This window comes from Falco rusticolus, chromosome 9 (genome assembly GCF_015220075.1).
Source record: "Falco rusticolus isolate bFalRus1 chromosome 9, bFalRus1.pri, whole genome shotgun sequence".
Lineage (NCBI taxonomy): Eukaryota > Metazoa > Chordata > Aves > Falconiformes > Falconidae > Falco > Falco rusticolus.
Window position 1 is genome coordinate 16721593 of NC_051195.1, and position 72089 is coordinate 16793681.

The 72089-nt window shown below is 44.8% G+C and overlaps 2 protein-coding genes and 1 long non-coding RNA gene across 4 annotated transcripts; 1 reads left to right on the top strand and 2 right to left on the bottom strand.

The window, feature by feature from the left end:
* Positions 1-3752: 3752 nt before the first annotated feature.
* LOC119154144 lies at positions 3753-14476 on the bottom strand. Of its 2 annotated transcripts, XR_005106348.1 has the most exons (6): positions 9800-14476; positions 9088-9228; positions 8084-8290; positions 7846-7929; positions 4973-5074; positions 3753-4096 (listed from the first exon to the last, which is right to left on the bottom strand). It is a non-coding gene; the product is annotated as an uncharacterized LOC119154144 (long non-coding RNA). The 2 variants fall into 2 exon arrangements; XR_005106347.1 differs by lacking the exons at positions 9088-9228; positions 9800-14476 and having other exon boundaries at positions 8084-9077.
* Positions 14477-27733: 13257 nt separating this feature from the next.
* ADO (2-aminoethanethiol dioxygenase) lies at positions 27734-30814 on the top strand. The gene has a single exon (XM_037400745.1). It carries the CDS (start codon positions 27784-27786, stop codon positions 28519-28521), a length of 738 nt encoding a protein of 245 aa, XP_037256642.1. The 5' UTR covers positions 27734-27783; the 3' UTR covers positions 28522-30814.
* Positions 30550-35218, bottom strand: EGR2 (early growth response 2). The gene is made up of 2 exons (XM_037400743.1): positions 34811-35218; positions 30550-34469 (listed from the first exon to the last, which is right to left on the bottom strand). Exons 1-2 carry the CDS (start codon positions 34986-34988, stop codon positions 33247-33249), a joined length of 1401 nt encoding a protein of 466 aa, XP_037256640.1. The 5' UTR covers positions 34989-35218; the 3' UTR covers positions 30550-33246.
* Positions 35219-72089: the final 36871 nt, after the last annotated feature.

The window sequence follows — 72089 nt, forward strand, 5'->3', positions numbered from 1 at the left end:
ATCCCTCATCAACCAGCTTTTAAAAGATCAGTCACATTCAAGCATATGCCACCAACTGAAATATCCTTACTGTGTGACATAAAGTAAACACTTTGAGAGCACTGCTTACAGCAGTTTGTCCGTACAACACCTTATAAGATGCTATTTCCGAGGCTTATAAACTAGCCAGGCTCTCTAGAGCAAGTTCTGCACATGGTGCACACCACAAACCAAGAGTAGCAGGAGGACACTGTCTCTTCCCTGCAAGTATTTCATAAATAATAAAAATCAGTGTATGAAAGATGGGAGAAGAACATTCACGATTTACACGTAGCACAAATGTGTGCAAAGATGTCAAATGACTTTCCTTTCACTTGGTCCACATTTGACCTTGCAACGTTCATTCAAGTAATAGAACAGCTTCAACTAGAAAGTCGTCTTTTAAATAACACTTCTCAACTGACAATATGGTCAGTCCCACACTGAAATTAACCAATTTTTAACTACCCTTTAACCTAATTTTTCATATAGGCATAATACCAGAATGGTAGGGAAAAGAAAACATTATATATTTAATATATACTTGTATTTTAATAATTGACAGCACATGTCAAAGTCAACAAATTACAGAGCTCAGGCAATGCAATGCAGTGTGTTTCACTCTATGTTATTGGTTACTTAATTTAGCAAACAGGATTTTTGACTGTATTTAAAGAGGAAATTGGCAAATCAATACTGAATTTTCTGTAGAAGGGAGAAGCATAAAATTATTCAAGTTACCACAGAAACAAATTAAAGCAAACTGGTGCCACAAATCAAGTAATTAGGCAGAAAGAAGAATTAAATCTCTTCAAAAATTATTGATTTATGATACTATGTCAAGTTTGAGACATAAATATTTATTATCTTGAAACTCCCTCAATGCTTAGATTAATCTTATTCGTGTCATTCTAATAAAGGGCAACTTAGCTAAGTCCAAGTAGCGAAGAGTACGACAATACTCTGTTACATTTGCTTCTCCCCTCAGAAGCACAGCACACATTTTATGTCGAACTATTCCATGCACAGGGAACATTGCCATACTGGGTACATACAACCTCACCACGGACTGCAGGATTAGACTCCTGTATGTACTCCGGAGCAGTCTAATAAATCTAAATGAAACTGCCATCAAGTAGAGAGGGACAGTGTTTTCAGTCTTGCCCTAGAGTACAGCAAGAAACATACTGCACTATGTATTTGCCTTACTACTGAGTTCTTCCTGCCAAGAAGTGAGTTTTTCTAAATACCAGAAGCAGACAGAGAACTGTATAGTTTTAAAACTTTATGCTTTTTTAGCTGGACATCAGCAACAATCATTTCTTCAATAACACACAGTGCAAAGGGTTGGCATTTTCACTGCAGGACTCTAATCTGATAAGGAGCCAAGACTTGAGCCAAATCTCAGCAAAAAGAGAAAGAAGAAATAGTACGTCTTCCTCTTTTTTTTTTTTTTTTTTTTCTTTCCCCCCTTCCTTTACACAAAACATTACCAAACTGTCCTTTAGTGCAAGTTCAGCTCAGAGAAATAATTCTTGAAAACCCACTGGTGGAGAGTCTGTTTCCTTCTCCTTTCAGGTTGAAAAGGAAATTTTCTGTGAGTTTACTGTAATGGAGTGTTTGTCTGTATCAGAAACAGCCTGACCTCTCCAGCCACAAGATGAAATACCAGCAGCCCACTCTGTCACTAGTTCACTATTAGGAAATTACATGGGAGGAAAGACACAACACAAAATTCACAGGGAAAAAAAAAAAAGAAAAAAACAAAAAAAAAAGACATCAGCAGTAGTGGGAGTGAATGAACAAGCTTAATAATGAAGCCAGTAAAAAGGAAAATACCCTCTGGCCAATTGATAATAAAAGGTTACTTGAGGCAAAGGGTCAGATCCTGAGTGGTGTAAAGTGGTTCAACTTCTCCAGCATCAGCAAAGTGACAGTGATTTACAGCAGCTGCAAAAAGCCCCACGAGACAGAAAAACCCAGCTATAAAAATGGAATTGGAGGCCCACATTTTGCAAAGCTTGCACTCACTTTTAGCACCAGACTGAGGTACAGAGGTGACTCTGAGGGTTTGTTTCTGCGGGGGAGTTCCTGTGAAGTAAGCTGAAGTGTGAATTTACACTGCATTTGCTGCTGGGTCTTTAAGTAGGCTGTAAATTCATACCCTAGCCTATTTTTCAGGGATTTCCCCAAGTAGATAAGCCCTAAATTAGCCTCCTAATCATGGAGGCAGACAAAATAAATAGATGTTTTCAAAACTGCAGACCCACACAGGAATCTCTTTATTGCTTGCAAGGGCAAGCAGGTACTAGATAGTATATATATTTTATTGTAGTCCTGCAAGTGCATGGTGCCTTTCTTTCCAGCATTGGCTTCTGAAGCCCCCTCCAATCATCTCACTCAACATCCCTCCACTTCAAGAAACACCTTCAACCCCCCTGGCCCTGGCCCAGCTTCATGCCAGATTTCCATACCTTGGCCCCTGCCTCTTCCCTTCCCCATTCTAGTTCCACATCTGCAGGTCTATGTCCTCCTTACCTACTTTCCCCTGACCCTCAGGGGGAGCAGTAACACTGCCCTGGTGCAGAGGTGTCTCCTCCTACCAGTTCCTTGCCTCCAAACCAACCTAACCATGTCCTATCCATCCACGCCTCACCCATTCCCTAAAGCAACTGGACCCTTGGGTTAATGGATGCCCTTTGAAACCTCCTTCAGAAACATAAGGTTAACTCTCTGCCAACAAATGCCAAGAAGCTGGGTGAGATTACTCACACTTTCTTGGCTGAAAGAGGTTTTTACATGCAGCCGAATGGGAAGCCAGAGGCCTTCAGCGGGAGACAGAGGAAGCAGCTAGTATGGTCGCAGCTTCACCAGAGTCCTCAGGCTGGGCGCTTTGGTCTAGCATGGGCGCCTTGAACCACATGAGGCCCATGCTGTCTCCCTGGAAGCTGCAGTGAGACTGTAATAGAGCAAAGCATTTATGCCTTGGCTAATCTGGGACCTTGCACTGCTGTAACAGCTGCCTGTGCTGTTCTGCTGTGCTGGCTCAGGCACTCACTGCAGCAGTGTCAGCTGGGTTCCGCCTGTGGCCTTACCACTCTAACACAGTGACAGCATGGTATCCTGAAGGTTCCTTTTCAAGAAGTCGATTTACTAATATTCTCTGTCACCTGATGCAAACATGAGGTTTCTCAAGAGCAGCTTGGAACACTCTCCTTCAATGAAATCCCTGATTTTGCAAAGCATGAAAAAGACACTCAGTTAACAATTAGAAGTTTGAACCCTAAAATCAGTGAGGGAAGCAAAAAGGCATAAAATAACTTTTGACATCACCAGAAGAAACTAGCCACAGTGAACAGTCATCACATACACGACAGTATTCCATACCGTCGTTATCTGTTGGAGGAGGTAACAGCAGTCTAAAGAACAGGAACCACTTGCTAACAGGTACAAGACTGAAAAAAATATCTGAGAGACGCAGGTCACAGAGCAGTGATCCTTCCAGCACTTGCCTAAGTATAAGTTTCACCTTTGATGCACATGAAGATTCTGCACAATCAGCATCTCTGAGCACAGAAAGAGCTCAGCACCCTTTAAGACTATACTGCAGACCATTTCCTCCACTCCATTACCTTGAGCTTTCTTTCTGCCACTCTTCTTTGTACCATCTGCAAACATGTGTGCAATTGAGTTGTACCAGCAAATGCACTTAAAGAAAGCCAGTGTTTCAGCTTCACAGAACAATCTTCAGGGAAACTGGTTTCTATCAGCTTAGCAGCATTTATTTTGGAAGTGTCTGTGCTTTCATCCAAACAGAAAGCACCAACAACACAGTAAGAGCACCCAAACCCCACTAAGCCAACACCAGGATTAATGATAGCTCACAAAACACTGTTTCATATCAATCCACAGAGTAAAAAAAGTAATAGAAATTTTGAAAGGTACATAAATAGCAGAGAACAGCAATTGCATCACCAACATGATGCAAGTAGAAGAGAAGGTTGGGTAGTGTGGAAAAAGTCTTCTGTGTGAATTATTCACTTAGCTGAAATAATTTATCTTCCCTTTTCATCCTGCCCTGTTCAGGAAGAAAACAATATATTTGAGTATGGGATACCATACAGTATCCTCCACATACAGACAGCGCTTGCTTCCCACTCCAAAACAAGACATTCAAACTGGGCCAGCCGCATTAGAAAATTGAGTGCAAAAAGGTGGTTGTGTTTTACATTTTGAAATGTGAAAATCTGAGGTTCCAGAGGTGATTATAGACGTTACATTGATCTTGTATCACTGACTTCAGCAATGCAATCTACCATCAATGATTCCAAAACCACAGCAGCAAGGACGCTTACCTGCTCCCCTATGGGCTCCACGTGCAAAATGTCTGCTCTGACCTGACTCAATGTCATGCAAGACCAAGATGACACAGTATTAGTGCCATGTGGATGTGAGCAGAGAGCCACTCTTCAATCTACACACAATGCATGTAGCAATGGCTGCATTAGCTCCGTACTCAGAGCTCTACTCAAGGCTAGAAAGTACAAAAACCCTCTACGTGATCATGTTATGAAACCTTGTCATATTGCACATATGCAAAACAAAGCTGAACTTCCACTGCAGAAACAAATTTAGTTCAGACACTTCTGAATAATTGGTAACCTGAATATTTGTTAGTCAATGTAATGTCACTAGCATACTCACACAACTATGTCCTGCATTTTGGATGCCCTGTACCATTTAAAAAGTACTGGTATTTGAAAAGAAGGATGGCCCCACGCAGCTAAAGTACCTCAGCCCACAGCCTCAGGCAACCCATGCAGAATCTGAGATGGCCAACAAGTTACTGGAGTACAAGGAGAAAATTATGGAGATATAGGAAAGTAGTGTAAAATAGAAAGCAGACAATGGAGGTCACTGCATGAAGGGGACTCTGAAATGAATCTGTACATACCAGTATTTCTGCTGAACAACAAGAAGACACAGGGTGTGAAGGGAGTAATGCTGTGTTTTCACAGAGGTAAGCTGTAATAGGTTTCCATCTTTGGTCTCAAACCTATGACAGCAATATTTTGTTTACTTGTATGATGCATCATTTGGGGTAATGTACCTATATAAATGTATGGACTTTTGAAAGAGCATTTTATGTTTTTAATTTTCAGGGTATAATTTCTTTTGTTTGTAGCACTCCCAGGCTATAGATTTCCTGTCTAGCATCTCTCTCGTGGTATTTAAAACTCCAGAGCCAAGCTACTCTAAGTCCTTACTGAGCCTACCACTTAGATGATAACAGGGATAACCACCAGCATATTCCCCAGAAAGGGCACCCCAGAGAACACAGTCATCAAAATACATCCACCGAGGCAAAGGAACAAGGCCCTTCACATTAATTTAACAACCTACTATCCCCTAAAATCATTGTCAATACTAATCTATTTATCTAGCAACTAAACAAATGTATATGAGTTTCCTATGCAATAACACATTGATTAAACCTTAGAACATTTCAGGCAGGGCATATTTCTCAAATAAAAATCAGACTTTATTAAACCTCAAAGGAAATTCCACATAAACACACAGCATCAAAGAGCCAGGAGCATGTAAGTATTCGGTCTTAATTTTAGTCAAAATTCAGTGAGTTCTTTCCAGTTGTTTCAGTTGCAACATTTTCAGAAGCACAGAGAACTGCTCTTTGAGAGCTAACCAGTAAAAAGAGTGCAGCTCTCCTTCTTAACACCATCACATAGTAGCGACAATACATAGATTTTATGCCCTGCTAAATGTAAAATATTTTAGAAAAACAAAACCAGGAAACAAACTAGGATTTGGTCAAGAGTTCATGCTGGCTGAATCACTGCGGCGTGGAAACCACCAGCTCTAAAGATGGAAAGTCCGGAGCCATTCATTCCCTCAAAGAAAGAAAAATGTAAAGAGAAGGGGGGAAAAGGTATTTTGGCTTGCTGGTAAGCTCCCCTGACATCTGAAACACAGGAAAGGCTACCTGTAGATAGATGCCTTGACCTTTTTCCTCCTCATCTCTCTCTGAGCAGGGCCAGCAATTTGATCTGCATCATAGTTTTTCATATTGGGTGCAGTGAGAATTGTTTAAATGTCACTCCCTGACTCAACATGCAGAAATGCTGTAGGGTCATGGCACTGCTTCTTCCCTCCACATCCTGCACCTACTGCCCTCTTCGGCTTTTACTCAGGAAAAAAAAATCTAATTACTAAATTCTACATACTTTACAGATTGAACGTGGCCAGTTTCTAAGTAGAGATTCATTCAGACTTCTCTGGATTGCCTTTTGTTATCTGAGAGCTGCCAAGGAAATACTGCTCAGAAGCAATTAAGGCCAACTGTTCTTGGACAAAGACCTGCAACAATCAGCGTATTTAGCAAGGCAACACAGTCATTTTGAAAGAGGCCTGGAGAATCCTACACGTTGTTAGAATTTATCTTCACAACTGCTGTCAAGATCTAGTAAAGCTGTTTGTGTTCTGCTCGTGCATTTCATTGTCTCTCACAAGCCAAAATCTTACTAGCAAATCATTTTAGCAAAGTCAAAAGCCAAACTGTTGTGCATGCCCATTGCTTGTAGCAAGGGTAACAGTTCTTGACAATAACTGTGCACCTTTGGCATTCCTTGTTTTCAAAGTACTGGCATACATAAACGTGCTATGCTTGGGTACTAAACACATTTGTCTCAGCTAATCATCATGTTATTTGGCATAATCCTGTCACTAAAGTTAAGAATCTTACCAGCTTCCAGAAAGCATTCAGACTCACCCCATCGCTCTATCTGCAGCAGCCTTTTGGCTGACCAAGAGCCACAGCACGAGAGGAATGTAACTGCTGCACGACAAGAGGGGAGCTGGTCCAGTGGCCAAACATTGTAAGCTGAGGAAGCCCCAGATGGGTTCTGCAACATATTTCCTTACACAGACTTATCTACATCATTTATTCTCCCTGTGCCTCCGCTCTGTAAAATGGTACTTTTATATAACAGGGTCTGTGAGAATAAATACTGTATGAAGTGGCACACTGACAAGGAGCGTGGAATCTATGATAACTCCCCATTACCAACCAGTCATTTTTAACACTCAAAAATGAATGATTCCAGAGAATGTTACAGTGGAAGTGACTCACAAAAGACTGAAGAATCAACAGTTTCTCGAACTGAATTCAGTTTTGTGAGTGTAAGTTCTAAAGGGTTCATTTACCATGGTGATTCCATCTAGAAAGCAGTCTTTGAAAACTATAAGCAGCTTCCTACAGAGCAAACCGCTTGCTAGCAGCAATGTTAATTCATAGCACTGGTCACAACGACCAAGGAAGCCTTTCAACAAAGCAAAGCACGTTCCAGGATGTCCTGAGAAAAAGATCTATAAAAAGTGCGCATCAAAAACCTGGGCCTCTTGTGCATTAGTTTTGCACACTTCTTAATGCAGCTGGTGTTACAAAGTGCTTCCAGCCCTATCAAAATTTCATGGGCAATTTCATCAGGAGGGAATCCATTCTGAAATACTAGATTACAGTAACCTTAAGATAGGCACTAACTTTCCCGAGGTGTTCTTTACTCTGAAGAGAAGGCAGACAACGAAAAGCTTGAGCTAACTTCACGGTCACCTTGCATATGTCTAAAAGCCATTTTTGTCCCTTCTGGAGGGAACTACCTTACTGAATAATATTGTTTCATTGGACAAAACCATCCCACGGTCTTCCTTTTAAGATGTATGTTAAGGGAACTCTATCTTTTTTACTTTTTGAAACATACCTACACGGCATTGCATCAATCATTCTCCCTTTCTCTTTCCTGGAGGGCTTACCCTGCACTACAGCTCCCGGTGACCTCTTCATGTGCTGTACTCCTCTGAGCTTTCACTGCTGTCAGCTCCACATGCTGCCAGCATCTGTAACATGAACAAGCGCATGCTGAGTATTCCCTCTGCCCTGTCCCATGTCACCACTCCCACCCTACAGTCTGGCAGGGTGCATTTACATTAGTTTTCAAGTTTGGTTTAGCAGTGTGCTTCTGAAGTCAGCCCCCTCAAATGCCCCACTTACCATGCTTTGCTTTGCATCACAGACCAGATCCCTCTCAGACAAAACTAAGCTGGAAGAGGTGCCCCGGCAGCACAGGCAATGCACAGCAGCTGCACACAGCGTGCAGTCCAGGGGGCCTTGCTAGAGCTGCAACTCACCAGGTCCACTCCTAGTTGCTGCTTTACTTGCTTGTGTAGAAGTTGTCTTGGAGTATCAGCATTCATTCTCCTTCAGGGAAATGTAACAAGCCCTTTCCACTCTGCATAACCATCCAAAACTCACATTGCTCCGCTCCACCCCCCCAAGAAAGCAGCCTGATACCTGTCTTTTCAGATATTCACCCAACCAGCACCTCCAGTGGATTTGAACTGTTACCATTTTGGACTACTCTTTGTTAAAACTGCCTGTCATCATTTAGGTCCTTGCTCCCCTGCCAGTATTCTGTCGCTTACCTCTTCCCTTTCACCTGTTTCTACTCTTCCTTTCTTTATTTTGGACTCTCTTGTTCTGTTTTATAATTTCAGTTATGAATAAAGCTCGAACTCATCGCTAACACCAAATTCATCTGAAATTAAAAACTCCTTCGTCTTCTGCGATTTCTTTGATTTTGTGTGACTGAATTTCTATGCAAGTTCTACCAGTGCAATCTGGAACTTCATGCTATCTATAGAGCAATCATCTCCTCTTATTTCTCAGTTTGCTGCAGCAGTCTTTTCCTTTGTGGGCCAACCCAGGACCCATGGAACTGAATGGAAGGACCTCATCTGTCTGCAACAGGCAGTCCCCTAACGCACTTAATGAAGTCATTCAAACAACTGATACTATTTATGTTAAATCTCATGGCTACATGACATTCAGAAATAACCATGTATGTTATGTGTCTTTTGCGAATACATTTTTCCTATTACACAATCTGAAAAAATACTGGGTTTGTTCTCATGTAATTGTAAGAATCAAATTTATATACAAGACCTTTAGAAAACAGAGACCCACCTCTAAATGCAAAGAACAAACATTTGCATTACCTATTTATATTAAAATATGCAGAAATTTCCAAAGTATTCAGTCAACTTATAAATTTTTATAACTTCTTCAAATTGTTAACATTTTTTTAACACACAGCATTATTTCAGCTTTGTGGAAGGCTCAATAACAATCTTTCTGGTCTGGAAAAAAGGAAAGAACATTATAATAAAGAATGCAGAATAAATAAAAACAAAACAGTACAAGCCGTACATCCACGCATACAAAGACAACTTTCATGGTGAGCTATAAGCAATTATAATAACACAATGTGCTGCATGTTGATTTCACCAGTGAAAAGAATTTCTCCAGTTATTGAAGAGTTTCCTGGCAGAATTTCAGAAAAAAAAATTCTGACATTCTCCCAATCTGACTTCTGTGCAATGCAAGTCATGCACATTTTAAACACCGATGAATAATACTGCCTTTCTTCTGCGAACTGTTAACAGCTGTAGAAACTATTATAGCCTGCTTAAAATCATGTCTCTGTAGTCAATACTCTCCAGACACTTAGCAATACTAAAGCTATTCCTGGGGCTAAATTAGAATTGCTATGTGAGTACAAAGTTTGATTTATGTTGAAATGAAACAACAAACATCTAATCTTTCCTTTTTTAAATAGCCATTCATATAAACACGAGTATCAGCTGCATAACTAGAAAGTGATACACTGAATTTACAGAAATTAGACAAAGGAAGACCACCCACAGTTACCTTCAAGGACAAAAGATTTGTCAGAGAGCAAGAGATTGCTGGTGAAGATACTTTGCACAGTCGTGGCTGCCCTAATGTTCTCATGGTGAGGCTGTGGTTTAAGAGAGTGATGCCTGATGAATCTCGTTTTTCAAGTCTCCTGAAAGACACAAAATTGATCAGCAGCCCAGTACCATACTGTGGTGATGCCCACCATCAGCTGCTTTCAGACTGATCACAGGCACAGCGGACTCCCTAGTAAAATCGTTCAGATGCATCCAAGAGGAAGTCAAGGTCTCTGTGTGCTAACATCATTATTTTGCATCCCAAAGCACAGGTGGGAACAGGAGATATGCTCAGTTGTGGTTCCTCTGACATTTTTGAAACAATGATTGGGAAGAGAGAGGAGAAGACAAGTGGAACAAGAGCAAACACATATAAATTTCAGATATGTTCTACAGATTCACGTATATTACTAAGATGTGCTGAAAATACAGTTTTGATTCCTTACTCTAACAAACTGCCACCAAAGTTCCTTTATTTTTTTATACATCTTCACCTTTCAAGAAATGAAAACATATAAGTCAATACAATCAGATTTGTGGAGGGTTTGTGATCCCTGATAAAGACAGCAATTAATTCAACCAGTAACAATAATAAAGTGAAGGTTAAACTAATTTGAAGACACTCCTCCTCCCAAAGAGTACCACAGATTGTTCAAGAAGACTTTAACAGCCTCCAATTAATGAGGCTGTTAGATTGCCCCAACATCATCTAGATTAATTTTAAATCTTCAGCTGCTAAAGTATCTAGAAAGGTGAAAGATAGAAACGTGAAAGTTGTTCAGCTCATTACTAGTTTTCCTTCTGTTGATAAATTAAATTTTTTAAAGCTTCACATTTGCATCTTCTAATCAGAGCTCTTAGGGAAGTCTCGGCGTGCACCGGTATTTCCCCATGTTGCACAGGTACACCTTCACCTTTTCCAGCAGACAGGCAAGCACTAGAATAGCCTGTCTGCCCTTCAGCTGCCCCAGATTTCATCAAACAGAGCTTTCCACACACAGTCCCAGTGCCTGGCTCAGGAAAATGCTGCTGGGTTGTGCCTGTGGCAAGTTCAGTGCTGCTTTCCAAAAAGTTGCTGCTGTTAGCTCCACCAGCTAACCTGCACCCTGCGGACAGTCTTTGCTAAAAATGCACATGAGCGGTGCAGCTGCCCAAGGACAGGAACTCATTCTCGCTAAAACCTGCATTGCCCACCACTGTCATAATGGGACTATGCAAGACTGAGGACTCCAGAAGCAAAACAAAACTTGAAATTCCAAATGCAGACCTAACACAGAGCAGAACTGCCGTAAGTCTACTTGCAGGTAAAATTCAACTTCTTGTGTTGGGCTTGACAGCACTGTTATTTTTGAGAAAACTCCCTTTGACTTTGCTCAAGACCGCAGTTTGTGTTTACACAGTCTGACCCCAGGCTGCTCCCAGCCCTTTGCTTTTCTTCCTCCCTGCTCACTTTCTCACTCCCTCCACTCTTCTTATTCCTTTTGTTCGTGTGTCTCCTTTTCTTCTCTATGCTTTTAGCCTTATCCCATGCTGCCCTCTGGGCTAAGATCTGTCTCCCTGGGAGGGCTTTGGATGCTGTAACTCCATAATCTGGGATAACACTCAGATTCAATCGTAGTAAAGCTGACCCATACCATTAGGTCTCTCTTGCCAAGTATCCTGTGTCCTTCCTCCTGCCTCTTTGAACAATCTCATCCTGTCTTTATTTAGTATCTGTAACTTCACTATCTTCTTGTCCTTAACTATTGGCCTACATTTCATATTTGCTGATTTTGCCATACTTAGACTGAGAGCTCCTACAGGCAGAGCAAACTTGTTGGATTTTTCCTTCCCTTGTCTATAAAATGTTTTCCTGTTACAATGGAAAGAGATGATCGGAACACTAAAACATATGGAAGGAGAAGGTGTGCACATAAGGGGGAAGAGGACCCACCATTTTCTTAAATTTTGATAGGTACCTAAGAAATAATTTTTCTTCCCTCCAAAAATGCTGACGATATGCAACGCAAAAAAATATTGTTTAGAAAAAAAGCATAAAAAATGCACCAAGTTTACTAGTAGCCATTATATCCTTTGGTCTGGGAATTTCAGCTGGGCTCTGATTCTTAATTCAGCACAGTCACAAGGCAACAGTGTAATTACAATCCTCTGGGGACTGCAAATGAAAAAATAGTTACGTTCAAATCCACTGATTTCCAAGGTCACAGATTTGAGATCAGGGCAGCAGGGAACCAAACAGCCTTACAAAACTTACAAAGTAAGTACAAATCATGCAACTAGGAAATTCTCATTTAAAATTCAAAACACCAACCTGATTTGCTAAACACAATGGTCAGTAGTTCCACTGAACTGAGTAAGAGAAATTAGGCTGTGGATTACAAGGGCAGATAATTTACAATGGGAGGCTGACAGTGGACCACATGGAAAATTCAGTGGCTTGGACGCACACAAACTTAGAGAGAGGGTGAAGCAATGGCTATTTTGAGAATCGCTACTAGGCACAAACCAGCATACTGCTATGGAGTGCTAATAACATACGTGACATGCACTAATGGCTGCAGCATAGGCAGAAAAAGTCAAATAACCTTGTGATATAAAAAACAGATTTCAAGTGATTTCATCCATCACAGAGAAATTAAACAGAAAAATCCCCAGCACGTAGGCACACGGTAAACGCGAGAACAGAGCTTCCCTTCCCAGCAATGGATCAGGAAGATCTGATCTTTGGCACTAATTCTGGAATGAGACATCTTTTACAATAGGTTACCTCCTTACCTGCCTGTGTGTAGAAAAGTCACTGATAACTAAAAAACTCTAAAGCAACCTTCTGTGCTGCTTTTCTGTTATAATCATTACACTCCGACTGCTCAGAACTGAATGGTATCTGGTATCACTATCCTAACACATGTAACTATCCATCCAGACAATTACATTGTGCCTCTCATAGCGGGGAGGGACTACGAACACTTGGGGCAAACAGCACTGCTAACGCTTCCCATTTTGGCTGGTATCGCTGTGCTAGTGCAGCCCACAGGCAGGTGCTGTCGTTTCTGACAAGGCTGTTGGGTAACAGTGACAGGAATCTGTCAGATGCTGCCCACACACAGGCCATGTCCCACACGGCACGCTGACCTCCTCCAAAGAAGTTTCATTTTAAAATTCTACTGAACACGTTACAAATACCAGCCGGCACCAAGCAATGTATTGCAGGGAAAGGGAAAGGCGTAACAGTCAAGACAAAACAATGGGGAAATACCCTCTGAGGGCAGCAGTGGGCTTGCCAGACCTCGTGCTGTGCTTTGTTGGAGAAACGGGTTGGATCTCTGTGACGGAGGGACACTTGGCCCATCGAACCAGGTAACATGCAAAGGTACCTCTGTGCTTCTCATGCAATGCCCTGACCCTGTGGTTGCCAGAATATTAGTGCTGTCATAAAGATGACTTTAAAGCAGCCTCAGGCTTTGCCAAGAATAAACCACAAGTGCCTTTACCTTCACAAGATCATATTCACACCACGTGCAACTCCTTTTTCCCCAGGAAAGAGCTCTGTGCCAATGCATAAGAGGATGCATGTTAAAGACCTTTGACATTGACTTGATACAACCACACAGCCTGCCATCTGTTCTTCCCTTGGACAAGGAAATTCTGAAGGACCTACTTACTCCTGCTTCCTGCCTTCATTACACCACTTGAGGTGCAAAGCTGATGGAGGTGAACAACCAGTTACTTTTCCTAGGCAGGCAATAAAATATTGGAGGATCTCTACTAGCAGATGAGCCTTTGCACACCTAGCCATGACAGCTCAGAGCACTTCTACTCCCGTGCAAGAGGTTATCAGACCCACAGCACAGCTTTAAACTTTAAGCTAAGTTATTGGACTACCCATCAAAGCCTGTGAGACAAACGTATGTGCTCCCTCTCCCTGCCCTGCTGCAAGCAAGCTCTGCACTTGGATCAATTGGATAGGTGGCAATACCTTCAGCTACACAAATAGATTTGGAAGAGCTCTTCTGCAGCGCACTGGGAGCTTGGGTACAGTATGCAATGAGGTAATTTCAGTATTGTCTCTTTAACGAAAAGAAAAGGCCCTGAAATTACTTTTGCTTTTGGAAATTATATTAAGACCAGTGCAGAAACTGGTAGCAAAAAGAGATTCATGAACACCAACAAAGTGATTCACCAGCCCCTCACTAGGAAGTGCTATCATTGCACCACGTCTCCCTGAGAATGGCACAAGAGACAGGACAGGACAGGAAAGGGCTGTATTCTCCAAAAAAGAAAGAAGTATTAAATCTGCAGGTGTGGGAAGACAAACAAGAGGGGACAAATTGTCAGTGCTCTGGGCAGCGAGTTAGGTGCCCAGCACGGTCACTATCAGATGCTTGTAAGCACTACGGAAAAATACCAGAACGTTTCCAGTCTAGTCTGGGATAAATTGCAAATTCTGGATATATTGTACAATTACACCACAGCCCAACCAGATTCTTCTCAACCTGATCCATCCCTCCAGCCACAAACAGTAAAATCCTTTCTTGCCTCCTGCTTAGCAGCCAAATACCAAGCGTGCTCTCACATCCTCTTACCTAACTCTGTCCCACATTCTTTGACCCACAATATTGCCTCCGCACCCCAAAATGGGTTCGCAGCCTTGCCAGGTATCCATACACTGTGTACACACAGTATACACTGCATATACACTGCATATACACTGCATATACACTGCATATACACAGTATGCCTGCTCCACCCCTCTGCCCTGCCCAGCGACGTTACCCAAGTGCTCCAGTGCTTCGCAGGTCAAAAGGCACAGGACTGCTGCACATCCAGCTGGCCCAGGGAACCCCAAAGCACTTCCGACCCCTGTGCTGCACTGATACTCGCCTTGGGGCTCACACTAAGGAGAAGCTGAATACGTGTATGAAGCTACTGGGGAGCAGAAAGCAAGGGAGGTTTAGGTTTCAGCATGTGTGTGCGCCACGTTGTCTTCAAGAGTGACACAGTGGGTAACAGGGTTTTTTCAGTTCTTAAAATGTACCTCGTGTTGGACATGACCATGCTCTCTGCAGTTATTCTGGTATCAGCTTGTCAGCACCACAGAGCCCTAAGTGTGCTGCACTCTGCATGCCTTGTAATTAATGGTCTGCCCCTTGCAAAGCAGGCAGCAGCAGGCTTGCAGCTGCATAGCTACCAAACTGACAAACTGACATCACCCAGATTAAGAGGATTTTCTTTCGGTTAAACTTACTCCTTTCTCCTCAGCCAGCCCTGTGTGCCAAGATGTCAAAGTACTACACCTCCAGTTCACTTCATAGCGATGCTTCTCCCTCCTCTACAACTCTCCTCTCAAAAAATCTACACTTACAGTACCTAACATCACCAGCCCCGAGCATCTGAACGACAATAAAACCAGTGCTTCTTGCCTCCCCAGCCTGCTGCCCAGCTATGCCAGAGATGAGGGAGGGACACTTTGAACGCAGGGAACTGCCAGAGAAGAGAGTGGCAGGGTTTTTAATCACTCAGCTTCTCCAAAAATCCTTTAACTCTCTGCAGGAAGACTGGTGGGCCTGCTGCTGTGCAGATCTGCTGGCCCACAGCACACCAGAGGTTAGTGTCAAATCAAGGCTTTAGGAGCTATCACAGAGCAGCACTGGAGAGGTCATCTGCAAGGAAGAACAAGTCCCATGCCATGTAACATGAAAGCAAGTTATAAGTATTTATTCTGCTATCACTCCTAAACCCCCAGGGACTGGCCTTTTAATGTAACTCACATCCTCCAATCTAGTAACCTCCGTTCCCTGGAGACGTTCCTGGTGCTGTAGATGCATAGACAGGGCTTAGAGCTGAGCAGCTCTGGGAATTCTGAGGTATCCAGCCACACTTGGTGCCAGCCAGAGCAATGCAGGACTCCTCAGGCAATCCACCTGCTTCGCTGGGTCCACCTAGAAAAGGAAGCCAGCCACCCAGCAGCTTTCCAGCTCAGCCCTCAGTCACACCCAAGCAGCAGAGCGGAAGGAAAGCTGCTCCCTCTATTCCAGCAGTGCCCGCAGGCTCTGGCACGCTGACCGACAGCGCCTGTCCCAGACACCCTGCATCTAAAAGGACAGATAGTCAAAGGGAGGAGACACACACCAACAGGGAACTTGGTTGCATGACTTCTCTGTGTGGTTGGGCCTCTATGAGAGAGACCGTATTCTTGACATGGTTTCAGCGTTCCTGTACATCAGACGTGATCATAGGGGAACTCAGTCAGCCACAGAACATGGAAACGCCCCTTCCTTCAGCCAGACACACTATCCTTGTTGTGTGTATGTGGGACTCCGTTAAAGTCATGGAGGCGCACCCCAGAGACAGCAGACTGGAAGAGGTCACAGATACCTGGTTTATATCAGTTACCCAGAAAAGTGAATGGTCCAACTCTTCTGTGTAGTATAAAATCTCACATACCACAGGAACAGAAGCTTAAAGTCCACATCGTACTTTACATTGCATGTGCATCTTCCAGTGATGTCAACTGGATGCGAGCTTCTGATGCTCAGCCAGTGCTACTTTTGCCAGGAAGTATTTTCAAACCTACCCCATCAGCTCTAGGCTCACGCTTATGTCCCAACAAAATCCGATGCCTCTCCACACAACCCACACTTGCACTATACTTTTACATCATAGAAGGGGGGTGGGGGGAAGCTTGCAAAGTAACATTTACTTTGTCAAATTCTGAAGGTTTTCTGAAAAGTGAAAGCATTTTTAAATCTTGGCCTCAGGAAAAATATCCCCTGCTCTCAGGAGTTTGAATGGGATGGCCACATTTCTAGGCATAAGGACAGCTGATAACCTGTGGTGAGATTACCACAGCTCCCAACAGGTATCATTTCACCACAGGGCATGAGAGCAGAGTTCCTGAAGTTCAGCTGGTTCCTGAAGCACAGCTGAGGAGTGACATTGTGTTAAGCTACAGCAACGTGATTGCTTCCAATAGTCTCTTTTATATTCCAAGGGATAAACTATCCTTGTTCCAAGGCATGGGTCAAAATATTGCAAGAAATGCAGGACACAGAACAGAAGAAAGGTTATTTTCAACTTGTTAGGCTTCTCACAGTTTTCAGATGCTGCACACAGATTTAACCAGTTTGATCATTTTGGTTACATCAGAACATCTTTATATCAAAACAACAAACTTCTTGTTTTTACATCCTTTTTTTTTAATTCTAGTTATATGCCACCCCCTTGAAGTAAAATAGCTCAGATTCACACATAAAGATTGAGATGAGATAATGGAAACAAAAGAGAATGAATCAACTGGTTTTGTACACAGAATAAGCATCTATAGTTACAAAGCAGCCTATGCGCTGACTCTGCCTTGAGTTACATTACACACTGGCCCCTTGGATCCCAGGACTTGAAATCACCTTTGCTCTCTCTGTCACAGGTCAAGTACAGCTCAGCCAAACCAGGAAATTGGTGCCAAACAGTTTGTATTTCCTACAATTAAATACTGAATTCTCCCTTTATAAGCCGCTTAGGAGTCACACTTGCACAATTATTTGCATACACAGCCACTTTATTTCAGGCCCAAATATAAAAAGCCACTAACAGTTGGCCAGATTCTGCTCTCACTTGCCCTAGTGCAAAACCACGTCATTTCCACCAAGCTCAGCGGAGCTTGAGTTTCATACCACACATGGAAGAGCAGAACTCCTTTTTCACCAAGACAACTTGCATCACCGGTGTGCTGCCGTGCCCGCAGCACACGTGGCCTGGAGCTTTCTGTTCTGCTGCACACACTGCCTCCTCTGCTCACCATCCTTCTCACTCCTCTGCAGTCCCACCATATCCCTCGCGGGCCTTTACTTTAAATGGACAGACCAGAGCAGGTTACTTACTCCCCTTAATTCATTAGATTTACAAGAAGCACGCCAGCTGAGTAACACTGAACAAAGACAAAATTGTTTCTACAGTGTATTTACACACAATAAAATGAACCAACCAAGCAAACAAACCGTACACAACATGCCCTGTTATTAACTGAAACCAGAAGAAACTCTCTTCAGTACTTCCAGTGCTTATAAATGCGTGCTTATGTCCTAAGTAACCTAGAGCTTCCGGCAATTCCTTAGTCCTAAAAGCTTTGAGCCAAGTTTTCTCCACACTATTTACTCCCTGGAGCTCACAGGAGGTAACAGGTAACTGGTCTCCAACCCTGTTTCTTCAGAGCCCTCTGCACTGAGGGCACGTTTTGCTTATTCTCCCTGACTGACAGATCACCTGGTTTAACTTCTGCTGGACCGCCTTCATTCGCTATACGTGTCACAGCCACTGTCACACGGTGTCATTCCCGGTGCAACACCCGGCTGGTGAGGGACAGGCAGCATGGTGCCAGGGGGCACCAGGAGCTGCGGCACTGGGAAGCAAGCACTCTGCTGCCAGTCAGGAGGCAATTACAATGAGCACGAGCATGCACAGCAACAGTCTAAGATAACAGAAATCTTAATCCTGCTGTCCCTGCATGCCTGCAAGAGCTGGGTTCGGAGTCACCGTTCAGCTCTTGTACAGATACAGTGTTTACAGTTCATAACCATTGCTTTGTGCTTTTGTTTCTGGTGATGTAAAAAAGCAATTCCCAGTTACCAAATGTGAGCGTTTGCAACCATGATGAGGTATGTCCAGAGGCACGGCTCTCGGTACGGAACACACAGAGCCCGCTGGCCAAACAAGCTCTCGCTCTTCCCAGCAGGCAGCCTGACCCCAGTCGTGATCCACACGCTACCCCACGCAGCAGCATCCCGCAGGATTGTGTGTCCTGCCGACAGTATTCTGCCACCTTGCGTGACCACATCAACAGCCACATAGCCTGAGAGGCACACTCACCCGAAACAATTCCCCTTGCATAAAGAGAAAAGTCATTTATTCCACAAATACAAGGCACCGTGAATCACCCCAGCTTGCCTACTGATCCATGTCAAAAAAGTGCTCGTTTCAAGGGCCCTCTTCTGCCACCCTTCCACTGAACAATTTAATTGAGAGGAAAAACTTGACATGCCACAGCACAGTATTTCTGACACTAATTCATGTGGGGGTTTTTCCGCTACTAGAACTCACGGAAGCAGAAGATTGTCACATTTTTCAAGTGGGAGATGTCAAGATCCGGGTTTCGACTCTCTGGTAAACCTGGAAAACAAGACAAGTGGCCAGCTCCTCTGTGGGCGAACCCGCAGCGACTCAGCTAAGCGTACGTAGATGAGGCGAAAACCCAGAACAGAATCAGACAGTCCCGTTCCAACTGTGTACAGCCACATTTGTAAACACAGAAACTGGCCATTATTTTTTAAGTGGAGTATTATCATCTTAGTAAAGCTGCAGTATGGCTCCATGCATTCAGCGTTGTAATTCTCAGACAAACTAGGGTAAAAGCACATCAGATGTACAAAACAGTTCTTAACTGCTGGGCAAGGACAACTGTAAGGGCACTTGGGCAAGCTCGCCTGCACCTTCTTGTATAAGGAATCAGTGGCTGGACACTGTAACATACTGTTTCCCTACAATGCAGTCCACTATCAGCTTCAGATCCTTCCGTTCTGCCTCAAATACCCATATGCTGACACGGTGTAAATACATGGTTTACATGTATGTTTTATTTAGCACAAAACAAGGAGCAGTGGTGCATGTAGCATTTGGTTTTAATACCATACACACACAAACATAGATGCAGGTAAGATCGAGATATCAGGTACACATGGGAAAGAATTTTTTTATTAATATTCTCTCAAATATTTCTCACCATTACTGGAAACCTTTCCGAAGTCTCCCTAGTAGCATCAGTACAAGTCCAAAAGGTCACACGAATGAGGCCCTCACTCCCCCTGTACACCAGGATGAACTCACCCCAACACTGCAACAAGGATGAAGCTTTTAGCTTTAACTCAAAAGGACTACAGCCTACCACAGGAAGACAGCAGAACAGATCAAAGGCATCCCCAGAGACTTAGGTGAAAAAAGTGCCCAAAGTTACTCAGCTGTTTTGTGGACTTACGGTTCTGTTGGCATCCTCATACAGTGTCATAAATGTGACTGCATACATAAAAATACAGTCACAACCCTGCCACGAGTTCCATGCGAACAGCTCTCTGTAAGCAATGTCAGCTCCTTCTGTGTGCAAAGCCTTGCCTATACAGGGCTGTCTGCAGGATTAGGACTATAAACTATATACATAAATGCTGGTAAAGTGTGTTTACATAATATGTAAATAGGTAAAGAAAAGTACATTCACACCAACTACTGAGGAAAGAAAACAAATCATTTTTCTACTGCTAAAAGTACTGAATCACTTACCATCTGGTTTGGGAGAAAAAAAAGACTCAGTCCTATTCAGCTACGAAGAAAATCCTGTCTAAAAAAAGTAATCACATGCTAGATCCCCCGAAGTTCAATTTCCAGTCATTTTAACATGGAAACATGGAGAGTTTTGTTTTCCTGGAGGGGAAAAAAAACCCCACCCAACAAAAAAAACCAGAAGGATGCGTGGCTTTTTAGGCCCTGTCCTGCAAGCTCTAAATACTTAGCTATGAGGAACAGTGAAAGCTCTTTTTCAGGAAAAAGCTGAGTGTCTGCATCAATTTCTGCTGGAATGCATCCTAATTTTCCAAGAAAAATCTGCCACACTTTTGCAACCATGCTGTGAAATGTGCAAGTAAAATATCTGAGCTAATTTTCCTTTATACCTTCATAACTTTGGGGTTTTTTCCTCAATCATCTGAAGAGAGACCTATGAACACTATAGCATAGTGCAGAAGTGGCATCTACTGACAAGCGTATTATTCTAACTGAAAACGAGCATGTGGTCCTCTAAACACCGGCAGTACTAGAGCACAACTAGCAAAGGTCACGTTTCTAGCTTTGATAAGCATTTGTTATTTCCCAGCTTGTGACTTTTCACTGTGTCCTCAAACATACCATTAAAATTACGTCCTTCCTTTTTAAAGAAACTGAAATTTTTTATATCATTTCAATCCACACTTCAAAACCTAGCCTACACATAGCACTGATTTTCCAAATGCCTTTATATGTGCCCTTTAACAGTTGTTGATCCCGCAACTGCATGTCATGGAACCAAACCGTCCCCTCCTTGCCTCGTTCCCTGCACGTTCAAATACCAACTCACCTCTGCATGCTGCCTCTCTGACCTCATACACTGACATCTCACTCACACTGACATCCCTTCCTTCCTTCTTCTGCCTCACCATTTTCCTCTACTAACCAATTGCCAACATTTTCTAATTCATGTTCTTGTATTTTCATACTTTTGTCTTGGAATTAAGTCAAATCCTGGTTGAAAACCACAACTTTAAGAGAGATCAATACCGCCGCATGGGTGGCTGTAGGAGTCCTGCGGGTCCTGGCCTTTTCCTTCTGCTTCCCTCAGTCCACCTCTCGTGTTCAAACACTTGCATAAAATTTTCCTCCTCCTTGTGGAAGCCACAAGTTTAATACAGACCCTTTACCTATAGGACAAAGAAGGATTTTACTGGATGTACCAATTAACCTAAACACTACAAGCACCTGAAAACACTGAAAGAAATTTCTCTGTCCCACTAAATACCCACTAAATTTTACTGTGCACTTCTTCTTTTGCTGCACACTCTTTCCATGAAAAAAATGTATCATTTATTTAAAATAGAAGAATGTTCCTTGACTATTCCTTAAAAGATACTTATTCTTTCCTTCTTAAATTTAGCACTATTGATTAACCCTGTATAGATCCCCACTGGGATAAATTTGATCCCGAATGGTTAAAAAATGAAATAATTCTCTCTTGTTGAAAAGAGATCCTTAAAACAGTATTTTACACATATAACCAAAGGCAATCAGGTTACTATGGCTTCATGCACTACTGCTTATCACCTGCGTGACCATATGCGGTCCTTACTCGTGACTGCAAAAAGGAATGGCTTAGCTTAAGGGTAGTCTGTGCTAAAGTGGTTTTGGCAGCGAGGGAAGGCTGTGAGCGAGCACCCAGCAGGTTACAGTGACTCAGCTGCACAGCACTAACTCTTTAAGCCACATAAGCTGGATTATTTTAGAACTTGCTAGTCAGGTTGCCTAAAAGTTGGTGCGTGATCACTACTTAGCATAGCACAAGCAGTAGGAGACCCACACCTCGTGCCCTCTGGGACCCCAGAATTAGTAAACTATCTACTTGCAACCCTCAGGCTCTAACAGAGCAGAATCACACCCTACCCTAGTACAAAAGTGCTTATACACCACACCTAGCTCCAGGCAGGCAAAAGTAAATACGGCACTGAAGTCTGCGACAGCGGGAGAACAGACACGCAGAGAGAAACGCAAGGCTTTCCCTGCAAGGGAGCAGCCTTCCCCATCGCTGCCCCACAACGAGGACACTGAGTCTTCATACGCTGAGCGGGCCCTTCCCCTGGGCCGCATCAACGCCGCCTTCCCTTGCCGTTTGAAAGCCAGCTGCTGGGGGGAGGGCTGGGGGCCAAGGGAGCTGCTTCCAAACAGAGGTGACCTTGCAAGCTTTCTCCCACCCTCCGGTTTTCCACCGAGTGGCCAAACGGGACCCTCGGGATTCTCTGAAAAAGTAACAGAGAAAAAAAAAACACGTGGAGTTTGGCACTGATGTCAGAGGCTGGAGGGGCCCCATGGGTCTGGCAGGCAGTGACAGAATTCAAAGGACCTACAGGGAAGCAGTTTCTACAACAGCGGAGGGCCAAAAGCGCAGCCAGCACCGGGTGGCTACTCCCTGGCGTAACGGTGGTGCGGCCACAGCACCCCGCACTCACCGCTGGGCAACAGGACCGGCCCCAGGTCCTCCACTTCACCAGTAACCAGACAAACCCCGCATGCTAACAGAGCAGCGGGACTACAGCCAAGCATGACTTTCATTCCGTACCAGCTATCCCAGGAAACAGGTTTCAACTTTCCCAACAGGTAGTGTCAGCATTTAAATTAACAGGAATTTATATCAATAAAATGATAAATGACTTCTATGCATTTTCCTGGTTTTCAATGCACTTATGTAAAATATCAAATAAATTTAATACAGCCAGAAATAAAGATATGCAGAGAAGAAATCACAAGTAAACATACCACACCTTTAACGGTGCCTTTTCTGCCGGCACTTAAAAGACTAAAAGTGATGGTCCAAATGACAGTGTTCCATACGTTGTAAGATTAACCAGCTTAATCAATGATTCCCATTAATTTCTAATTACATTCTTCATAACAAAGTATCCATACGCATTCCTGTTGATATTTTATGTTGAAAGTTATGCCAGTAATAAGAAAGAGCGGCAATACACAGCTTTTTGTGGACCAGAATTACACTTGCAAATTGAGCTGTGGGTTTCTTTCATCTCAGTAACTAAATCTCAGTAAATCTTTTTTTACTTTCCTGCCTGTATCTGAGGACTCAGGATTATGGACACTTCAACACTATTCTTGAATATATTTTTTATGTTTTAGGCATAAAGGTCATATTTTTCCCAGATTATATAGTTGGAAAACACTAAAGATAGATGAAAAACTTAGAAAACTCAAGTAATAACTCTTTCTACAACCATCAGGGGATTTCTCCCGCTCACTCTCTCCATTTTTTGTCACCGCCGCGTACAGCTGGCAAGTGCCTCGCGCAGCTCCACAGCTGCAGTGGCCGAGGGCGACAGCACGCAGGCAGGCAGCGCTGGCCAGAGGTACCCTCCTGCAAACCACACGTCCAGAAGGGAGTGCACGAAGGGAGGGCAGTTTCTAACCACACTGGTAAACTCCTTCTTCCTCACATCCAGGATCGGTCCTAGACAGTCAGAGAGTTCAGAAGGAATAAGGTCGTGACTAACCCACAGCGTCCTCACCGCAGCCTAACCTGGGCGGTGTCAGAGTCATCAAGCACAGGCCTGATTTGCACCACTGGAAAGCATGAAACCAGTGGAGCTAAACTCAGAGGATCAGAATGAAGCTTGTTATCTCTGCAAATTCATGCACAGGGAGTTGCACGCTGCACAGCCTTTCCTACTCTGAGTCACTCCAGCTCCTGCTCTAGGCTGTTCAGTAGCAAACTGCCAATAAAACTCATTAATGGTGTGCTCTCCATATAGAAATAGTGCATTTAACAGAGAGGCTACAACAAATGAAGAGTGAAGCGAAGGGTGAATGATGTGGTTAATGGAATACAGGATGCGTGTCAGTAATGAAGTGGTAAAGGTGGGTGGGAGTCTTGATGTTACATATATCTGCCTGAAGTTTGGTGTATATGTATGAACCTAATTCGCCTTTTAATTTCAGTACAGTTATATCTAGCACTCCTCTGTATTTCAAATGACACATAAATTCTCTGATGAATAACTGATAACCAGCTTTCTTTTACGTAAGCCATTACTGGAGAGCCAGCGAATATTACAGGCATGTTTGTCTCCTCTCTTTTTAGTCTTGTTCTCATCTGAATCGCATTTGGCTAGCATTCGTACCTATCTCCTTGACTGGTGGTAGCAGTAGCTATATAAAAAAAGAAATCTATATGCCCTTACAGAACTGGTGGCAGGAAAAGTGCAAAAAAGATGTTCTTAGGACAAAAAATAAGAATCTGCGTCAATGTAAACACGCATCTGCAGTTGTTGGCAACATTCTAAAACAGGATGGTTTCTGTGCTGGCTATCCAAGTTCTACACCTTGTAAAATATTCTAGCATCGTAACACAACATTTAATTACAGCTAACAACTGACCTTCTAAGCAGGTGGCTGTCTATTCAAGATTGTTGTTTCACCTGATGGTTACAGCTAATTCCAAATTCTCAAACCAAATTAAGAGGATCTGGGAAGCAACTCCTAGAAGAAAGTGAAAATGAGCATGGGATATTTTACAGACTCTGTGGGAATTGTAATACTTAATGGCAACAAAGAAGTGAGAAGCTGAAAAACTGTCAGTCCCACAGGAGAATTCAGGTAGAAAGGAGAAGAGCCTAAAAGAAGGGGGAGGGTGGGCAGGAGAAAACAGCTGTAACACTTAACACATTCTCTTTCTGTGTGTGGGGAAGAAAACAAACACAGCAGGAGACCAAAACCATAACCTGAACCTGACCTCCCTCACACTGGTCGGATCACAAAACCACCGGGCTGAACTTTGGTCATTGCATCACCACCACAAAGCAGTCTAAAAGCCCAGCCGAGCAACTACACCATGATTATTTTTTTTGCCTTCACGCGCACTCAAGATGGTAGAGGCCAGCTAAGAATCCATCCTTTCAGAACAAAAAAACGTGTCAATTTGTCAGTTGGCTCGGCAGCCTTGCTTTTCCTTCGAGGTTTTGTTGTTTTGGGGGTTGTTGTTGGTTTTTTTTTTAAATATTACTGCACTGCAAGGTGTGGGTGTGATACAGCATTAAACTGGAATGTTAAGTGCCAAGGACATATTTTTGCCTGTATCTGTTAGAAATGGAAATCAATACAGTAGTTAAAAACATCGAGGATCACAAGGTGATCCATTATGCAAAATATAAACCTTATCAGCCACATAACGTGGCACTGGGAATGTTCACATAAAGATGTTCTTAAAATCTTGATAAACACCCTTGTACACAGGAGGTGTGATTCATGGTTTACCGAGTGATAAGCACTAAAAGGGTCAATTAACTCACCTAATATCACCCAGCAAGTCAAGATCAGAACTCAGGATCCTGGTTTTCCATGCCAATCTTCCTTAGAACCACACGTTGTAAGCCCACAATGTCCTACCAATACCCAACATTTCTGTTTCCACAAAACAGCTTATTTTTGTGCTGCACAGAAAGAGAACCAGTGTGTTCAAAAGTGAGCATTCTAGCAATCACTTGCAAGCATAAAACATAATTGCTGAGGCAGGACGCAAATGGATAGCTTAAGCCAATAGAGAGATAATTTATCATTATCACTGATAAAGATAACTGCCAAAAATTCCAGTCCATACATCTGTAAATAAATAGACTGTCCTGCAGAAGGGGACTGAATAGTAAGAGCACACTGAACACGGACCCTTCCACATCCCTTGGCTTCTGACAAAATGCCAATTGCCAATCAATACAGCAATGGTGAGACTGTCGGTGTCCTCAGCAGTTCACTCCAACACAGGAAGGCTCACAGGCCATTAAAGACACCAGGGCTCAACCCAAGGCATCTGCCCCCTCATTCTAAGCATCCTGCCAGGCAGCCCCGTTCCTGCGAAGCACAGAAATGCCACCTGATCTTCACCTTGCGCTTGCAACACTGGCACTGGAGAGAGAATTACTTAGAACATCAGTGTGTGAAGATGAAACGGATGAAGATTGCAATGCTTTACAGCTTCAGGTGGAACTCTAAAGGAGCAACTCAAATGAACATCCTCCTCTACGAAGAGGAAGCAACAATGCCATTACCTAAATGTGCGTTCTGTGCACCACTTCTTTATAGGAGGGAAATAGGTTTGGGCAGAGAGACTGAAGTCACCAATCTTTGTTTACACTGTCAGTGTTTAATCTTCTACTGGGCCATCACATGTCTGCAACATCTCTGTCTTTAATTCACGTATAATGTATGTAATAATACTGTAAAGCCACACAGATCTTACTTAAGTTTAATGCACATCTTAAGACTTGTATTTGCCTTTCATCAAGAAAACACATTGGTTTACCTTGTTTCTAAACTAAGTTTTTTAACTTGTGGGCTGCAGCCACTGGAGTCCTATTTGGTTGAGTACTGTCATTCGGCTGTTTTTCAGAATCTAACCAGGTGGGCCTAGACCTACCGCCTACGTCGGTGCTGAACACTTGCTTAAATAACTGAACTCAAGGCGGTACGAGTCCGTGTATTTGTGTGACCACTGCCTAACTTTGTTTATCCCAGCACTAACAGGTCGATTTCCAAACCCAAGTATTTTCCAGGCATGGTCTGCTATGCACAGTCATAGAAAGAAGGTGACAGGATCGTTGCCACAGATATATAAATGAAATAAAACGTCGCATGTAACGCCCTGGCAAAATAAATGCTGTACCCTTTTGTACATCAGCCTGGAAGAGCCACGTGCAGGCTCCACCAGGCTGGAACCGAGCCAAGAGATTATCCATGCTTTCTGTCACACGTGGATTCTCTGAGGATCAGCGTCTGGAACTCCATGTGCTCATTCGATGTTCGTCTGCGGTTACAGATAACGAACCAAGATACAACCACGCTCATCAGCGGCTGCAAGGAGACACATCAAGGACAGCGCGTGCCACGCAGCGAGACCTCGGGCCGGTGCTCCAACAGGAGAGGCGGTGTCGGGAGGCTGGGAAGCGATAAACGTGCCAAAACGGCTTCGCAATCAGTGTCCGACACCAAACTGTTTATCCAGCCTGCGGCGCGTCCGTGCCACAGTACCCGCGCTGCCGTGCTCGCCAAACTGCGGGCCGAGGAGCGGGCTCCGCGCGGGCGCCCCCGGCCCCCGGCCCCCCCGCAGCTGTGCGGACGCCGGACGCCCCGGTGCCGTCCCCGGCCGGGCAGGCAGGGCGCTGCGCGGGCTCCGGGCGGGTGACAGCCCTGCCCGCGCCCGGGGCCCCGCCGCCGTCCCTCCGCCACGGGCTCCGCAAGGCGCTGCCCGCAGCAGCCCCGCTCCCGCTCCCGCTCCCGCCTCGCCCCCCGCGGCGCTAAGATGGCGGCCGCAGGCGGTGACCCCGCGCCCCCCGGCAGCCGGCCGGGCCCCGCACACCGCGGCCCCCGCCGGCCGCTCACCTCCGCCGGCCCTGCTGGGAGCAGCAGCCCCCCCCCTCCCCCTCCCGCCGCCCCCGGCTCCGCGCCCCCACGGGACCCCGGCGGCGGCGGGCAGGACTACGAGCCCCGTGGTGCACGGCGGCGCGGGCGCGCCTGCGCGGCGGGGCAGGGGGCGGAGGCGGAAGCGGCGACGGGACCGCCTGCCGCGGCGGGGGCGGCGGGGCCGGGTCGGGCGCCGCCATGCCCCGGGACAACATGGCCTCCCTGATCCAGCGGGTGGCGCGGCAGGCGCGGATCACCTTCCGCAGCCCGGCGGGGCCGGCCTTCGGGGAGAACCTGCACCGGCTGCAGCAGCTGCTGGACGAGGTGCGCGCCGAGGACCTGCACTTGGCGCCGCGGGGGCCGTCGGCGGCCGCGGCGGCGGCGGCGGGCGGGGGGTTCCCGTGGGCCGGCGTGGTGCCGCCGGTCAGCTACATGCACATCTGCGAGACGGAGAGCTTCAGCATGGGCGTGTTCCTGCTGCGGAGCGGCGCCTGCATCCCGCTGCACGACCACCCGGGCATGAACGGCATGCTGAAGGTGCTCTACGGCACGCTGCGCATCGCCTGCATGGACACGCTGCCCGCCGCCGCCGCCGCCCCGCCGCCCCCCGCCGCCGCCGGGCCCTGCCACCGCGCCCTGTACCGCTCCCGGCAGCACTACACGCCGGCCTCCCCGCCGTGCCTGCTCTCGCCGCACACCGACAACCTCCACCAGATCGACGCCGTGGACGGGCCCGCCGCCTTCCTCGACATCCTGGCGCCGCCCTACGACCCCCAGCACGGCCGGGACTGCCACTACTACCGCCTGCTGGAGGGGCCGCCGGCGGGCGCCGAGCCGCTGGCGCTGCCGCGGGAGGTGTGGCTGACGGAGACCCCGCAGGCCGCCGACTTCTGGTGCGGGGGCGAGCCCTACCCCGGGCCCCGCGTCTGCCTCTGAGGCGGCGGCCCGGGCCCGGCGGCCGCTGGGGCGGTGGGCGCTCGGCCCGCGCCGCCCGGAGGGGAGCCCGCCGCTCGCTGCACCCTGCCCGGCGCCGCCGGCCCGCCTCACGCCCCGGCCCGGCCACACGCTGCCAGGCGGCCCGGGCCCGGCGCTGCTGGGGCTCCGCGGGAGTGCTGCAGGCACCTCCTCGCCGAGGCCCGCCGGGCGTGCCGAGTCGGGGGAGCAAAGTGCCGGGGTGCGTTTATTCCCCTTGGGCTGGTGGGGCGGAGCGGCGCCGTTAAGCTGCTGCTCACCTCAGCGCTCAGGAGGAACTGCTCCGGCGCCCTGTGCGGTGCGGGGGGTCGGCCCCGGCGGGAGGGCGAAGGTGTCGTGGGGCGCCGCGAGCGGCTTGGCGGGGTGGGCTCCCCAGCCTGGGCAGCGGGCTGGGCTGGCTGCAGCCGCTGGGCACGCCGTCTGCCACAGCCATCCTCGAGAGTCTGCGGGCCAAAAACCGGCCCAGAACAGCTCCTGAGCCAGGACGTGCGCCTCCAGTAAATGCCAGCAATCCCCGCGGCTGGAGTTAAGGGAGCTCCCCCTCCTAAGGGGCACTGTCAGGTTCAGAATCACTTTTTATCCGTACCTTAAAGCATTGCCTCTAAGATCTCGCTATTGCAACTGAGAATTACAGAGTACGTCTATGCATATTTCCTTCAGCTAGGAGAAGGAGACTAGTCGGCTGCTCGTTAATCTGCTTGGAACCTCTCATGCAGCAGTGGCAGAGGGCAGCAGAAGCTGTGGGCATCTTAAGAGAAAAACCAACTATCCACTGTTGAGTCGTGGAAGCTATTCTAGAAACGTGACGTTTGCAAACCCTATATATACAGCAGCGCACATAACCCTAGGTACAGATAAGATTTGACCCGATGTCTTCTCTTTAAAGTAGGGTCTGTGTTTTTATATGGACAAGAGAACACTTTGGGCTTTCGAAGCCTTGCAGTTTCCCTCTTTATACTATTTATAAAGACTACTTTTTCATAAGGCTTTTAAATAAACATAGCATAGAAGAGACACCATGAATTTTGCCTTGCTATGATGGAAGCAGTCTGGAGATGTGGTTTGTCCACGGCAGGGGATGCGGTCTTTCTAACAAGGGAGAAACTTTCTGTAGGTGAAATACTCCATCTGCACTGCAGGGACTGGTCTCGTGCCTCTTCATCCCAACACACACTTCGTACCCCAGACCCAGACCGGGGCAGCCTTGGCCTGCTTGGTCACAACGTGGGAATTTGAATAATAAACACGACTGACCAACTTCCTAAGCGATGTACCAACCTGCTCCAGAAATCATTCCACAACTGGCTTTAATTTTTCTTTGTGTATTTATAAAAGCAGACTTGTTTTTCCTGTACAGTGGCTTGTATGTGTGAATTGTGTGAATTTTTAAATGATTCTGATACGGCATTGCCTTTTTTTTTTGGTTGGTTTTTTTTTTCCTGCAAAAGAATGAGTGTAAAATACAGTCAGCATTATGCATGCATGGATTAATTCTTTTGCAAGGAAAAAATGGTGGAAATTATTTCAGGCGATTTCCATTTATTCTTACAGCACTTTAAAGTGTCTGGTATTTCTGCAGCTGGCTTACCTGTTTTTCCTGGAATTCCCCTGCAGCTTAGCATTAGTTAATGTGCAACAATTCTGTATCGAATGTAGTCATTAAGTATAACGCAATGCCTCCCTGTGTTACAGCCCGTTTCTAACCCTCTCCGATGCTAATGAAGACCATCATCCTTTTACAAAAGTCCACAAAGAAGATAGCGTGGTGCATGCAAACACCTGTACTGGAAAAACAAACTGCGACAGAGAACATTTTTATCTCGTCCGCTCTGTCCTCCCCTTAGGTCTTTCTGCTTGGTTTTTAATTTTTTTTCCTCCATGTGCAAAACCTAGTCGAGATGTTTAATGGGATAGGACTTTAATGCATCTTTCCATAGAGGACAGCATGGTCCCTTATGCTGCGGAGTGCTGTTAACAACCGCGGCAAAACTTTTTTTTTTTTTTTTTTATTGGTGTTAGCATCAAGGTATTAAAGCTGGGGGAAATAGCAAAACCTGAGATGCATTAAAGAAAAGCCTCTTTGTGTAACTTCTTGCTCACTCAGTAATTGAAACTTACTTCATACGTGCTGGATATCTGTAAGCAGAAGGTTTAAGTCCATGATGCCGTTCCTTCTCTCTGCAGTCTGGTTTTTGTGTTTTCACAACAGCAAAATTACTATTATTGCTGAGTTATAGAATAAATACAGGATATCTTACCACTGACCAGTCATTACTTCCTTCACAAGTACAAGAGTCTGGAACCAAGTATGGTACAGAGTGCAGGTTTCTTTTGCCTAACAGTCCAAATGGTGCGAGTGGCCGTTCTTCACAAGGCGATGCTTAACGCTCGGTTCTCGCCCAAATCTTCCACCGGTGCCTGTAGACAAATCCAGGCACATGCAGTATCACCACTTTTAAACCTGGCTGTTACTGTAAGGCAAAGGCACAGGTTTAAGATTGCCGATACCAGTACGCAATGTAAGGTTCTTTTGTAGCTGTATGCTAGTCATCAGCAGTTTCCTTAATTCAGCTGGTTTAGTTTCCATGTTGTTGATCACAGTTTGCTTTTGACTGGGGTTTTCATCTTGTAGCATGGCTGCAGAGGGTAGTTTGGAGAGTGCGAGTGGAGCCTTGGATTGTGCACCTGGCTAGCTGAGATCCCAGTTCTGCTCGCGACGCTCTGGCTGCGGCGGAGCTGCAGTTATCTGAGGCCGTACCTCTGGGAGCGCAGCAGTCTGAGAGCACTGGAACCTCATCCACCTGCCTGTACTGCAGCCCACCGATGCCGACCAGGGAGGCCCCGGCTCCTGTGGGGTTGCGCTCCCGTGACATCCCTCCGGCAGCAGGCTGTGGTTGCTCTTGGGGGCCAGGAGCACACGACATCAGGTGATGAAGCTGCAACCTGCCAAGAGATGCAGCAGGGAAGGCGAAGGCATACTTGTGCTGCTAAGGGGCGGTGGGGTGGTGAGTGTGGCGGCTCTGTAGCTGGTGTCGTTGCGTGGCTTCATCCTGCAAGGACTGGTCCATGCCCAGCTTTGGAAGCCTGCTTCACCTCCAACTCAAAACCGGGCGTATTGCTTCAACTACTGCTGAACGCCTTTCCCAAGGAAAGCGCAGCTGCCCAAGGAGCCGGTGCCCGTTTGAGGAGACAGGGAGCAGGCCGTTCCGGACGGCAGAAGCAGGTGCCACCGGCGCTTTGCACAGCACGACCCTGCACCAGGGCACGGGCAAGGGCTTTGCCCCCGCTCCCTGCGGCACCGGGCTGTGGCGTTAGCGGCGAGGTCCCTCCCGCACGGCTCGCCTGTGCGGTGCGGGCCGTACCGGGGCGCTGCGTCAGCGGGGTGAGCCCGCGGGACCGGTACGGCCCTGCACCGACGGCAGGACCCGAGGGTGGGCCCTGGCGGGGCCAGGCCGGGATAACTGCTTAAAAAATAATAATCAAAACAGGTTAAAAAAACCCACCCAAAACCAAAAAAACAAGAGCGCCGTTGCGGCCAGATGGGTTCAACAGGAAAAGCCCGGCTGTGCCGCGGGGGTGAGCGCCGCCGCCCCCGGGCCCCGCGGAGCCCCAAGAACGGGCGCGGTGCCGCCCGCGCAGCCCGGTGCCGCCGCAGCCGCTGTCCCCGCGGGGCGGCCGTACCCGCTTTTGCGGAGCCCACTCGGGGAGGCTGCCTGGGGCGGACCGTAACCGCGGAACAAAACAGAAAGCGAGTCAAAAAAACCCACCCCGCTCCCCGGGCTGATATTATCCCGTCTGTCGTCTCCGAGGGGAATCCCCGCTCCCGAGAGCGAGCGCTTCTACGCCGGGGCCGCTGGTTTTCCGCGCCACGGCCGTGCGGGGCGGGGCGGGGCGCTCCGAGGTGCCCGGGCCCGGCTGCCCCGCAGCCCCCCGGGGACGGGCGGGCGGCACCCGTTCTCCCGGGCCGGGCGGCGGAACCTACGGAAATAAAGCTGTCAATTTAGCATAATTAAGAGATTTATTTGTCGTCTTTTATAAACGTTGTAAGCACCTACCCTATGGTCGAAAAGTTTATTTACAGAGCGGCCAGAAAGAAACCCTCTCTCCTTCCAGCTCCCGTTAGTGGTTGTGCATTATTCGGGTTATCTGCTGCGCGCCGGGTCCCGGCGGCCAACGGGCGTCGGTTCCAGCCAGAGTATTTACAACCCGTCCCAAGTCCTACTACAAACGTAACACTTTTAAGTCACCAGAAAGAAAAACAAAAACAAAACCCCAAGCCAGTGCGTACAAAAATATAGTCTCTAAAAAAAAAAAAAATCCCAATATTAATAGGCAGAAATGTACAGCCATACTAAAACCAGGGAGGGAAAACTTTCCGGTCTCGGTGTCGCCGCTGTCGTCGGAGCGGATCGGTAAGGCACCCCCCACATGCAGACAGGGGACCGGGCTCTACACCACACAAGGCACCAAGGACACCTCACCACGACGGCACTGCATGCATCCATCCTCCCGCCGCAGCCCCTATGTACACCGGCCGGCCCGGCCCGGCCCGACCCGGCCCGGCCCGCTCCGGCCCGGGGGAGCCCCGCGGCGCCACCAGGTGCTCGTCGCGCCCCGCCGGGCTCCGCGCCCCGCCGCCCTCGGCGGCGGCTCAGCGGCTCAGCGCTGGGTCCTGCCCACCCCGCGCCGTCAGGGCGTCCGCGTCCGCGCCGCGCAGGGGGCCAGGGTGGCGGCGCCGCTCCCGCCGCCGGGCTGCGGGCACCCGCCGGCGGCGGCGGCGGCGGCTCCTTTCCGCTCCTTCTGGCGCAGGTGGATCTTGGTGTGCCGCTTCCTCTCGTCGGAGCGGGCGAACTTCCTGCCGCAGAAGTCGCAGGCGAAGGGCTTCTCGCCGGTGTGCGTGCGGATGTGGGTGGTGAGGTGGTCGCTGCGGCTGAAGTTCCGCATGCAGATGCGGCACTGGAAGGGCTTGTGGCCCGTGTGGATGCGGATGTGCCGGGTGAGCTCGTCGGAGCGGGAGAAGCGGCGGTCGCAGCCCTCGGCGGGGCAGGGGTAGGGCCGCTCGTGGACCGGCGTCTTGCTGGGCCGGTTGGGGTACTTGCGGGGCCGCAGGATGGGCCGCAGCGGCAGGTGGTGCGGGCTGTAGGCGCCGGCGGGCAGCCGGGCGCCCGCGCCCTCGCCCCCGCCGCCGCCGGGAGCGCTGCCGGGGGCGGCGCCCGCCGGGGGCGCCCCCATGGTGAAGTTGCGGATGGTGGAGAGCGGCGTGAGGGGCGGCGGGACGCGGAGCGAGTCGAGGGGGCAGGGGAAGGGCTTGCGGTCGGGGCCGGCGTGCAGCTCCCGCTGGCACTGGGGCGGCGGGAAGAAGCCGCCGTACTCGGGGATCATGGTGAAGAGCCCGCCGTCGGCCGCCGCCGCCTTCGGGGAGGGGTAGGAGGGCGGCGGGGGGAAAGGCAGCGCCCCGCCGCCGGCGGCGGGCAGGAAGGCCGAGGAGGGGTCCTGCGGGTACAGGTCGCCGCAGCCCGAGTAGGGCGGCGGCGGCGGCGAGTAGAGGTGCTCCAGGTCGGCCGGCTGGCCCTGCGCCATGGTGCAGCCGAGGGCCCCGGCCAGCGGGTTGGGGGAGGCGGCGGAGGCGGCGGAGGCGGCGGTGGCCGAGGAGGAGGCGGAGGAGGCGGCGGCGGGGGCGGCGGCGGGGGCGGCGGAGGAGGGCGTGCTGACCCCCTGCAGGATCCCCGCGCTGACGATATTGATGATGCCCTCGGGGTAGCAGCCGGCGCCGGGGTACTGCGGGTCGATGGAGAATTTGCCCATGTAGGTGAAGGTCTGGTTGCGGGAGGCCGGGGCGTTGGGCGCGAAGCCGCCGCCGTAGGGCAGGTCCAGGGCCCGCTTGTCGCCCATGTCCACGTTGATCATGCCGTCTGGGGGGGAAAAGGAGCCGGTCAGCCTTCCGCGCCGCCACCCGCCGGGCGGCCCGGCCCCGGCCTCGGCTCCGGCCGCCGCCCGCCCCGGCCCGGCGCGGCGCGGGGCTGCGGCGCGCACATGTTGCGCTCCGGCTGCGGGGGCTCCGCGCCCGCCGCAACTTTTCCCCCGAGCCGGGCGCGGAGGCAGAGCTGCCGCGAGGGGCGCCGGGGACCCCGGCCGGGCGGCGGGGAGGCCGCGGCCCCCGTCCCAGTCCGCCCCCCGCCCGCCCGCCCGCCGCCCCAGGGCTCCGCCGCCCTCTGCGGGCGGCCCGGCCCGCACCTGCGCGGGCTCCGCTTACCTCCGGCCACACCGCTCATCTGGTCAAACGGCCCCGCCAGGTCGGCATTGGGGAAGATCGCGACCGAAGTTGGCAGCGCGGCGGAGATGTCATCGGCGGGGTAAATGCCCTCGGGGAGCTGGTGCACGAACCCGCCGAGGGTCACCGGGATCTTGTCCACCGCCTTGGCGGTCATCATGGGGGCGGCGGGGCGGCCGGGGGAGCGGTGCTCCCGGCCGGCGGTGCGCGCTCGGGGCGGGGAGGGGGAGAGGAGGGGGCGCTTCCCCCAGCCTCCCACTACCGGCGCGGGGGGACGGCGGGGAGCCGGCGCGGCGCGCGGGGAGGCATGTGCGGGCGGGCGGGCGGCCGCCCCGTCGCGGCGGTGCGGTGCCCGCGGTGCCCCGGGAGAGCCGCGCTCCCGCCGCAGCTCGCGCTGGAGGACAAGTCTGGCGGTAAGTATTTATGGGGGCCCCCTGAATGCCCGGGACGTCACTGCCCATATAAGGACTGAGGAACGGGGCCTGGCGGTCACGTGGGCGCCCGCGTGCGGCACCCGCCACCCCGCGCCCGCCCCGACCCCCCCCTCCCCGCCGCGCTCCGCGCCCCGCGGGGGCGGCCCCGACCCGCCCCGGCCGCGCTCAGCCCCCGCCGCGCCGGCAGCGCCCCGCCGCCGCCCGCCGCGCCGCCCAGGGGGGGATTCCGGTGGCGGGGCCCTTGTCCTAAAAAGGAGCGGATCCGGCCCCGCCCCCCTGCCCTTTTTAGGGCTCGTTCCGGAAAATTTTAAAAAGCTCGGAAAAGCAGAGGAGGTCCCGGGGCCGCCCCGCCGGGCCCCGCTCACTTTCTCAGCAGCCCGTAACCGCAGAGCGGCGGCGGGTCAGAAACAGCCGCATTCACGGAATCCGGCTTCTCCTTTCTTAAAAAAAATAAAATTTTTGTTTTGTTTTGTTTTGTTTTTCTGAATTACGGGTGGAAAGAGGCGCCGCGCGGAGCGAGCGTGTCGCTGTTTTTTTTGGAAAGTGTCTGATCTATATATACCGCCGCGCAAACGGAACCGCCCGCTCCGCCGTCGGGGGGTTGTTATTGTACCGACGGGCGCAGCCGGGGATGGGGACGGGGGGGCGGCGGGGCTGCCCCCTCCATGCCCCCCCCCGCCGCTCGCACCCTGCGCGGACCAGCCTCTTGCTTCCGCTGCCGTGTTCCACAGCTTCCCGAGGCCCCATCCCCAGCACCGTTTCCACTCCCGGTTTTGCTTTTCTTTCCCCAAGATCTCCTCCATAATGAGGGTATCGAAGCAGAGCGTGCTTAAATTCTAGCCTCCCCCCTCCCCAAGAACTAAAAATAACCTCCCTTGTGCCTCCCTTCCCAGGAGAAGCCAGTCTTTCATATGCTGTTCCCAAGCTTGCAGCCCCTACATCTTCTTGCTGATGAGGGTGTCAGATGTAATTATTTTTGAAAGCTGTATCCCATGCTATGCTCATGTCACTAATCTCATTACTTAGGAATATTTCGGCTTATGGCTGTTTATTCCTGCGTTTAGGAAAGCAACTCTCACATATGGTCTGTAGCATGCAAGGCCCCTTTTCCATGGTCTGCAGAAAAAAAATCCCATTGACAACCTAAGCAGCAGTAAAACGTGGCAACATATGAGAGACGCTACAAAAGCACACTCCTGTTCCAAATCGTCAGGCCAGAGAATACACAGGAAGGCTAAAAACTCTTCACTTTCAGTTTTAGCCACATATACCAGTATTTACGGGGTTTAGTACGTTACAGCACATGCTGCAGAAGCGTGGCATGTTCCTCACAGTGCCTGCACTTACCTCTGCCTGGGATCCCAAAGGCTGTCACAGGGTGTCTGTCTCTCTGGCCCCTCTTTATCCATGCAACACCTCACACCCCAGCTGGGAAAGGCGCTCTCAGTTCCTCTCTTTTTGTTTCACTGCCTTCAGTGATGCTCCAGGTTTGCTACTTGTCCGGTCACCGCAGAGCCCAGGCTAGACAGGAGCATGCCTGAAAAAGTACACATTTCAGGGGCATTTGTCATACTTGCTAAGGAATAGTAGGGATAAACCTAGATATTTTCCTTCACCTGTGATCGAGGAAGTGTGCACAGTATTTGTTTATATATAATACCTAGTGGTTTTTAACGTAGGTTTTTGTTACCCGTCCTCCCTAGCACTTAATGTACAGCCAATAGTTTGGCATAGGAGATTTAGTTGAAAGAAAGCTTGTGCTCAATTTCAGTAGGATTCTAGATATTTTAATTTTTAAAAACCCATCTCAATTTAAAAGTTAAATTGTGACAGAGAGAGACAGAGAGAGACAGGTGCTGGGAAATCTGACTGAGAAGTAGGAGCAATTGTGTTGTACCTTTCCATTACAGCTGAGCTATAATTGGTCTAATCGCTACTATGAAAGAACAAAATATTGGAATCTGTTGTGCTGTGGGTCAAGTTACTTTACATGAATTTGAGAAACAGGTGACTCTAAGCAGAGGATCCTCTTTACTGCAAAACATCGCAGATGTATCAGACGCAGGGTTTGGGGATACTCTGCATCATCTTCCTGTATTGTATGAAAATATCACGTGCCCACTGATGACATTAAGTCATAATGAACACAGGAGAAAGAAGAACCAAGGTTTCACGTCCCACCTTAACCTCCCCACATCTCAATTCCAGCATTTAACTAACTTGGAGAATTTAATGTTCTTCCACCACAGAGAAGGACTCAATGGAAGACTGACACAAATAAAATTTAATGTACCTCCTAGCTATCTTCACCTAAGGAATACTACTGTTAGTTGACTTTGTTGGTTAACTTTAAAAGCCTTCTCAAGAATGGGGTAAGTTATGTCTGACTTCCAGCCTTTACAGGGACAATTAAGTCACTTATCTCAATAGGACCTTTGTCTTAATGGCAGCAGGATCTGGTACGGGGTGAGATTGAAATGTAGTTAGTGCTTGGTCTTCAGGAAGATGTTGACAGATGAAACTCAAATGTTTCTGGTCCCTTTACAGATATTCTTGCTGTAGTGCTTTGCATGTGCTTTTTGCCTTTGATCCCGTTTGGCTGATTATACCAGACTCCGAGTATTAGACGGTCCAACTTGCACTGACGTCAATGAGCGTTACACGCAAAAAGTCCTACTGATTCCTGTGGTTCCTATAAACCACGTGGTTTCATATGACAGACAGATTGCTGGTGTAAATTGCCAAAGCCTCACTCGCACCAAGAAAGGAGCTGTGCCTCATACATGCATGACATGTCTGACTGGATGTAGCACTGACTGAGGAGGGTTCAGAGCCGAAGGGCAGAACTTCTCTTTTATTCCAAATTTCTTTGAAACCAGCCCCCTTTGGGTTTATTGTAGTTGCACTTTTAACCAGGTACTAGCAGATGTTGCACTGTGTATATTTTCCTGCGGTCACTCTCTACCACAAGTACCTGAGACAGGAGCTGTAGAAATAAAATTGTCCTTGCCTCCATACTTGAGCTTGAGTGTGGCTGAGGAAGAAAAGGCAGCTCATCATCTGTGGAGCTAGCAATACCATTTAACCAGCTTAACAGCACACATTGGAGTCATCTGTCCAGGGAGTTACTATGCTTTTGTAGCAAAACTTGACCGACCTCATGTGCTAACAGCAGCAATGCTAGTAGGCCTGCTTGGGAAATGCACCCTACCACTTCCACTGTGCACCTTGCTGCTTTCAGGAATGTTAAAGCAGCCCTGGCTCAGCAGGTGCCCTTGGGAGTAGGGACTTGTTCCTGGATAGGAGGTGGGTGACCCTGTCCTTTGACAACAGCAAGGGATGTCTGGACTAGATTCAGGTTGGGGTTGGTGTGTGTTTTTGATGTTTCACGTAAAAGAGAAGTTCTTCTCTCCAATGCTGGATTTTAGAGTTTCCTAAATTTGCCCCTTTTCACTGGGGGAGAGAGATTTGTCATGTCCTCACAGGAAGAAATGCTGGTTTACTAACGCCTTTTGTTTTGCCAGGGGTGTCTGCTGGATTCCCTGGCTGTAGGCAAAAGCCACTTCCATTAAATATACCCTGCCTGCCCCTCACAGGCCTGATGCAGCCTCTCAGCCTGTGCTGGCCGGTCACTGAAACCTGGTACCCAGCCAGGGAAACCTGCTGTAAACACAAACCTACAGAAAACAGCTGCCTGACTGCTGGCATGCTAGGGGAAGGGGATGGGTAAAGAGTAGAGGAGAAGGCATCCCAGTCTACCCTTAATTACAGTACCTTGAAACCACACTGCTGTTTTCAGCCAGGGCTGCTTGTTGTCTTAGGATGAATGCCTGTAAATGTGAAACAAGTAAATGACTTTATTGTGAGGATTTGGCTCAGGAGACCCTTAGCAGCATCCTGAAGGGTTATTTAAATGTCAATAACATTTTCTAACTCGGGCTATAGGAATTAAACAAACCCGTGTGGAATCAGCAAGTTACTAGTTTAAATTTGTGTGGCTGCAAACACGTATGTGTGACAGGGAAAACTTCCAGTCAAATAAAAGCAACAACAAATTTGTTTGCCTAAAACCCATTCTCGTATTAAGTGTGCAGAACATTTCCTTGATGTTCCCTTACACGGTTTCTAGCCGATGTATTAAATCTGGAAGTCCTACCTCTGCTCGCCCCTTTCGTTCTTGATGTAACACCGGCGGGAGTGGAAGTTCCCCGCAGCCGGCGGGAGGGGAGCGGGAAGAGTGTGCGGGCTCCACTGCCCTCTCCTGGGGGAAAACGCTCCCGGGAGCCGGCGAGGACACGGCAGCTGAGCAAAAAGCAGAGAACTGGGCTGAGTGCTGCTGGTGTTTCCCCATATAACAGCACCACTAAAGCTTTACATCACAGGCGTGCTACCTATAGAGACACCAAAGTACAGCCCTGTTGGGTCAGAGATCCAGGCCAGGGCGGCAGGGCTGCCTGATGGCAGTCCCACAGGCTGTGACTCTCGTAGCCCCAAGGGGGTCAGGATGGAGACAACACACCCCAGGGAAGTGCTGGGAGCAAGCCACAGGGTGGGTGTCCCTCCTGAAAGGCAAAAGTAGCAGCTCTGCATGATGCTTGCTGGGGGAACAAAAAAAAAAAACAAAAAACCAAACCACAAAAAAAAAAGCGTTGCTTCTCATAACAGGGAAAATAACTCGGATACATGTATCAGTTACGAGACAAGACTCTCAAAATGACAACTTTGTTTCTGAATAGCGATAGTCTGCCTGCTAAGCTCTGCTTTCCAGTCCCTTCTGAAACTAGTTTCACTTACCCTTGTATTTCCTGCTGTCCTCATTTCTCCTGTGCTTTGTGTAAACACCACCTTGTCCCATGGCTGCACTGGGCCTTTAGTCCAGGGAGAGAACTGATGGAGTTTAGCCCTTAACAATGCAAGTGGCCTTTGACCCTGGAGGACTGAAATAAAAGAAGTATAGCAAGTGTCACATTTTCAGTTCTCCTCTTGGTCCCATTACCTAGTGCTTGAGTACTTGGAAGGCTTGTCAGAAGGCTTTCCGGACATACTCAGTTTATAGGAAACAGCACCTTCAGAACTGGGTACGGCTTTTTATCCTCAGCTGAGGAGTAGTGAGGTCATGTGTGGCATCTCTTTTCAGCAGAGCAGGAGGCAAAGCAAAACTCTGGCACCATTTTCCAAGCAGTCTTTGAGAAGAGAAGCAGAAGAGCTCTGTGGGATGTTTCTCAGAAACTTCCCACCCCTCCAGGGAAGCTGGAGCCATTCACAGGATTTCTAGATTGCCAAGGACTCGTTTGTGTTTGCCCTGTCTATGCACCACTTCTCAGAACCTGTTTCCATTTGTGTCTCATTTCTCTGTGCTTTGGTCTTAAACCAGTCTGCCTTGAGCCTTGAAAACTCAGCTCTTTCCTCTGGGTAAGTCAGTCTGAGCGTGATTCTGGCTTTTCCTTAGTTTTTATCATCATTTATTTTCTGCTCCCAAGGGCATGTCTACATGCTCCAGTCTCACCAGAAGACCATCCTGATTATGTACTCCCGAGACGAAAGGTGTTCAGGTTCATTTTCAGCAAAGTTACCCAATGGATGGTTTACTGTTAAGAACTGCTAGCAAATTTTATTGGAGCAGAGAATTTTTTAAAAATCCCACAAGAGATTAAAATAAGCAGCACATTTTGCTTTAAAATTTCTAGGGCCAGATCTTCAAGCAGTGTAAATTAGCATAAGTTTTCTGATGCTATAACCCCTACAATCTGAGTGGAAGTCAAAATTGGACATGATTTTATTTAAGGTTTGGTTACTTTTCAAGGCTAAAACTCAAACTTCTCCTGAGGGTGGGCATGGTCCTTTTTGTTCTGTATTTGGGCTGCTTCCACCTGTTTTGCAGGATTTTATTTCTATCTTTGATTTGTTTTCTCTGCTGTGGTGTATTGTTCTTGTCCTTTCACATGCCCTCTCATTCATGTATCTCTCTCTACTCTCTGTTGACCAACCTTTTCAGCTCTCTCTTCTCTCTTCCCCCTCCTGCCTTTCCTCTTCCTTGGTAGTTCCTTTTCCTTCCCCCTTATCTCAGCAATTGCTGCCAACAGCTATATTTGGAATAGAGTGGGAACAAGCTATTCTTGTGACTTTACTTTGAAACAACTGAGAGGAGCAGATGATTTTCTTTGAAAAAATAGAGGATACATCAAGGAGAAGGCAGGCTAGTAAAGTCAAAATGACATTGTTAGGGAATACCTGCCCAGCAGGTTCATCTCTCCCAACTCTCAGAATAACTTGAACAGCTATTGGTTCATTTGCTCTGTCATAGCTTTAAATCCTCCTTTTGTGCAAAATTCCTCTCTCTGGGTTAGTAATCTGAGGTCCTAACAAGGCCTAGCTCACCACCACAATGTCTGGGCACTCACACGTCAGGGGAATGACTGCCACCTAAAATCTCAGATGCTAGAATTAGCTGAAACAGGACATATAGTTGTTTAGCACTGGAACTCAATGCCATTGTATCTTCTGGTGTAGCAACAGGATCTGTTATAGAGTCCCACTTGTATGGGCTAGCACAGAAATATGCTGGGAGGAGCGACTCCTATTGAGCAACATGATTTCTCCATGTCTTCTCACATTAACTCCTTCTCACGACCACCTGTTCCTCATCACCCCTGCCATTTAAACTGCTGTAAGCAATACATTAACAAAGCCAGCAAAGAACAGAGCTACATGAACAGGACAACACAGAATGTATTTCTCCCTATCCCCCATACTTCTGTGTTTATATGATTAACTCCCACATTGGCAAACCAAACAAGAAATGAGGCCAAAAGAGAAATTCAGCATCACGGCTTAGCGTTTTGTGCCTGTGCCAGAAGAAGACCCAAGTCTATTTGTCTGCTCCCAAGTGAGGCTGGTTCTGTTAAAACCGTACTGCTGTACACGTTTGTGTGCAAAACGGCGTCATACAGGGAAAGATACATGGAATTGCACACAGAAAGATGCAGGGATAAGATCTTTCCTTACAAGTTAAACATTCAAAGGAGGGACGGCTGCTAAATGTTAGACAAGAAGCTAGAAGGAAATCCATTCATCGATGACTTTCTGGGATTTTATAAAGCAGCTAACACAAATGGTCGTGCTGACATGGGGCTTCCACAGTTCTCTCTGCAGTAATGGTTAATGCGTTCAGTTTGCCAACAGAATACATGTCAATAACCAATATCTTAGGAGGGCAAGGCTGACAGAGCTCTAGCGTTTTTCTATCAGACCATCTAATAGAAAAACAGATTAGTCTTTGAGCAAACAGATTCTTTTCCATGTCCACACTATTACTAATGCCACCATACCGTAGATCTTGAATGTTGTGTATCAAACAGAGGCTAAGCAAAGGAAAAAAGGAACGAACCAGGTTACGAAGTGACATCTACTTTCAGCACTACCACTAATCTCCAACAGAGACTGCCAAGTGTCTCTTTGGGCTTCTGTCCCTTAAAACAGCGCACAGGAGAATTTGGTGTATGCTGCAGACGTAACAGTATAATAACATTTTATACTGAATTAAATGCAAGTGCAATAGCTAAGTGTACTTAATCAGTATCAGATGAGTTTTTGCCATCTTCTGGTGCCATATGAAGCAAATGTATTTTATGTGTTCCCAACCTCAGGTCAATAGACAAAGGAACTTTGATGATTCGGAGAACACTGCTAAATCCATGGTGAAGTCAGAGAGGATTTGGCCCTCCCCTGTTACCTCTCATCCCGTGTCCCATCCTCTCCATGCTGGCAACTCACAGCTTTCCTCTCAGCCTCCTCAGCTCCACATGCTTAGTTCAGCTGAATAACACAACTGCAAAGAACATCTGAAAAATAAACTTTAGGTTTAAAGTTCCTAGCGCACTACATGGGGCGCAGACCTGGGCCAGTTTGCTGAAAAGGGAGCTGGCCCACAGCTGTGTGGCCACAAGTCTGCATTCACTGGCCCAGGGACCAGAAACTGCTTCCCAGGCCTTCAAGACTGCCGATGTGCCTTTGCTTTTTATTACCGAGCAGGTGCAGATGTGGCTAAGGCTTGGCTGCATCTAAGCCATAACTAAATTTCACTGAGATTTGCAAGGTAGGCTTTCCCCAACCTCCTTGGTCTGGACCATCTGAGAAGATGAGATTTTCTGAGCCTTTCTACCACCACTCAGAACGGAGGAAATTTTTATACCCAGAATTAGAGTCCTTGCCCACAGTGTATGACATGCTGGATTCAGACCTTGTTTCTGCCTAAATGCAGCTGAGTGCATTTCTTCCACCTTGTAGGATGATGGCCAAAACCATGTTTCAGAGTCATTCTGAGGCCTGCCTGTGTCTTTCTGACACAGACTTTGAGCTTTACGTAAAGTGAGCCAGCTGGACTGGCTCTGCAGCAGAGATCAGGGTACCTGCCTGGAAAAGAGCCAAGATCCAGTAGGAAGATGCAGCTGGTGTCCCAGTTTCTGCACTTTAGCTTCGAGCAGGTCGTGAGGAGCTGACAGGCTGTGCATCTGGAGGAGGGTTAATGAGAAAACTTGTAAGTGCTATGTTACAGGTATCCATTTTCCATTAAAACAATAACCTGCAAGTGCTTTCCAGGCATCCAAGGAGGGTCAGTCACTGTTGCTGTAACCCACAAAGGACGTGGGAAGAAAAGGTGTGAAGAAAGAGCAGCACCAAACAGATGATGTTTTTCACTTTTATCCATAAGAAATATCAAAGAACAGGAAGTATTCACCCTGTGATGTACAACGGACCTTCCTTAAGGGTAGGCTGGATAATGATCATATCATAAATACCATAAATTCTGTAATTCAGGACAGCACTTGTGCTGGAACACACTAAAAGTTCCAGGTCTGCAGCATGCCCAGAGAAGCTGGCCAGGGCTGCCCTGGACTTTGCAGGCTTTCTGGTAAGCACACTCACTGTAACACAATTTAAAGTTAACAACGTGTCTAAAAACACACACAATGTCGGAGAAGGAATGAAACGTTGCATTTCACTCTCCCCCCCAACCTTATTACAGACTAAGGAAAAATAATGTGCGGAGAAAAATACTTCACCATCTAAAGAGTTTTTCTGGTTTCTAAATCTAGTGAAGAGTCATTGTATATTTTGACAGAAAAATGAATCAAAATAATAAAGTGAATACAAAATTATATTGCTGTCAATAATTTAATTTACACAAAATAGCACTGTGACATGGTAATTGTTATATATGATGCAGCATTCAGTATAATATTTGGAGAATACATTATAGAAAGTCAACATTTAACTACTAAAATCAACTTACATAATCAAAGCTGTCAGGGAATCTTTACAGTTTTATATTAATTTGAATGTAATTTACTATAGAGGTGTCATTCTTAGAGGTGCTTACAATAGTTAATGATCTCTGCATTTCCATTATAAAATCCTATTTTCAAAGGTTTATAACTTGGTCTTAAGAACTCTCAGCCCTCCGGCACATTTTCCTTTTCCTTACAAAAACTATGTTAGACGTTTTAAACTTTTCTGTCAGAGCAGAAAGTGTGGTTACCCTCAAAATTTGTTTTATGGATTTGCTAATTTGCTGCTTGCTACCCAGGTATCTCAGAAAAAGAAAGGTTCTTCACAGTAGAATACATTACAGTTACTTTCTTTTCTTCCACCTTGCTGAGTATATTACCCCTCAGATTATTTTTCTTGCTGAAGTTTCTAAGCATCTTCCAATATTGCATCCAAACCTTCTCTGCAGCATTCTTTTTCTCCTGCCTATGTTGCTGCCATTAAGCTTTCTTCCAGGTCCTTCTCCTCATCTCTGACTCCTGGCTCTGTTCTGAGTCTTCTCACAGATGTCCACACTTAAATTCACAGTTGCAGCTTCCACCACATCCAGTAGTTGATGGGCTCTCCTGGCTGTACCATTTCTTCAGCCTCATCCCTTTTCTCAAGCTGCAGTCCTAACTCACTTTTCCAACTCATTAGAGGTCCAACAATTAGTTTTGCTCCAGGAAGTACATTTCTCCCCCTGATTGATTCATACCAGACATTACCCATCAACGCACCTAGACCTGCTCTGTTGGTTGTTTGGTGATTTTCAGTTTATCAGCCACAGGAACTATATAGCCCTGAGGTGCTAAAGCTGTCTCCCTCCCTCCCCAGGCTTTCTGCACAGGAGGCAGAACACCGCAAAAGGATTGCCGACACATTGTTACAGGTCATTTCCAAAACCAGAATATGAAAGACAAATTGTCAATGCAAAGCTATTATCCATGATAAAAACAAAGCAAATAAGTACCCTGTCTGCTTTGGTAGACCCATTCGAGTTCATGGGTCTAGTTTTCCCAAATCCTGGTCAGATTCACTTTTTTTCATCTGTTAGTTAGCTGTCATTTTGGATCCCCTAGCACCTAGCTTTCTGTAACCTCAGTGTTATTAGACCAGACATGTTTGAACCAACGTGTACAACTGTGTCCAAAATCTAAATCATCACTACCATGTAAACATCTAGATTTACATGGAAGTAGTTTTTTCACTTGTCCAGGATGTCTTTATTTTCCATGCAAGAAGAGCTTTTTAAAGTATTTGTGATGCTCTATTCTAGCCATTCTGTCTTTATGTGACCACTTTTGTCCAGTGCCAACACTTTTGCAAAACACTTCCTTCCCTTTTTCCATCATTGCCATTTTCTTTGTTTGAAAAAATGAATGTATTACTTTCTAATAATTCAATGACGTCACAAGTAAGATGGGAGTTTCTTTTCCCTTATGCATACTGAGAACAGATCTGTAGTTTCAGACAAAAAAATCTGTTGCTTACATATCACATTACTGGAGATGGAAAGAAAAACTATTTCATAGGCATGGTGTTTTGCTGATGGACTTGATTCAAGAAAAACGTGGTCATATTTAGACTGGATAGAACTGGTGACTGACTCAGCAAGATGGCTTAACTCTGCAGCTAGGGCAAATAACAATGAGAAAGACAACACTGGGAGTATTCTGTTTGATCCTTCAGATTCATAATTTAGTGGTACAAAGGAACTCTAGAAATCACTTTTTTTTCCCAGTAGCTATTCAGCTGGACACAAGCAGGATGAGTGTTTGGGTAAATTATATTGTATAGAAGCATTTGACACACTTCAGATCTTTATTCTGGTTTGGGGAATAAAAAAATACTAAAAGACTGGCTGTAGCAAGGACTACTGGCTGAAAGCTCCGGATGTTATTTCAGCCTTCTTTGTGTTGAAAAAACAGAACTAGAAGATAACACTTTAAAACTGTCAGAGAAGTTAGGGACTGTATGGATCTCTTCTGCCACAGACTGAATGGGACCTGACAGGCTCAGGACCTTAGAGGATGTTCTTCCAGACTGGATGACAATTCTTGTGTTTTCGCTGTCCCTCGCAGGAAAATCTACCAGACCAGTTATCTCCATTCAATTGTTTTACTCCTTGAATCTCAATGAAGAGGTTTTCCTCTGATGTAGGTAGTGCTGCCCGCTCTCCCGAGGTTGACGCCCACTTCATTCAAGTATTCCTAGTGCAGCAGGGATGTTAGTGGCTACTGGCTTGCAGCCAACATCCCACACATTTCCTCCGCAGCAAAAATGCCTTAATTCTGACCCACTGCCTTTCAAGTAGATACTGAAAAAAATCAGTCACAAAGAGCTTGGCTTTTATCTGTATTTCTCCTTCAGAAAGATCTGAAAAAAACATCAGACATTGTCCTTTTCTTTTCTTTCTCAAGGTCCACGGTCAGCAAGGGTGAGGTTTGGTGCTGCTGTTAAGAGCATGAGTCCAAAAAGGAGCTGAAAGCATTCAGATGGTGGTGCTTATAGGTTTGGGTAAAAGGAGCTTGTAAGCGGGGTAACTGCTGAGGGGGTGGACCATGTTGCCTGCCATTGTGCCAGCGGCCGCATCCAGCACCTCTCCTACTCAGCAGCTCTTCTGCACACCATTCCTTCTGAATCGGTTCAACTGTCACCTACTGTAGGAGTTTGTGTTTTTCAGGCAGAGCACTGAAAAAAGATCAGAAGGGACAGTAACTTTTGGCTCCCAGCTGATGTTTTTCATCATTAGCAGATCGGAAGAATGCTGCTGATGTCACCTGATAACTGTGAGGCAGTATGTTCCAAGCCCAACATCTGAATAGGCAAGAAGAAAATGTACGTGCTTAGAAACTGGGCATGTTACAGGGCTGGCATGGCCACCACTAATGAATTTGAGTTGTGACAAATTATGCAACACATATACATTCTTAGATCCACAAAAGCCAAACATATACATGGTTTTAAGACCAGTGCATGGAAAAAAGTATGCAGTGGAACAAAGCTGTCCATTGCATAACTCCATTGCACATAATCCTAAAGGAAAACAGCACAGACAAACAGGCCTTATATTTGTTAACTCAGCCAAGCAGAGGTGAGGAGAGGTACAGTGATGTTCACGGGGGAATGCGGATCCCAGAATTACAGTCTGATATACTAGGATGGCTGGAATCAGAAGCCAGGAAAAAGGAAAGGGTTGGCAAAACGTTTAGTTGATTTCTGATGGTGCTGTCAGGATGAAAGAAAGAAAAACTACCCTCCAAGTTAACAAGTTATATAGTCAAAAATGCTTGAGGGAAGAGGTTAAGAAATAAATATAAATCAAAAAGGTATAGGGAAAGAAAATGCCAGAGAAAACAACAATCTGGGAAAAGTCACCAACAGGTGCAAGGCAGATGGCCAAATCTTGTGATACAGATAGGATAGCCTACTTCATTCGGTAGAGCAAGAAAGTCTGGGTGACTAGAAATAAGAAAGATAATGAAAACTGAAAGGAAGGAATTAATTAAAGAAACCATTACACTGACCTTACATGAATAAAGATTGCACACATGCTAATCTGAGGAGCAGGATGGCTAGAAGTTTGGAGGCAATTAAAAAATTTCACTCCTTGATACCAGGGATTAAGGTAGAATCTGAATGGAGGTTAGATATATTTGGTGCTGTTCCAGCTGATTACAATATTGGGAAAATTACATGGAAACTGGTGTTGCAACATACTGAATTTAAGGAGAATTGCAAAATGTACAGATGAACTCGAGGAACAAAACTAAAATAGTAAAAAGAACATAGGTTAAAATACAAGCTGCAGAAAACTGACAGCAGAAATGATTTCAGAAAAAAAAAGGATAGGTAAATTGGGTAAAACAGAGGAAAAGGCTGGCACCCATCATCACCATGACACTTGCATTACATCTCACTTCCAAGTGCAGAGTCCAATTTGGGAGAAGGCAAGCAGCAGAATATTCTCTTTATAGGGAAAAAAAGGCTTCTTTCTTTTGCAAGTTCCTGTGTCAGTAGCCATTTTATGGGGCTGCCAATCATGGCAAATCAACTGAAAAGCCAGATCATTTTCTAAAGCATCTACCTTCCTAGAAAACGATTTTAAAGTTGACTGTGTACAATCCAGCTGCTGCTTTAATCTTTCCTGACAACAGTAGTTGTTTTATTACTTTGACAGTCATTTTTAGGCCATGAATAGTACCACAGTCCTTGTAAGACAGGAAAACTCTTTTGATCTACAATTTCATAAGGTTTAGCAATGGACAAAGGATTTTTCTGGTGTACTTGATCACACACTTGCTGGAGTTTAGGCTTATAGCCAATAAAAAGGCACTGAGCCACCCATTTGGAGAAACACAAAAATTCTTTTTAATTAATAAGGGCTGCCAGAAAAAAAATAATTTATTATAAAAATACTGCCTATTAATAGAAAATTAAGAACAAGGTTACTCCTGAAATAACTTTGATACATCGCCAAAATCACTTTTAACTTTCACACTGTTTCAGTATAGTATATCTCGAGGATGGAAAGTATGGGTGCAAGATAGGCATTGTATATAAGCACAAAAAAGGAAGGCATTTCAAGATGTCTGTAGTATCTAAGAGAAACTGGGAGAAGACTCAGGAAGACACAGAGCATTCCAGCATAATGGCTTGTTCTACTTGCTCTACAAGTAAGAATTGTATGTTTTGTGCAGTCTGAAATACTGTAAAAACTCTAAAATAAAATATATTTCCAAGCAAGAATAAAGTCATTCATCAACCATTTTCAGTGAAAAAGTAATTGAAAAATACCAAATCTGTAATTTTTATTAGTACAGGCTGCAGTACTTTGAGCACTTACACATATGTTTAACTTCACACACATGTGCATCCCATTTTCTTGTCCTATTCACACTGGAACCCGTTCTGTTTTTCCTTATGTATAAGGAATTAAACCAGAAGGCTTTTGTGATATTAAACTGTAAGGAAAATGTTTCTAGGGCAGCTTTAGTGGCTAGTTAGCTGAGTACATATCTACCTATGGGGAATATTTAGATAAGATGCAGAATTGAAGTCTGACTCCTTTAAGTTCTTTCTAAAATGCAGCAGAGACCCATCCCCCCATCCCACTCTTCTCTCCTCCCCCCCCCCCCCCCCCCCCCCCAACTGATGAAGCCTGCATTGAGTTTCCTTTGGAAAATGTAAGTCCATTGGTGAAGCCTGCATTGAGTTTCCTTTGGAAACTGTAAGTCCATTGGCACTGCCAATTTCCAAAAACACATTCCTTTGTAAAAATCCACACCAAGTTTAAGATTTAAACAAAGTAAAAAGAAACAGTTACCTTTTTTGCTGGGTGCAGTTAGAAATCTGTTGTCTTGATACTTAAATGAGATTGGTCAGAAAGAAATTAAAGGAGGATTAAAGGAAGGAGTTTCTCCCCCACTTCCTGCACTGTTCAATTGTTCATATATCTGTAATATTTCTTAAGTTTATTTCAGAAGACAGAACCATCAGATTTCATACCTTTTGCCAGACAGGTTTTGTTTATAATCTCTTGAAATTTCCACTGAATTCCCCAAAATCACATTTTCTGGCAAAATACCAGCCTGACTCCTACAGTCTAACATTCCTAACTCAAAAACTTTGCCTCAGTATTTTCAGATAAACCACTGCCATTTGGTTCCATTACATACTCTTGACAAAATATGGAGATGTCTCTGTGCAATTATTAAAAAAACCCCAGAAGTCCTTCACAAACAGTCAAAACTGACCCCAGTATCACTGACCGTGAGGAATCAGCTGTCAGTGCAAGCAGAGATCTTCACCTCGGTTTCTCCAGTTTTCCAGATCTCTAAATGAAAGACTCTTGAAAGGCTCATCTTTGCCCTAAACACTTAAAGTCATATTCTCAGCCCCACTGTTTTGGAATAATGCACATCTCTGAGCTCTGCATGTGCAAGATTTTTCTTTCTCTTCTTTCCTCCAGATTAGGAAGACTCAGAGGAAAGGATTTGGCCTCTGTTATTTGCTAATTATGTTCAGAAGTTCCTACAGAACATCAGCCTCTTCCGTCAGACCATGCCTGGACTTATGATCTGCCTGGCATTTGCCCACTCAGCCCTGTTAAATGAGTTATTCCATACCCTTATCAACTCTTGGACTTTCCCTTTGAAACTTCAGTCCACTAAAGACAGAAAGATGGACTTACCGCAAGAAACATGGCCCCATGTTTCTAAATCCTTCCTGCTACATCTTGCAAATTGCTTAAGACAATACATTGTGCAATAAAAATTAATGAAAATTTGAAAGGACAAGGAGAGCTCTGCTCTGATAATCCATGCAAACTTCAGTTCATGTGGACATCCTCTTCTCCAAGTACTGTAAATAACTAAAGAGGTTTGGCTCCAAACCCTTCTGAACCCAAGAGCAATCACCCCCCATAAAGTAAGATGCAGCCATGGACTGTTACCAGCACAGCAATACCTGGGAATTCCTGCTAGCTCAGAGTGCCACCATGCAGCTAACAAGCAGATCATTGCATGTACAAGGCAGCAGCTCTACAAGGCCTGCAGGAACTTTTTGTGAATGAGACTGGTTAAGATTCAGGGGGCAGAGAGTACCCCACCAGGACCATTCTGTTATCTATAGTCATGTTGATTTAACTGATGGTTTACGTCTGCAAAAGCATCATCTCAAGTTATTAATTAGAAGGCTAGCTTCATGCTTTCTGATTTCCAACACTGACTTTCAGGATATTTCATCTAATAAATCTGAAGTAGGTATGAATAAACAAACATGGCATTATAGTAAGCTCGTTAATTATGCACCAAGCTACACAGTGTTACAAATAACTGGAAGCTCATGGAAGATGAGCCTGCAAAAGAGGAAGATTGTTACCTACATGATCAGAAACCTCATTTCAGTTTTAGCTTAACTGTTTTAGATGTTTTGGCTAAAAAAATAATAATAATTTACAAGCTGTGATTGACTGATTTAGCATATGGTATCTCTATATGATATTTCAACATTCTACACACTGTGCCTATGAACAATCAGACTAAAGTCTTTCTAGTGCGGTGTTCTGTCTCTGTTAATTTGTAAAATACAGCTATTGCTCCATCATTCTGCATGGGACCAGAGAAATAACAGTGAGCTTTTCACCTTGGAAGACAAAGAAAGAAACAAAAAAGGAAAGTTTCCTTCTCAACAGGGAAAAAAGGGCAAAATCTCTTGGCATCAACACACCAACTCAGATCACCTCTTGCAGAAGGAGACAAATGTTGTCTTCTGAATTATAGTCCCAGTTGAAGCTTTTGAGCATAGTAGAGCAAATCATAAACATGAGGCTTTCATTAGCAGATAAAGATCTCCCAGGGACAGAATGGTGACTGGGAAATCATTTGGTTCCTGGACACTCAGCATTTCAGCCATGAGCCCCAAGACAAAGGGAAGGGAGAGGCCAAAAGATCTGGCACTAAGCTATGCTTATAAGGGCCCTCCTGTAAAACCTCTTCCAGGCACTTGCAGGACAGTATCCGCTTTCATTCAGGCTTAGCACTGTTACAGCTCCTTACCTTCTTCCTTGATGTGACAGTGTCTTCTGCAACAAGCATATTCCCACCCCTCCTTCTGGAGAGGAAGGTTGCTTGTTTTCTCCTGGCTTCATTTATCCTGTCTGAAGTATCAGCCAACAGTCAGCACTGTTGTACCAAGGGGTCTGTTGCAAAATGCAGGTCAGCGTTCTCTCAGTTTCATAGTCATCTAAGAAAGAAATTATGCTGATGTAAAAAAAGAGTTTAAACAACGAAAGGACTCCCATAGCCAATAACACCCTTGCACCTCATTCCTCTGTCATTCTCCTAGCAATCAGTCCTGGTCAGATTATTGCAGCATCATTCCAACAGCTGGCATAAGCACTATCAGTTCCTGTTCCTCCCAATTCCCACCTTCTCCCTCAGATCAGAAGCTGCTTTGTCTTACTGGAGACAAGGAAGCATCCTCCCCTGATAAGAGATGCTCTATACATAGGAAAAGGATGAACAATCAAAAATATGTCTGTATCGTTTGTATAGGTGTTATATATATATATATGTATATATACCAAAAAAATGATTAAATATAATTTGTATGGATCTACCTGTTACCCAAAATTTCTTAAATGTAACTACAAGGGAATTTTTTTTGCAGTTTGGGGTAGGTGGTTTCTCACAGAAACATATGTGGCTGCATTTCAGCTACAAATGTTTCTTTTGAACATGTAACACTGTAACAGTATTAAAATATCTGTGTAAACCTTTTAAGGGTGATGTTCTTTAGCCTTGTGTTAGTGTATTAGTGTTGCTAAACCCAATAGACTAAAGTATCACCTCTGTTATACCCCATCAATTTCCTATGAACAGTTCTATAAACAGAGAAAATGTCTGTATCTCTGATAAACTGAGTATTGATACAAAACCAAACAAAACCAAGTGTTCAGAAAATTTTCAACAAATGAGGTAATATTGTGATCCATATTAAGACCTCTTAGAAAGGAGAACATTTATTGCTAACAAGCTTCCAAAGCAAGCTGGATATGCAGGGCTGCTGGACCTTTTTTTTCCCCATCAATAGATTGTGGAGGAAATTGCAGAATTGATAGAATCTTGCCCCTTAACACTTCTTACTGTGAGATTTCCTCACAGTCTATTTAAATTTAATTTCATAAATATCCCTTGAAAGTAGAGGTTTTTTTAAAAAACCAAAATGACCTGGGGCCTCTGTACTGAAAGGTGAAGTGGTCTATATTTAGTCACCTTTGCAGAGAACACCTCAACAAATGCTCTATGTGGCCATTAGTGACAGAGGGCCATGTGTCTGCCAAAGCAACCTACATTTTTTACACTAATAGTACAAGTCAGAATAAATATTATCTCCACTCATGTGACAGACCTTTGATAAAGCAGAATTGGCCTGGTTGATTAGGAGTACATGTCAAACACAGATAATGGGGGAATCCCGTTCAACAGCAGCACACCACCTCGGCAACCATAATGAGACCAATTTAACGAGCCTTCTGTTTTACAAGAGATATTAATTGCAGTCCTGTCACATAAGGTACAATTCAAGATAAAATACATTAAAAGGAGGAAAATTGGATTTCATTTCATTTTTGTCACAATTATAAATTTTCTTCAGGATCACGAATCCCCCCACTGCTGATCTAAATACTCTGGGTGGCTGACATGCTGCTGTAGAACAATGTGCATTGTTATGAAGGCTGTTGACCACTAGAAGAATGCCAGGCTTTTCATTGCATCTTTTTGCCATTATGATTTTTTTTCCACTCTAGGCAATTTTCGTTTGTTTGTTCTGTAAAAACACAAAAAGAAGGCACTATTCCTGTGTATCCATCCACAAAGATGCTCCCTCGTCTCTCACCAGTACAATCATGATCTTATAAATGCTTCTGCAACTGCATTTCTTCAATGAAGCTCACAGTCTTACAGTTAAACATACATCCAAGTCTTGTGCTGGATCAGGATACAAATTATCTTCAAGCACGTAAATCAGAACTCCCGGTTCAGTGTTTCAATAGTTATGTCTTCATCCAATTATCCTTCACAATAGAGTATGTTCTCTGTTTGTGTATTACATAAACTTTGTGTTAAAGTGTGCCAAATACCCCTCAGGCAGGGCTCCTTTGGTTAAGGGAGAGGGTGGACCTGCCAGATGATAGACTGTCCTGGCTGCTGCATGGCATCAAGGATGCTCTCCCACTTACATCCTCACCGGTGAGTCACAGCAGCTGCAGGCTGACCACCTGTATGTGGCTGATGCTGAACAGTGGGTGCTGCCTGCATGTGCGCCATGGCACTAAACAAGCCCCATACACCAAGTTGCACATCTTCTTGTGTTGAAGATTTACCATTAAAATTAATTCTAACAAATACATTGTTACTTCACAGCTGTCAGGTGCTTCTGAACCAGATCTTGGCTGTTTTTTAACGAGTACACTTGAAATGAAACACCATGGCTGCAAAGCTCTGACTACAATATATTCAGCCCTAAATATTCCCAAATTATATCAAAAGAGATAAACTCAGGTAATTTTAGTCCTTATTCCTAATCAAGCCATCAGGTTAGAAGAGTTCAGTTTGCTTAAAGATACTGCAACAGCAGCTTCACAGACAGCCTTGTTGCTAAAGAGCTGAACCTTAAACTGAACCTGTTCATAATCCTAAACCTCTTGCAAAGCCAAGAACTCTAAAAACATGATATGTACAACCTGTGAATGTAACCAGTACCTTAGTCATCAAAAGGCTGATTTTTTTTTCTCATTACTGAGAAGGAAATAGGTGAAAAAAAAGCAAAGATGGGTTATTCGTTCTACAAAATATGTTAATGAAATTCTTTTATTTTTCAGCAAGGAACAAGGACAAATAGACTTTTGGGAATATTTAACATTTACAGGGCTTTACATGCTAGCCTGAGATATTATCTCAACCAGTTTAGGACATCATAACAACAGAGTCTAAAACTGCTTGCTCATGACAGCCCAGGGAAGCCCAGGCTCACCAGCAGAGTGGTTACCTTAAGGGACTCTGGGTGACGTGTCAGGCAGCTTGTAAGAAAATTATCTTTTCATACACTGGTGCCAGCAGTACTGGTGCCAGCAGTAAAGTCCATCATCATTTTCTGTACTAAGCCTGAATATTCAGGAAACACAGCACTGAAATTCAACCAGCCATACGCATACTGCAGAATGCAAAGCATGGTGTCTGTCAGCCAAACGGAACAAAATGTGAAACACACACTTTTTAAAGTCTGGTCTTACTCAGCAAAATATTTGCATGCTTTCAAACACATCTCTGAGTGATAGTGGTTCCTAAATCCTGTCTTCCAGAAGTGACTCAGGGCTACATTTGGCCCAAAGATGCAAATATGAACTAACCCGGATTCTGAGAAGTATCTTGGAGTCCTAATTCATATTTTAAAAGTCCCTGCTAGAGTTTATATTCATTTTAGGAACCTAAATAACTTTACAAATCCTGTCCAAAGAGTTTAATTTGCTTCTGAAAAGAGGTGCTTTAAAAATTATAAATATGTATTTCATAGTAATAGAACCTCATCACATACTCCCATACCTGTTGGACCAGAAAGCAAATCTGACACTGGAAAAAGCAGCTCTTTACTGTTTGTATGAAAATGCTGAGATCATTCCAGGTGACCCTCTGCAGAGATAAAAGACCAACAGAGTTTTTGTAGGCAGTGTTTTCTGATTGTAAGAAAAAAATCCAAAATACACTGATGTGAGATCATTTGCTGGTAAAATTGTTGAATAATCATGTCATGATTTTGTTTTTTTGTTTTTAAGATTTTCATTAATGGAAAATAATGATAAAATAAGACAGTGCAATATATCATTTCATATTCTGCACCCTGACAATATCCTTTGTGAGATTATTCATTTCAGTTTCTTAAAAGTACTATGTACATATAAGCTACTTAATTAAATACAGGAAGTTATCCTCTAGAAACCCCCTCTTCCACATTCTGAACATGAAAGAGTACACTAGAATATTGATAGCCCAATGCAATATTTTAATATTGGAAAATACATTAGTTTTCAGTAATTACAATGACTCATCAAGAAAGAGAAAAAATAAAATAATGAATATATTAACTAATTTAGATTGTCTTTTGTACTGTCACATCATGAGCAAATAAGAGCCTGACATATGTAAAAGCAGCATTTGCTCTCTCCTGCAGGGAGATCACTTACCCACCGAGCCTGGATGCACCCTTTTCTGTGACCTTTGTGAAAGCTGCCCCCACTCCCCTGCAGTTAACACGTTCTGAAGATCATCCTTTGTCTCAGTTCCTCTGGTCACATTCTGGCAACGGACTCTGCTACACTGGAGTTAATCAAACAAACTGCCCCAAGCTTTAATCTTTTATATGGCAGGCAGTGCAACAGAGAGTGTAATCTCATAAGTCCCATATTTGTACACATTCAGTGGAAGAAATATACATGTGACATATTGCCTTCACTGTGATCAACATGCCAATTGGTATTGTCATCTTGTTCTGTATAGCTGCTTCCTAAACCAAGCACCTATGAGTAAATAATAGCAAGAACAGATCTATCCTCTCACACTGAATTTCAACAACCATGATAAAACCTGGGAGTATCCAGAAAACAAGCCTTATATACAGGAAAACTAAATTTCCAAACCACATACACACACCTGCCAGACAAGCATGTAGACTTCTCAGTATCAGGGTTAAAGTGCCACAGAGTGGTGCTCCCGGACTCTATAGCCTGGACAAGGAATGTACAAAGGTGTCAGATGCACTCTAGCATTTTTGTACAGCTTTTCCAGGATGTCTGAAACACCTCAGCTGAGCACATACCTGACATCCTCTTGACCCTTCAGTTTGCTGTCCCTGCATGGCACCAGCTCTCTGGAACTCCATGAACAGTAAATGCTCCCCGGAGCCCCTGATACAAAGTGGAAGCTGCAACAGATGAAGACATTTAGTTACTGGTTTATACACCCAAGCCTTCTAGCAAACATCCCAAATCCACAGTTCAGGCCAAACCCTTCCTCCCTTCTTGAAGTAAAAGGTTAACGTCCAGGTCAGCAGTGCAGAACAGGTCTGGTACCCTGGGGTATGAGATTTCACATGAGTTGGGGAGTGGGTGTGAAAAGTGTTGTTAGCTAGTCTCCTCTCAGCTGCCGTTAGAGGAAGGTGCCTGTTATTCCAGGGGAAATTAGAATACTTTAAGCTCACAAAGTATTTAAAATGCAACTACTTCAAAAAGACTGGCTACAACTGAAGTTTTCAGCAGTGGCTTTCAGAACCCCACCCTCAGCAAAGCAGAAAGAAAAGAAACGGAGGCTCAGCATTTCTCACAAAATAGGGCTGTGTAAAACCCCCAGGCCAAAAATACTCTTCAGAGATCCTTGGAGAGCATAAAAGATCAAAACTTCAACCTCAGCCTTGTGTATCTGAATTGCTAATAGATGCTCAGTACTGTCTCCATTTGCAGCATCACGTAATGAGGATTAGAGGTAATCATGTTTTTAAGGAAAGGGAGTGTTTCACATTGCCAGAAGCATCTTCAGGACTCAGACTCAGAATTATGATATAGCATTTTCCATCTTGCCCTAAACAAAGTTTTCAAATCACCGGTTTATGAACAGCTGCACCAATACTGTGCTGTTCTTATGTGCTAAATAACAATGGGACATTGCAAAACTACAAAGGCTTGTCCTGTCCATTTAACCAGCATGTCACATGGAGACAAAGCATAATGCAGCCCTGTGAAAAGTCCACCCACAAACTTAATTTCCCACTATAGAATGAGGCACTTGAGTTCTCTGTCTTCCTCCTCTCACATGAGTTCACACAACAGAAACTTAAACATTTTGGAGACTGCAAAATATAGCCTTCCAAAAAGTCACCTGCTTAAAAAAAAAAAGGAATAATTACAAATATTTCAGTCTACCTTTCTGTTTCTTTCTTGTTCAAAACTGTTGCGTTCAGTTTGGTTTAAAATGTAAATCAGTTCTGAACAATGAAACAGAGCAGTTGCCATTCAAGAGGAAAAGCATGTCATCTTATTAAAACCTAACACTGCTGAGTTTGAATCCACAGCACTTTGAAGTGAATAGAAAATGCTATTACTAGAAATATATCTTGTTTTCGTTACTGAGACATACTGTCTTAAATTGCAAGTATTTGCAGTATTTGTTATGAAACAGGAAATACTTATTTTATCAATTTAACCCCCAGAAATGTCCATTCTACTGACACAGTGATACCAAAAAGAATAAATCCCCTTCCCTGCATGCACACATACAAACACACACTGGTCTTACCAAAGCTGGCAGAACAGCCACACAGCTCTAAAGGGAGGGGCTAAAAGAGCAACAAACCCAAATATTAACTGTCAGAAAAAGACATTCCTCAGCAAAGCTATATTTGGAAGACAGTGTCACGTTGTTACCACAGTGTGTTGATGGGACTACACGTCAAAGGTAGTGTCACAGCAAAAAGAAATTAAAAGGAAGGGATAGTGAAGAGGATTTAAAACTACGATTTCAGGAGTCTATTTTCCCCAAGCAGAGTGGTAGGAATTAGTGAGGACTGTAGTTAAGCAATCAAATATTCCTGGAAGGAGTCCTTGATATAAACAGTTGAATCATTCCTATTTGGTTTTGTTCAGATTTTAAAAGCCCCAAAAGAACTCATTTAAGCATTTAATTTTATAATTAATTAATTCTGTGCACTAATAACTACAACAAACTTGGAACAACTCTAAGTGAGAAGACAGCTGATGGCTTGGGTTTCCCAACACTGCTCTTCCTTAACCTTTCTGAGAGTTCGTTGACAAACTTCCCCACCGATGTTCCTGTGCAGCAGTCTCAGCACTGTAAACCACCAGCATTTACATTTGGTTTTAACAGTCATGAAAAAAATGGAACATATCCTTTGGCAAAGCAAAAGGAGGCTGAAAGCTTTATGTTAAAATGGCATGCAAACAACTGATCGGAACCCGCAACATGCTGAAAATTTTCAACTGCCATAAATTCAAGGTGCTGGCAGGGTGGATCCAAGGGGATAGATTAGGGACTTTTACCTGAGTACACTTCTTCTGAATGTTATTCCAACAACAGTTATACCCAGAAACTTCCTTGGCACAGCACAATCAGCACAAAATGTGGTATTTTTGGTAACAGCCTGAAGAAGACTAACATCAGTGAGCAGTCCTGCTAAGTCACCTGCATTGATGCTAAGGGCTCTGTTTTGGTCACTTAGTTTAAGCATAGGAGCTGCTCCTTTGATTGTACCAGGGTATTTGCCAGATTAAGGACTGCAGGAGTCTACAGACATGCCAGGCCTCACAATCAGGAGAAAGAACCTATGCAACTGTCATGGTTAGACGAGGACTAAGACCCAACTCCCTGAGACACAGGTAAGCACAATGAAATTACAGTAACAAACCTTGCACAGATTCAACTGGAGCAGGATACGGCCCTCAGAGCCAGCTGAAAGCTGCAGAGAGCCACATGGGAAGATCCTCCAGATGCCATAATCACACTCTCCTCTCAAGAAAAGAAAAAGAAAATTTTGAAGTTGCTAGGTACAACTTCAAGCAGCTGCCAGTCTTCCTCAACTGAAGTCGTTGAACAAAACTGCAGGAATGAAGAACAGCTTACCTAAGTGCTTCTGGAAAATTAATCTAGAAGATTGTGATTGGAGGATAGATGTAATTTCTGTTGCCTTCTTAGGAATTCTTTTGAAAAAAAAAAATACAATGGTAAAGTATATCAACAAATTAATCACCATTGACTTATTTTCCTCATGATTACATGATCCACACAATTCAAGAATGGAAAGTGCTCCTCTGCAACCAGGCTGTTAAGACACAACCTTGCAAATAAGAACTCTCTCTCTCTCTCTTTATTGTAATGGGTCTTGACATTGACTTTGTCATGTTAATTTGCCAAATTCAATCCCAGTATTTGCTTGAATTGAAGCAGCAAAGAGAGATGAACACCAACCACCAGCTAAGTCCATGAAACACAAAAGCTGCCTTTTTATGGTCAGTGGTACTCCCTGTGCTTTTCTTCCTTTTAGCAAAATTAATGGTCAGATCCAGGAAAAATGAAGACTGGCTAAACTGCAGGTTATCGTATTGTTTCAGAGAAAAAAGAGGAACTTTTTCTGGGAAAAAAACAACCCCACACTGAATCATTTGACAGATCATGTTTCTCAAAGAAAGCAAGCTAAAATTTTATTGCAGCTGAAGTAAATTGGAAGAGGATTTGGCTGTAACAAAGATACCCCTCTAAGCACAAAGTTTCCCATTTTGTGCGTTCAGAGACATACCTGCCACTGCTGTACCCCCGTTTGGGAAGGGCTTTGAGACAGGCGAGCAGAACTGAGAGCAGCCTGTAAATTGGAGACAACACGAATGCAAAGACTACGTGCTGCATATTGGTATCTGCAGAAGATGCATGGAAGCAGACTGAATGGGTACACAGACACATCTGCCAAGCCAAGCATAGAAGAAACAGAAAAATGTAAAAATCCTGTACTGTATTTTGTATGTTTTTTACAAGCACCGTGCTGATGCAGGCCCCAAAGACAGGAAGAGGCTAACTGCTGTCTCACTTTGTAAACAGGAATTTTGGTATCTTTGGAAGACACCGGAGTAGTCCAAAACACTTGTGGAGGGTTTTCACCTACTTTGTTTTTACCTCCATCTTTCTCACATACACCCATAGTCTCATGCTGGGTTACAGCCAGCTGCTTACGTGTTGTGCTTGATCAGATATGTAAGAGAACAGGACTTTATTCCATACACAGGAGGAATCAGGCATGAAGCTGCAAGAGGAGGCTGCAAGGAATGAGCATGAAATACTCTGTTCTGGCTTGCCTCATCTCATGGGCCACACTTCCTCTCAGAATATGGAGTCCTGTGTTTTTCTCCTACAGCTCAAGGTGCTGATCTTCCAGCAGTATTACAGCATCAGACTGCTGCTCTAAGCCACCAACAATCCCAGACTGCCATTTTCAAGAACACCATTGCTGCCACACCTCCCTTCCTGGGGAAAGATATGCCTTTGCTACACAGATTGATTACTAAGAGCATGAGAGCTAAACGATATATACATTTACACAAATTACATATTGTGTGAACGCAAAGCTTTGGTCCAATCAAAGGAAGCAGCCTCAGAAGGAAACAGATGGGGACATGAATAGGTTGAAATTAATGACTCACAGAGATAGAGTAGAATTCAGCATCATGTTGCGTCTCTGGCTAAGTTCACAAACAAGTGTCTGAAGAAGATAACAAGCATTTAAAAGTAAAATGAGCAGCAGCACAGCGATGGGCAAGAAATGTGATTGTAACCTGTAAATGGAACGTCAAAGTTTTTACAAGGCCACTGCTCGCACGCGGACACTTAGCAGAAATGTACACCTGATATAAAAAAGCTCTCTTAATCACTTCTTTCACATGCATAAGTAACTCACACCGCATGTAAATGTCATATCTCTAGTAAATGATTAATTTAAAATCATTTATGTACAGCAGAAAATGTATTTTAATGGTATTTTTCTAAAGGTCAGATAGTGCAAAGAAAAACAGATAAAAAGAAGACAAAAGCTTACCCAGGTGACAATTTGAGTCTCCTACTAATAGCTTATATAACATAATGGTGGTTTGTTTGTTTGTTTGTTTTTAAAAAAGCATTACATAAGTGAGAAGCAATAAATAGCATGGCAGGGTCAAGAACAAGACTCAGGAAAGTCCTGTTAAGGCAGTTCATCCCAACTTTACTTTTGCATAATTTCCAAAACCCTCCATATCCAGAAGTCAGAGGGACCACCTGTATTCTATACTTTGTCAGACAAGATCACTTCAAAAATTGCTATCAGGCCAGGACAGCCTGGTCCTTCTGGATGTATATGTGACAGTGCCTGGTGTCACATGTACACTTATGCCTTAGATGGGCCACACATCCAAAAAATGTGTTTGCATTTTCCCTCCATCCCTAGAGAGCACAAGCAAATGCACACACACACACACACACACACACACCAGGGCAAATTCAACTTAGCAACAAGAGCTAACAAAACATGAAAAGTAAAGTTCTTATTTGCAAGCAAGCCCCTAACAGGAAAAATATCACCCCCCTGGCCTTCCTATTGCCATGCTGTTGTATACAAATGTATACACATCCTGGAGATTTTAGCATAACTTTAAGGCAAATTTTGCCTCTACTTTCTATTTGTTAGTGTGTTTCTGACCTACACTACAGTGCCATTAATTCTAACAATCCAAGATGCAAGGAAACAGCAAGATGTGCTAAATACAGTGTACACTTACTAGCTGTGTAGTGTCTTCTCAAACAGCAATAACCATAATTAAGCTGTCACATCTTCCTTCTCACTTCTCATTTGACACTCTACCATCTCAAGTTATTGTAGTGGGTAAGAGTCACAGCAAATAGCTCCTGTAATTATCAGTATGTTTATGCATCCCCAGATACAGCTATCCCCTGTGTTTCCAAGAATATTCCCAAAGATTTGAGTCTGAAAAACAAATAAAATGTTTTAAACCACAAAGAAGAATGCCTGTGTCCTCCTTGCAGCCTGTCCAGGCTCTAAACAGTGAGGAATTTTGTATTCCTGCCCAGCAGTTCCCCTCGAGGGCAAAGGGCTTGAATATACATCTGACAGTAAGAGCAGGAGGTTTCTATCCCCCCCAGCTCTAAGGACACCTCAGCCTCCTGCAAGAATATGGTCAGTCTCACCTGGTAGATTCCTTCCTCTGGTGCCATGCACTTTACCCGACATTGTGCAGACACTGGCTGAGTCATCCAGCAGTCATGTGGCAAACACCTTCTTTGAGACCTTTAGGGAAGGATACTGATACATCTTTACTGCACTACACTGCCAGGGCCATCTGCTGCTGCCTGTGCTGGATCTACTGGAGATGTTGATCAAAGTGTCTCACAACCTGCTCAACTCCTTGTCATATCAGGGTTGTTCCTTATTGTAGAACAACCTAGGTTGTTCTAGGTATTTCCACACCTAGAAAGCAGCCAAATTTTAAACTTTCTCACAACCTTCAGCAGAACATCATTGCTGAATCCTTCTCTAGTGAGCATGATAAAAAATTCAGCAGCTGCTGAAATACCTATCTGCATCTATTATCCCATTCAGGGGGGCTGAAAGAAGCATCATGGTTCACAGCTGCCATTCCATTGGAGCACATGCTGCAATGTTCTGAGAATTCGCCAGGTGAGCCAAGTCCACAAGGTTCCTAAATTTCCACTAGCATGGCCTGCCACACAAAGATGCAGAACAGAATTTTCTGGGAAGCTGCATGCAAGGCAGCATCTCAACAGGCAGGTTTATCACACTCCCCCTCCTCTTGCAATGAGCATCCAGATAACAGTGGTGCGAGACAGGCAACTGGGCTGTGTGGATGAGACTTCAGTAGTCTGTAGGGTATAGACGAGTTGGGCTTGGACCTGCTGATGAAAGGTCTTTCCCACACTGGTGCACGGCCTCTAGCAGCCTGAGGAATGACTTGATGATGCCACGTCCCTGTCCAAAATGACACCAAAGTTGGTGCAGACACATGGTGCTGCAAAATAACATTGTGTTCTTCCCACATTAGAAACTGTGAGGAGGTGAATATTCAAGTCACCCCTTCCAGCCTTCAGAGCAATCCATTAAGTGAGGGACTTGCAGATGGAAGGGTTTTTGTCCAGGAAAGAGAACTGGAAAGGGACACTGGAGCCAAAAAGGCATTTCCCCCTAGGCCAAACTGCTTTTTTCCCTTTTTATTTCTATCTGCTGCCACAGCAGTGACCTAGGACATTCCTGTGGCACTTTCTAGTTTTGTGGCTTTTGATCTTGTAAACCAGTGGTATCAATTATATTAGACAGTGCTAGTAAGTTTCGTCACTTGGGAAAAGAGGGAGGAAGCTGGATGGGTGTTTTGTGGACCGGTCAGAGATACAAGTACTGAGCGAGTTGGGCTAAAATGACACAAAATTATATAATTTTAATTGATTCTTCAAATGTTATATTGAAGAAGAAAACACACTTTCAAAGAACTATTTCAGATGCTACAGGGAGAGAAAGGCAAGTAAGTATACAAGCAAGGAGAAAGACACTGATCCTGAAAAGCCATTTGAGCAAATTTACTGACAGAACCAGTCACACAAACCAGTTCCTGAACTGTGTATTTGTGGATCACAAGCATACTACTTGGGAAAGATAGCAATTAAAATATTCTTCCTCAAAAGGCTCCTATACCAAAGCAGTCAAGGGTCTTGGTCTGCTGGATAAGTCTTAAGCCTGTGCTCAGCTCTTAAAAATGACAGTGATTATTTTCAACAAAAGAATTATACGATGAACAGAAATTAAAGGCAGAAGCAGGCTCCTAGATACCTATAATTTCAGGTGTAAAATCCTTTCCTCCCAGAAAGAATTAATTTCACAAAATGAGTTTTATTTGGTATGCTATTACACAGCTTTACACTTCTTAATTTCTCTGTTCACTCACGTTCTGGAGAAAGAAAAAGGAAATTAAAAACAAAAGCTGATAGTAAACATACATTATGAAATATGAAGAATCATGGGACCAACTGACCACTCCAGTGATTACGAAGACTGTAAACTATTTAAAGAGAGCACTTTTCACTGCTCTTCATTAGGGTCTGATTACCTCAGCCATTAACATTTGGCTCTTATTATTATGATTGTGAAATACTATTCACACTAATGGACAAAAGAAAGTTGACATGGCTATCTTGATTAACTCATCAATAATAATTTGGAATAATTTTTCTTCATTCACTGGATGAATCATTCACATGTCCTTTAATAATGCACATTGTTGTATAGTAAATTAGTGTTAAGATTACCCACCTCTGGGAGCTACACTCTACTTCAAAGCATTGCTCAAAAGAGATTCCAAATGTGAATTTTTCTTAAAAAAAAGAAAAAAAAAAAGGAATATCAGAATATCAGAAAACAACTACATCTTTGTGGTTGTTCAGTACATCAAGACGTGTAGCCCTCAGGTTATGCAACTGAGCTCAACCTTTAAGCCACCAGATACTCAATATGTAAAAAACATACTCCCCGTCTATTTGCATTCTTCTCAGGAGAGTAAAGCAAAACTCTCATTCCTCCTAAGGCAAATATAAACTTGAATAATAAACTGAATAAAATGAAGTCATCTTTACCTAAACAGGTAAGAATATAACAAAAGCCCACCAGGCTGTTTGTGGATCCAACCTTGCAAACCTCCATTTGCACAAGGTTGCATAGCCAGAGCAACTGCACACTCTGTAGATGTGAAAGTAGGTCCTGAGAGCTCAGCCCTGTCTCCATGCAAAAAGCCCTGACAAGTCAGCTTCCTGCTGATGTTTGCCTGTGCAGAACAGGAGGAGGTGAGCCTCTCATGGCCTAAGCCATGCCATGGTCACCGTGGCAGGTAGTAATCTACCTCAGCTCTTTGCAGCAGTAGTTTCATGTCTCAGATAACATTTTGTGAAAACACAGTGACACCCACCTCCTTTTTGCAAAAGCCAACACTACCAGCCAAGACAATTCTCAAGATTCTCGAGAGGCTTGGCTTTTCTGATCTCAGTGTATTTTGTTCCATCTCTTCTCCCAAGATCACTACTTACTTCCCTTCTGAAAACACATCAAGCAGCTGTCTTACCATTTAGCCCTTTGCTACCCATTGTAATCAGATCTCCACAGCTCTGAGGAAAAGCAAGCTACTTCTTCCACCTTCTTGACCGTACCCATCACCTGACAGTAACAACCACTGTGAATCAGGTGGTTAGCCATCCTGTGTCCCAACTGTAGCCAGTGGCAAATTGTCAGAAAGAAGGTAAAACAGGGTAGATGTATAGTGCTATGTCTATGGCACTCTTCCTTGCTCTGCAGCAATTTGCAGCTCAGGAGTGTTCTAAGCCAGATAGGGCATCTTTGCATTTAGCAGATAGATTTCCTTCCATTGATTTTTCTAATTGCTTTTAGAACCATGTAAGCCTGTTACAATCCACAGCATCCTGTGGTGGTGACTTCCAGAGTTTAACTGCACACCGTGTGGAGAAGTCACTTCTTTTGCTTGTTTTCAGTCTGCAGTCTGTTAATTTTTTTGGATGGCTCCTGGTCGTTGTATAGGAGGGAACAAGGAACATGAATTCCCTATGCATCACTTTCCTTGACTGTCAGGATTTTACAGCTTCTGTAATCTCTTCCTCCATTATTTCTCCTCCATACAGAGAAGCGCTAGCCTTTCAGCTGCAGTCATGGTTTACTGCAATGAGCAAACTGGTTTTTCTATCTTCTGTTTCCTTCTCTTTCCCAATTTTGTTCAGGTTTTGCCCACTACCGAGCACTGCCTAAATGTTTTCAAGGCCTGTGATAATGCCATTATGACAGTGATCAGTGCAGAGCCCATTACTGTGCATGCAGTATCAGGTGTGTTTCCTTATGTACGTTAATTTAATTTAGTCTGTACTGAATTTCACCTGCCATTTTTATTTCTTAGACACTCTATAGCATGAATCTATTCTGTACATCTTTTAAAGCCTTTATTTTTTCAATGTTTTTCTTTAACTTCCTAAACAACGTCACATCGGTGAACACAACCACTACACCATCACTCACTTTACAAGCATTTATCTATGAAGATGTAGAACAGCCCAGGACAAGCACTAGTTCTCAAAGGAGTCTCCTGTGATGTCTCTTCATTGAGCAACCCAATCATTTACTCTTGCTCTTGTTTCCTACCTTTAAATAACTCAATTATCCATGTGAAGAACTTCCATCTCTCACAGTTCAGTTTCTTTAGGAAGCTTTGGGGAGGGGCCGCACTAAATTAAGTCTAAAAATAGGGAAGAGAAGAAAGGAAAAATAACAAATCCCTTCCATTTCTTTATCTTCCACTTTCCCTCATGCACACACACATCTCAGTTACAACCTGCCATGAACACAACCTTTCTGAAGACTACTGCATTTTCTCTTTTTGTAAATGGTCTTTCTTAAATAGCATGGTTCCCAGTTGCTGTTATACAATTATTCTTATAAAAGCAACAAAATTACCAAGCATCATTTCATTAATTCATCCACTGAAAAACTGTTTCACAAGAAGAAATTTACCATTGGGGATGGAGAAAGAGAATAACATTTGTTTGGTAGTAGGATTAATTGGAAAATAAACTGCGTAATGGATGTTTGTGGAGGAATAAATAACATAATGGAATATTTGGGGTTTTTTTCCTGTCTTTATGTACAGCAAGTAATCTATATAAATCCCCCACTCATAGAGATGAGAATAAATGCTACATAAATATTAAAATACTTTTTATAGTTACAATGGGAAACACGTCTTCCTGTGCTTTACAGCTGAAATAGTGCTTATCTGCTCTTTTCTCTCTGTGCTTTATGTAGCAGCTATTTCAGCATGCTGAATCTGCCTGCTGAGCGAGGAGGGCAGCTGTTCATCTGGTGCACATTTCCACTGCAACGGCTCCGGCAGGAACATTTGCACCTCCAGCCAACGCTATTGGCATCAATGTTGCCAGCGGGATCTGCAAGATTTCCGCTCTTTCATACACCTATCGTATGACAACACTTGAATTGTGTAGGCTTGTCATTTCAGGAGACACAATTCAAGATCTCTTGAGCGTATTCTCAAAGCTCAAAAAGAATACAAACAAAGGAAATGACATGTGGTTTTATGATCATTGCTATAAAACATTTTATCAGCTGAGGGACACTACCTCAAGCTGCAACATATACTCATATGAATGGCTTGAATGATTCTTAGTTAAGCAGGTAATTCTCTTAATTTTGCTAGTTTATAATTTATTCCAGCTTCTTAGCCACTGCAGGCCGATCTCTTTTTGTGTCCAGTTTAGGGAGGCATCTGGCACAGCAGCTGGATGTTTGAGCCTACAGAAGCAAAATTACATTTTTGCTACCATCAGCTACTAAGATTTCCAGAATAAGAAATAATTTCATTTTCTTCTTTCTGCTGTCCTGTCATTTTTCTGAAGTCTGAGAAGATAGATGCCTTGAAAAATTTCCACAGAAGGGGGAAGAAGCCCCCCAAAAAGTGATATTAAGACTTAGACATGTAATCAGTGGTTCTGAACAAAAGGTCCAAGGCACTGAAATGCTTACATTTAACAATAAGAAGATTTCCCACCAAAATCTACACTGTTTACTCAAGGAAAAAATAATTCTAAACAAAATTCCATTTTCCATTTTAATATGGTTTTGGCTGAGAAGCTTTCATCAGTTTTACTGGGCCAGAAAGGAGATGCTAGTCAGTATTTGTTTTCCTTTCATCGTTACAGGAAGAAGTATTTATATAGAAATAGCCCTCATGCAGTTCAAAGTCTTCCATGTTCTTAGATAAATACCTTTCCTTTTTTTCACAATAGAGTACATTCACAAATCTTTTCTGAGGCATATTTTTGTACACATATTTATGTTTCATTGTTCTTTTGTTCCCAGAAAACTGCTCCTTTAACCGGCCTTAATTAAGCAGCCTTTCTACTTCTGATCCAAATCATCTTTTCCTTAATAATTCATGTATCCTAAAGGTAACAGTGCTTAGTGAACCAATTGTTTTGCTTCATTATTTTCTTTGAGAAATGAAAAGTTGTCCTTTCACTCATCACCCAAGTCAAAATTGCATCAACAGGGGAGAACATGTAAGTAGAAACTGTTAAGAGCAGTAAGAAGTGAGAGTGTGAGAATGAATAAAGACCACTGTCATTACTTGCCTGCTCCAGCACACAAACATGGTCTGTCTACTACACGCAGTAGAAGCTATTTATGTACTGATGAACCCGATATCCATTAATGAGTTCACTTGAGGATTTATGCAGTACCATTATACGATCATAAAAGACATTGTGAGAAACAATGAAAATAACTGGAAAAAAATATCCTGGAAGTAAAATATTAATAGATGAAATTTTTCAGTATATTAAGATGTTCCCATTTGTGAAAAATTCAGTGCCATTAACAACATAAAGTTTGATTTAGAGAAAGTGGTGAAAGGCTACAAAGAGGAAGACCCACAAATCTTCAATAACATAGCTGCACTGTTGACCCACTGCTACATAAAGTCAACTCCTCAGGAGGTGTAACAGAGCAAAACCAATTACATCCTGTTTCCAAAAAGATTTTACTTCCAAAAAGCACACCAGTATAGGAAGGGCAGGATATAATTTGGTTGTTACTCTTTGGCTCCCAAGATCTAAAAAACCTCACCAAACTGACAAGAACACAAAAGATATTCTTCTATATTATATATATATATGTGTACACACACACACATACGAAAAAAAAATATATTTGGTTTAATCATGTTTAAAAATAGAGGGGACTAGGATCAGTGGCTTTTCTCCCATTTTTGAAGCATGACACTCCTTTACTATTCCAGCATCCTTCATACACAGATCACATGTGACCAGATCAGTTCAGATTTCATCCGAGTGAAGTCTTGGGCTCTGCTCTATAGGAAATATGCAAATGCCAAAAATAGCTGCTTGAATGAGTTAATCACAGCATCGTGCCCCACTCCCAAAATGGCTCCAGTGACAGGAGGTCTGAGGAAAAGCATCTAAGAGTTTTGAAGGAGCCGGATCAGAGTGCATGTGTGATTTATGTAAAAATAGGATGCCATGTCACCTGCAGCTATATGTTAATTTAGTATAGTCTTTTATCAATGGGGCTGCGCTAGTAACAATAGGGTAGATCTCACTGTACAACAGTACCAGGCATATTATCAGTATTAATCAATTAACAAAAACTATCACCTTCTGAAATCCCTCAGTATGTACAGATTCTCTGGCATAAGCCAGAGTGTAAGTACTTTATTTTGTGTACTTAGTGTAATGATAATTTGTTATTTCTTAAATTAGTATCTGCTGCCTGTAGCCAGCTTGCTTTATTGATCTCCCTTTCTCTGTCACCTCTTTTCTTTGTTTCTAAGTATTTTTCTTTTAAATCAAACCTTTAAGAATTTTCACAATAACATCCTCAATTAAAAGAATAATATTACTTCTCAAATAAAAACTTGGCAAATTAGGTAGCTTCTATGGACAACACACCAACTTAATTTCCATGCTTTAAAAATTAACCTTTCACTGAAAACTATAAAGCCTATGCTCACATACAAAGTCCACCTGATTTTGTAGCTTGATTAAAAAACAATAACTGTAACAGTATAGCAAAGCCATATTAACCTAGTTTTGTGATGCACTAAATAGAGCTTGGGTAAACAAAAATAATCAAGAAGGGAAAATTTTAACGTTGAAAAGTATCCACCACAAAAGCATTAATCAGCTATTGTGGTGCTCCCAGTCCCTGAGGCTGCAGGGACCACCTGGCCCTGGGCTGGAAGAACTGCTTATGGCCCTGGGGAGCCACCACCACACCACCAAACACAGGACTGGGTGCAGTTAAAGTAAATGCACCCCATGCTGACATCCTGATGGTGACCCCAACGACCAGGATGACTTTTGGCTACACATCCTGGAGGCTTTTGCTCTGGGGTGAGAAGGTGCCTGCTGTTCCAAAGGGGAAGGGTCCCTTGTATCCTCAGGAGTCCCTGGCTCCTGCCCTTTGCTGACTGCTACTCCTCCATGCTGGCCATGGAATGATGAGGGGAAGCACCAAGGCGGCAAGGGGTCTTGTGATAGCTACACCATGCCACCATCTTTGCTATTTGCTTATGTTTCATGAAAAAGAAACTGCAGGCAGCTTTATGAACTTTACCTGAAGCACCCACATGGACCCTAAAATGTAATTCAATTCTTTCCTATAGCACTTTGTTCTGAAGAAGTCTCTATAAAGCTCCATTACTGTCTAGGCCTTTTTTAAATTTATTTATGTACACCAATAAAAAAGTAGTTGCAAAAGACTGAAACAGCTGGGATACAGCATGAGTCAGATCTTCATTGGCAAACGTGAATACTATGAGTGACAAGTGTTTTACAGCCAGGTTTTTCTGATAATGCAGAGTAATTGCAAAGAAGGGCCAAAACTAGAACAGCCAGAGGAGGCTCCTTCTTTGTGTGTCCTGGGCAACTCCTGGAAAAAAATTGTTGCTGATTGGCAAGACCTGGCTGTCAAGGTTTCCTCCTGTCAGACTTCTAGTCTGAGCCTCCCATTTTGGACCATACAGTTACTCAGGATTGCAAAGGCCAAAGGGCTCCTTTTTGGATAAGCACACTTCCATCTGTGGAGGTACGCAGGGCAGGAAGAGGTGCTTCACAGACAGAAAGAGTCAGAGGGCTCTGCGTATGCAGCCAGGCGGGTGAGGCCCCTCATAGTGATAGCCAGCGGTATTACCGGGTCTTGTGATGTTATTAAAAACCGTGTGGATTTTGGTGCTTTTCCTTGAAGTGCTGCTCCCTCTTAGAGGTGTGTGGCTCTGGAAAAATCCCTCCGTTCATTTTTTTTAAATGCTGCTAGTCAGCAAATTTGATCTTGGTGAGAAATGGTAGACCGAGAGTTTTCAGAAGCTTAGAGGAGTATGGGCAAATAAACACTCAAACAACTGGTTTTCCAAATCTTAATGATTTTTAAGCTTGCTTTTACTTTTTTTCCCCTTCATTTGACTCATGATTTCAGCAGAATTGAAGAGATGCTGGTGTAACTTAGAATGGCAGTTGTTGGCACATTACCTACCACCCATGCCTGCATACTTGGTGTGGACAGGGGCCATGTACAGACTTACACATGCAACTGCTGGCCTGTCTTATCTCCCCTGCCTCCCCCGAAATGTCCTAGCTTAGGCCTTAGGACAATAAAGGGCATGCAGGCTGCTTTTTTACTCTTTGAAACACCCCCGGAGAATCATTCCCAGGCAGAGGAATGCTCACTATGGCCATACCCAGTCGAGCTAGAATAGCAGGTCTGCATGACAAAACTCTTCTTAAAGCTATCCCATTCACCACTGCTATTTGCTTGCCTCG

What these genes read in the sequence shown, in the direction of transcription:
- ADO (XM_037400745.1), top strand. Translation starts at nt 27,784, where the DNA reads ATGCCCCGGGACAACATGGCCTCCCTGATCCAGCGGGTGGCGCGGCAG.
- EGR2 (XM_037400743.1), bottom strand. Translation starts at nt 34,988, where the DNA reads ATGATGACCGCCAAGGCGGTGGACAAGATCCCGGTGACCCTCGGCGGG. An exon ending in GATGAGCGGTGTGGCCGGAG is followed by an intron (nt 34,470 to 34,810) that starts GTAAGCGGAGCC and finishes TTTCCCCCCCAG; the next exon opens with ACGGCATGATCAACGTGGAC.